We start from the raw sequence: 72,089 nt of genomic DNA, 5'->3' as shown, positions 1-72,089 counted from the left end.
CCCAAATGATGTAATCAGACCTTTAATGTAATCCGATCTCTTGAGATCGCCCAAATGATGTAATTTGACTTTTTGGAAATAAAATTTATTTTGTCAGTTATCACTTTATTATTATTGCATTGATTATTCTCTGATCTCTGGTGTGTTTATCCGATCTGGTTCTTAATTTGAATGACCTTATCCGATCTGTAATTCAAAACCCCTTAATCTGCCGCTCTATAGTTAACCGATCTTTTTATGGAATATTCAGAATATTCTTGAGAAGTGTCAGAACAGCTGGCGAGTCCCGCTAACCGATGCACTGCCTGGAACATCGTGAGCATTAAATGCTCGGACGAGTATAAATAGGGGTGGGGTTAGCCAGTTGCTCCCTTATGTCATTTTCAGTTTCTCGCGAACAACTTCAAAATTCTCTCATTTTCTCAAGTTCTTCCGACACCGATCAGACTCCGGTAAGGGTTTTGATCCTTCTTCTAGTTTAAATTCCTTGTTTCCTTTGAAAATGAGCGGCGCCGAGGGTCAGAGAGCAGTAAGCCCCCCTTCCGTTCAGATCTCGTGGTCATTCAATGAAGTGGAGGTGGTCGGACCAAGCGTGCGACCTGAACCTTCTAGGGTCCCTGTTCCAGCTCGAGGGCAAGCAGCACCATCAAGGCATGTACCTTCTTTAGGGAGGGAGAATCTTCCCATGGACGAGTTGCCATCGGTCCTTCAAGAAACCGATCTGCAGTCGTTCAGCCAAGAGTATAACATTCGGCCTGATTCCTATGAGTTGATTAGGTGTCACAGCGATCTTCGTGCCGATCACTTCTTCGAGGAGAACGATATGATCATGATCTACGAAGAACAATTAAAAGTCGGTCTACGGTTCCCTTTAGACGACTTCTTCAAGGAAGTTTTAAAATATCACCAAGTGTGCATCGCTCAAGTTCACCCGAACTCGTGGCGGATCTTAGTAGCCTTCTGAGGCCTATGCCAAGCTAAGGGCTCAGACCTCTGACTAAGGTGTTATTTGAATCTGCACAGGCTAACTCGTTGAAAGGATGACGAGTATTGGTTCTTCCAGGCGAAACCCCATTGTGGGCTTTTTACCGATCTGCCCTCCTCCCTGAAGAATTGGAAGAACCGCTTCTTTACTGAGGAGTAAAATTTCGAACAGCTTTGAAGGCTTCCCTCGCAGCTGGCTACACCAAGGCCCTGTACTTCCGAAGCGCATCACCTTAAATAGAGAAAAAGGCCTGATGGTGATGGAGCTGAAAAATCAGGCGGGCAGAGAGAAGTTCTCTTGTTTGGGCGCGATTCTTCTTGAATCGCATCAACGGACAATGGAATTGATCACTGGCGAAGATCGCAGGCTTCAGCTCTCTGACCTCGGCATTGTTATTTTCTATATCTCAGACCTTGGGACCTTAGCGATCTCACTGACCTCTTCTTTGTGCAGGTATGGCAAGCGGTGAAGCCTCCAAGGAGAGCCGGAAGCGAAAGAGAGAAGTCTCTCGGAAAGTGCGAGAGATGAAGCGATCCGAGCTACTCCAGACACCCAGGCATGAAGCTGAGGAAATGCAAGGGGGCTCATCTCAACCTTCGGGGCAGCCGATCCCCGAGGTAGAAGTGATCCGATCTCCTCCTAGACAAGAAGAGCCGCCTCCAGCTCCTCCAGTCGCTTCAGGTGCGGAAGGGGGTCCTTCTCAACCTACCATACGGACCCTCTCCCGCGGTGCTCAAGTGCTGATCCATTCCTTAGAGAAAAACCGAACTGTTCGGGAGAATCCGGGTTTGGATAAAGTTCTGGGGGCTTCTATCTGCCTTCGAGAGGATCGAGACAGGCTGTCTCCGGACAATCTTGATGACATCCTGACCCGCTCCATGAGCCTGAACGTGGAGTGCTTAGTGAATCAGCATATCGTTCGGGAGAAGGCTCACCGCCTGGGTAAGGAGGTCGAGAAAATGGGTCATGAAGTGGCTTCCCTCCGATCCCAACTCTCATCCGCTCAGAACTACATATCTGAAATTGAGGGGCGGATGAAGTTTTATGAGGACAAGCTGGCCGAGCAAGCTCGTGTTCTGGCCGAGCGAGATCGTGTTCTTGAAGAGATTCAGGCGCTCCAGGCTGGTGAAGTTGCTCAGCTCACTGAGGAGCTCAAAGCGAAAGAGGAAGAGGCGGTGACAAGGGAGGCCGGCGCTTATGTGAATGCTCACAGGGATCTCCTGGCCGAGCTCAAGAATCGGTACCCCGAGGAGGACTTCTCTTGGATGGTAGATCTGGCTCCCCAGGACGAGGGTGAGGATAGCGACGAGGAGGCTGAAGGTGAGAGAGGAAGCGAGCAAAATGTAGATCAGGCTAGGGGTGATCCTCCGGCCGAATGACTTGTACAAACTTTAATATGAAATGAAATTTCCTTTTTATTCAGTGAATGGATGTGATCGGAAAATCTCTAAATTACTTAAGCACTTGATTGTCTGAGCATATTAAAATAACTAAAAGTGATTATTAATCTAAGTGTAAGAGGTCAGAAAACACAATAAGCATGAGATCGGCAGGGAACCAACGCTAAACGGGACTTGATTAAAATTGGAAATTTTTCTTTAGCACTTAAGATCGGGATCGCCATTAAACCGGATCGGAACCTTAACTTGATTATTCCTAAACTTTTAAAATGAAGATCTAGTACTGGTTTATTTTCGTCTGACGAGAGAGATCGGGAATGTAATTGACTATTCAGGAGATTTGACAATTGGTTTGAGAGATCGGCAAGGCTTTAAATGACATGGGGACTTAGTATTGATTTGATTCCTTTTGAGGAGAGATCGGAAATGTGGTTGTTTGGTAAAGAGAGATCGGAAATGTAATTGACTGGCAAAGGGAGACTTAGTGCTGGGGATCAGTTTCAAAATTTATTGATTTTGGGGATCGGCCAAAATATGGTGTCGACAGCTGCCCCTCTTTACATAATTTCTATTAAAGGGAAAAATTTTCCCGTGTAGGAATTATGTAAAGATTCAGACCCATATTTTGGGCGATTAGGTGTTCAAGGTTAGGAAACTAAAGCCTACTTAAGTTAGTGACCTAGAGATTGGTAACAGAAGTTAAAATGCTGGAAAATTAAAATCAACTTAGATCAAGGAACCAGAGGTTGATAACGGGAAATTTAAAATGCTGAAAATTAAAATCAACTTAGATCAAGGAACCAGAGGTTGATAACGGGAAATTTAAAATGCTGAAAATTAAAATAAACTTAGATCAAGGAACCAGAGGTTGATAACGATAAATTTAAAATGCTGAAAATTAAAATCAACTTAAGTCAAGGAACCAGAGGTTGATAAACCAGAAGTTGATAACGGGAAATTTAAAATGCTAAAAATTAAAATCAACTTAGATCAAGGAACCAGAGGTTGATAACGGGAAATTTAAAATGCTAAAAATTAAAATCAACTTAGATCAAGAAACCAGAGGTTGATAACGGGAAATTTAAAATGCTGAAAATTAAAATCAACTTAGATCAAGGAACCAGAGGTTGATAACGGGAAATTTAAATGCAGGAAATTAAAATCAACTTAGATCAAGGAACCAGAGGTTGATAACAGGAAATTAACTGAAAATTAAAATCAACTTAGATTAAGGAACCAGAGGTTGATAATAGGAAATTTAAATGCAGGAAATTAAAATCAACTTAGATCAAGGAACCAGAGGTTGATATCAGGAAATTTAAATGCAGGAAATTAAAATCAACTTAGATCAAGGAACCAGAGGTTGATAACAGGAAATTTAAATGCTGAAAATTAAAATCAACTTAGATCAAGGAACCAGAGGTTGATAACGGGAAATTTAAAATGATGGAAATTAAAATCAACTTACAAAGCAAGTTTAATCCCGACACGAAAAGTTCTTCCCTGATGAAGTGTACTTAACAGGATCCTGAAAGCCGATGATTAATGGAGGACGAGTAGCAAGACTTGACCTACGACCCCATTTCTCCGGATGCCCATTTTCGGCTCCCGACTTTCTTCTTATTTTACGAAAAGCGCCCTTGCGGGTTTTCACTTTCCTTTCGCCCACCTGACTAGAAGCGCCTTTCCAGGTTTTCACCACTAGTTTTTTATTTTATTTTATTTTATTTTTTTGCCATTCCCTGCAAATCTCATAGTAAAGTACGTGAGGTTATCAATTTCAAATCCTAATCTTATGGCAAAATTCTAAATGATTAATAGTGCATTAGATGAAGAGATTGAGGAAGGATAATATTAAAGAGTGAGTAGAGGGAAGTTAAAAGCAAAGAGATAAACACAAATAAAGTATGACTTTATTATGGTTAAAAGGTACAGTTTCAAAGAAAAAGGGTACAGGGATAGATCTCACATATTCCTTGTAGTTAGCTTTGAAGTCTCTTAACTGCCATTATTTCAAGTACTCTGAAGCCTCATGCCATGACGGTTTATTTCCATCCTCGGTTTCTGTCACACCCTACCCCTCTGTAAGGCATAACATGATCCCGTAGTATACCTAATGAATTACCAACTCCGTCTACTGATAACCCATTAAATATACTACAAGGGATTTTAAAAACTTTTCTTACTTCTTTTACAGTGGTGAGCACTATTTACAGGTGTTAAAAACCTTTTTGATCTGAAGTGATAGAACTAACACATTTGAATTATTTTGAATTTCTGTAAAAATTTTGGCAGAATGCCATCTGTATTTTGGATAAAACAGTTCTTCAGAAAACCTGTAAAAAGCACTTCAATTATTTTCCAAATCTCAACTCCAACATTTTTCTCAATACAACATATTTCTCAACTCAAATCCACAGTGATTTTTCAAAAGCTGAGATATAGGAAATATAATAAAATTTTTACAAGTCAAAATAACTCATAATTATTTTACAACCTCAAGTTACAATTTGAATTTACAACTGCTCAAACCAAAACAATATGTACATACAGTGGTCATACATTACAGTACAAAATGCCACATGTGGTATACTCACTATACCCGAAAAATCTCTCGCTGGAGGTACTAGCAGCCTAGTCTGCTGCCCTGTCTGTCTGCGGCGACAATAAAAGCTATCATTTGAGACAATGTCTCAGTGGTGCACAACATTAACCAAATACAACTTTAAATCACAACTCATAAACCATATAAATAGTGGATACGTAAAACCTTAGTTAAATTCAAAACAATGAATGTCATAAGGAATTTAAACTCCCATTCACAAATTATCAAAATTCATAATAACACAATTTAGTCAAATAGTTTAAGAATACCGTATTGCCAATTCATACTCAATTTGATCGAATTACTGAATAACACAGTGTTGCCGATCAATATCACAATTTGATCAAATAACTGAATAATATCATTTTGCAAATCAATAACACAATTCGATCAAATAACTGAATAATATCGTTTTGCAAATCAATAACACAATTCGATCAAATAACTGAATAATATCGTTTTGCAAATCAATATTACAATTCGATCAAATAACTGAATAATATCGTTTTGCAAATCAATAATACAATTCGATCAAATAACTGAATAATATCGTTTTGCAAATCAATAATACAATTCGATCAAATAACTGAATAATACAGTGTTGCCAATTAATATCATAATTTAAGCCATGACACAATTTTTCTGTACATGCCGTGTTGTACACCACGACAAGACATACTCACCCCAATAATCGAAATCAATGAGGGAGGAAGCTAGCTATATAATGAGTACTCATCCACACTCACCTCAGACTGGGAAGTTAAGAGGGAGGAACATAATCATACTCACCCCAGACTGATAAGTCAAAGAGGGAGGAATAATCACACTCACCCCATTAATGGAGGAGGAACATAGTATCAGTGTCATGCCAATTGTGAGTCAAAACAATTCCAAACATTTTATTCAAATGATCCGTAAGAATCCAATAAATTTCCAAAGTTATAATTTCATTCACAAAATGGCAACACAATTCGTAATTCACTTCAATTTCCACAAAAACCATTTACAGTGCTTTTCAATCAATAAGTATCCATCAATATCATTCAAACAATTTTTCACAGTTTCAAACCATTCACAATGTTTTTCAATCAATAAGTGTCCATCAAACACATTTCCACAATTTAAAACAATAATATACAAATAGTCATAATTTATTTCAATTGAAAATAATTCAAAAGAAATAGTTGTTGTGCACAAACACAATTTAAAACAATAATGTACAATAGTCATAATTCATTTCAATTGAAAAATTCAAAAGAAATAGCCGTTGTGCACAAACCTCTGATATTTGTCTCCTGGTCCTGACTCAGTATTTCTTTCCCTTTTGCTGAGTCCTTGTTAACTGAGAAACACAATTTGAAGTGTTTCAGTGCTAAATTAAACTGTCTCTATCGATGGTGTTTGGTAAATAATGCACTGAACTCCATTATTCACTTAATCACCTAATATACCGACCCTCGTTGCGTTTTAGGTAAATTAGGTTTTAGTGTCGTTAATATGTCACATTCGATAGGGTTTTAGGTTTGGTACGTTTTACCAAAGTCATTTCCTTGTTTAGTGCATTTTAATGCAAATTGCTGGATTCCGGGACACTGGTTTGACCTAGCCGGACGGCCTAGTTCCCTCGGTTTTCGGGCTTCGGTCAAAACTACAAACTTGTAGATCTATGTCTTATTGCACGCGGGGCAAAATTTCAGGTCATTCCGAGTTAAGTAGACCAAGTTATGGTCATTATACTATTGCTGGTCAAATGGTATCAATTTAGGTCAATTTTAGGTCAATTTGGTCAACTCTGGTTCGGCCAGTTTTTGGACCCGAACTTGTGCAAGCTTTTTGACTTGCTTATGGTCATTTCTGGGCTTTGGTGTCTTCATAAGACTTGTAGGTATGGGTCTTAACTGTTCATGGTTAAAATTTCAGGTCAATTGGACCTGTTTTGAGTGAGTTATGGCCTAAACACTCACTGCTGCCCAATTGGTCATTTTTCAGGTCCTAATTGCACCTAATCCGAATTGGTCATTTTTTTATGTCACCATGCAAGCAGAATTTTGGTATGTTTTCTCAATGAAAGTTGGCACATTTTGTGCCTAGTTTCACCTCCAATTGGTCTCATACCAATTGAGGTTACACATTTAAAGTTATAGGTCTATTTGCACACTGCCCTCTATATGTCTTTCAAACCCCAATTCAAACACACATTTAACTTGCTCTACTTTAAATCCCCATACCTAATTCTGATTTTATACCATTCCATATTCATTTATCACTTCTTACTATGGTCAATTTGGACAGAATACAAACATTCTCAATACATCAAATACAACCCTAAACCACAAAGTCCAAATTTAGCAATATATGTACATAAATACACCTAATCATTACATATAATCTCCACTACTAATTTACATATACATTCATCAATTCTTCTATGTCAACATTCTGCCAACACTTCCATCAATACATACAATTATTCAAGGGTTCCCAAGCTGCCGAAAACCTTCTTCAACACCACATTGCCCTACAATTCATCAATTCTCATCCAAGTGCCAAAATCACCATATAAACATGAAGTCATTCACTAGGTTATTAAATCATCATGATCAACACCATTTCTCATCAATTATATGCACAAATATCTCATCAAAAACGTGACTCCATGGCTGTCCAAAATGAAAACAACAATAACTCTTCAAACTCAAAATTTTCCTTCACAAAACCAACACCCATAACATGCACACAAAACTTAACAAAGCTATCTTCAAAATTATGAACTTACCTTATGCTTGGAGCTTGTTAAACCTTGCTTAAACTTCTCAAATTTAGTATCAAACTCTTCCTTGTGATGAGTAGACAAACTTTAATGAAGAACCCTAGGTGATTGGAGTTGAAATGGAGGAGTGCATGGAGCTTGATTGAAAATGGCCATGGAGGATTTTGGGAAGTTTTTCATTCACGGCAAATGGAGGTTTCAATGTTGAAGATGATCTTTTAGTGGAGCAATCTGCCCACTTATGCTTATTTTTAATTCATTTTATGATTCTTAGTGGTCCACTTACTTTAAATCATATAATAAGCTTAATTTCCCTTTATTCCACATTAAACCCTTAATTCCTACTATTTACTTTAGGTACCATCAAATTAATTTTTCATTTTATTTTCTAAGTGTAATATTATTTATTTTTAATGGACATTTAGGTCAAAAGAAAATTCGGGATGTCAAATGACCATAATGCCCCTGTTCAGGTTACGTTCCCGATTTTTCGGTATCTGGAGTTTTATGCATTTTCGATTTCTCACTTTTCTTTGTACTAATTATTTAATTTTTCTTTGATCTTTCTAATGAGATTTATTCTTCAACAAGGTTCTATTTAAGTCCTAAAAATGTTTTCCAGGGTTCCCCGCAGTCCAGGGCTAGTCAACGGTCCACGCCGTGACTTCCCAGTGCGGTCACCCATCGCTAGGTTTCCCGGCTCGCTTAACTTGGTTACATTTCTTTGCTATGATTTTTCCTTTGTTTTTCTTGTATTTTCTTTTCTTGTATTTCATTATTTATGTCTCCTCATTCATATTGAAGTGTGGTTCTAGGCATCCTAGCTGTCCGGATAGCACTGGTCACCGGAGCGACAAAGCACTCTAGAACATAGGGTGTTACAATTCTCCCCCTTAAATAAATTACATCACGAAATTTTACCCAATAGCTATCTTACAATAGTCATACGTTTATTTTCTCCTTTCTATATGATCGTATAATCTTCTTTTCCTCAAATTTGTATAAGATTTTTAACAATCTAATACAACGTTTAATTTGTTTGTATAATACTAATCTCCTCTTACTATTGTGTTGTCTAATATTTCGGTTCACGTTCTTTCTTGAATGACCCTTGAGGTCATGTTAGAATCATTCATCGGTCATTGGTCCTCTGACCATTCTAGTCCACAGTCTTGCTCACATTCGTAATATTTCTTTGTTATATATGAATCAACTGTTCAAATCTCTACTTCCATAACTCTTTTTATCTGTCAATATTCTATAACTTACTTCCTTTTTATCTTGAACTATAACCTTTCGATATTCTAACTCTTGAGTTTTAGATCCCTAAGTAGGATTTTCAAACTTATTTCTAACAATTAAATTCTGTCATGGCATAACTATACCAAAACAGATGCCGTTGGCAACTATTCTCATCTTGGTGTACTATCGGGTAGTACGTAGCTCTACACAATAATCTCAAGTCAAGATCAGTGTCTGCGACACGGTATAAACATCAAGAACATTGCATAGTTACTACGATACATCCCAATAGATCAAATTTTCCTATCTTTTATCCTTTTTGAATTCACTGATATTCGAATCTTATTCTGATTACAATATCCATTAGCAATTTCTAACAGTAACCTCCTTGCCCTTATCAAGAGCAATTCCATTACTGCATCTTACTTTTACGTCCTCTTGCCTTACATTAAGTAGGCTCACTAATTAGCTTTATAATTTATGGTGTGTTATAAAATACTTTTCGCCGATAAACTCTTTCAAAACTAATTTCACTTATTATCACAATCCTTATCTTAAAGGACCAATCACTAATGCATCAAAATTTATTCCCCTGTAAAGGAATAACAACAGAACATGTAGTTCTAACACTAACATAAAAGTATGCAAACTCTAGGTCAAACAACACACATATATATATATCTTAGTTACTAATTGAGAAAGTACCAGCAATAATGTCCAAAAGTCTAAGCCTTTTCTCTCTGCCGTATAGCGTATACTCCAGCTGAAGCATCACCTTGTTCTGGCTGGTTCACAGTACTTTGACTTCTAAGTGTACTGCCCCTACCTCTACCTCTGCCTCTACTAACTGATGGTGAACTATTTGGGGTAGAAACTTGGGTTGATCCCTTTGGTGTAGTAAATGATCCAGAACGACCTGGATTTACACAATCCCTAGCAAAATGGCCAGTCTCTCCACAGTTAAAACATGCTCCTACGGCTCTATTGAAGGAACGGAAGCGTGAAAAACACAAGATTATACCATTGAATTCAAAAATTTTCACCTAGGGTCACATGCACCATGCAAGATTTATTTTTATCTATTTGATTTCAATGATAAACAACATATTAAAACTCTTTTAATATGTTTTTGGATCTGTATTTGCCATTTAAGATTTTAAAATTAATCAGATTAATTTTAGAACCCTAGATTAAATCAAGAACGATTACACTAACCTCTTGATGTGTTGTCCCTCTAGCTTGTCCACACCAAGAACACCTATGGCAGCCCTTGAATAGCTTCTAAAGCCTTTTCTATTAATTAGAAATTCAAGTTCTTTAAGAGATTAGAGAGACACTAGAAACAATTTCTAGTGTTCTTAATTCAAGAGATTGATGGCTAATCTCTTTGAATTGATGAGAGATGAAGAGAAATAGCTGGAGAGGCTCAAAGTGGCGTGACAATTGAGAGGAGAGGCTGCTGGTTATGTTTTTTCATAACCACACTTAAATAGCTAGGTTAACACATTAAACCCTAGCCACATGTCACCTTTTGATTAGCTCTAGGTTTAAGTGACCCAATCACATTGTGCCAAGTGTCAAACCTATATTTAATCTTGATTTTAATCATCTTACATGATTAAAAAAACATTTGGCAAACTTATGTGTTATGCCATGTGTCACCATCTCATGGTGCCACGTGTCAAATGACCAAAATGCCACAGTGACTTAATTTTGAGTTCTTAACCCAAAATAATTATTTTCTTCTTCTAATTAATTTATATCAAATATAAATTAATTAATTACTCTCTATTAATTAATTTCTCATCAATTAAATTCATATTTAAACACTTTAAATATAAATTTAATTTATACTACATCCAATAATCTAGATTTGGTTTCAAGTCATGCTAGGGACTTTGCAATTTAATTGCAAACCAAATCTATTTAATTAATCAATTAAACTCTTTAATTAATTAATTAAATCATATTTAAATAGGTGATAACTTGTGTATGTGTGTGACTTACTAGGCTCATCACTAATTGGCAATGAGACATGATATCAACTCTTAATATCATCGAACTCTTTCTTACCATAAATGATTTCTCTAAATCATTTTATGAACCTCATAGACCATGGTTAACACCAAGCATAGCATGCCATGGCCATCAATTAGTAATAAGGTTTACCTTGAATGAACCTATAATCATATGTTACCATGCACTAGAATCTCTCTGTTACAAAATCCCAACTCAGTCATGGTTTATGTCAAACTCCATTTGCTATGAATATTATGTTCTCTTTTAATTCCAGTTCTTGATTAAAAGATTTTTCTCATCGAAACTCTTTAAATCTATCTGTCTCCGCCAGAACTTGAAACATCAAGAACAATTAAATGAACATAGGATTTTAACTCTATTTACTTAGAGGAACGCATTCCATCTTGATCAACACCTACCTCCATATATAACTAGTAGGAGCCAACAGATGCCATATATACCACACCACACACAAGTATGAAAGATCAAACTCAAACTACCTATATACAAGATAACTAAAGATTATATGTATGATTTATGACAAAACATTGACAAGAGTAAACTCCATGTGCTTGTCATACTTATCATTTATAAGTGCCTATCAAGTTTGTTATATGGCATGAGACTCACCATTCCATCTTATTTATATCTCATATAAATAACTTGGGAACAAACATGAATACAATCTTTCTGGATAAGTCATGTCCTTATTATGAAGTATCCTCGATTGTGAACCTATTTATGATACTTTGTGCTAGAAATATTGTCACTCATATTCTTAACAACTTAAGAATAATATTTCTAACAAAATATCAATGGACCTTTTCTATTACACATAAATATATTATGTAAACGAAAAAGTGGAAATGCCTTTTATTAATAAAATTATGTACAAGATACATACTAAATGATATGCTCTAGGGCATACTACTAACATCTATAACATACCCCACTATGTGGTTTACCACAAGTTTCACAAAGTCGATCTGACAGCGCATTCCTGGGTTTCTGTTGAGTTTGCTGATCCGATCGAGGTGGTTTCTGTCCAAAAGATCTATCTCTACCGGACTTCTTACTATCTCTGTCGTATCCCCCAAAGTTTTTCCTCTTTCCAGTAGGACCACTAGAACTCTGTTCTACTGACTTTCCCTCTTTTTTTTGTCTTCTCTGATTTCTTTTTCTCAGGGGCCACTTCAGATTCAATTCTTTCTAATTCTAGTGCTTGAGAAATAAGTTCAGAGAAGTTATTATGTTTGAACCCGACCACTTGTAATCTGATACTAGGCTTCAAGCCGGTTTCAAACCTCTTACATCTCTCCCTACTGGTAGAAAGTAGACTTACTGCATATTGGCTCAGTGGAAAAATTCCCTTTCATATTCAGCCGATCTACTCCCTGTTTCAAACTTAGGAACTCTTGCGACACGGTCTACATAAGCATCGGGGACATATTTACATGCAATTCCTTGAGAAAGTCATTCAGTCAAGACCTTGAGTTCTACGGTGTGGGAATGGTTTTCCACCAATCATAAGCATCCCCCTGTAACAAAGACACTGAGTATTCAAATCTGAGCTCCTCTGTACAATGTAGTTTCTTGAATACTCTATCCATCCTTTCTAACCACTGTTCTGCCTCTAGAGGATCTACTGTCCCCTTGAACTCTGTAGCCCCATATTTCATCAATTTGTCATATTGTCTAGCAGAAGACTGTGGTTGTACCACTGGTGTCTGTATTGGGACTTGAGTAGGCACATTACCAGCCATTTGTTGGGACATTGCAGCCATCTATTTGTGAGAAGCGAAAGCTGCAGTCTTGTAGGGTGGTCTTCTTGAACCACTAACATTATGTACGGCTGGGGCATCCCTTTGCACCTCAGCCTCTATAGATTGATCGACTAAACGATCACCCTCTTCCATAGTCAATGCGAGGATTCTAGACCTCCTGTACAATAATACAAGGAGATTTCCTCCCGTTAGTGCATATTTATAATGTAATGTACTGTATGTATCAAACAATGATATTGAGCGGTTATCTTGTGAAGAAAGAATATTCAAATAACATGTGAAAGCAGAATTTAAAAACTTTGCTCGATACCACTAAAACATGTCACACCCTACCCCTGTAAGGCATAACATGATCGTAGTATACCTAATGAATTACCAACTCCGTCTCGATAACCCATTAAATATACTACAAGGGATTTTAAAAACTTTTCTTACTTCTTTTACGATGGTGAGCACTATTTACAGTGTTAAAACCTTTTTGATCCAAGTGATAGAACTAACACATTTGAATTATTTGGAATTTCTGTAAAAATTTTGGCAGAATGTCATCTGTATTTTGGATAAAACAGTTCTTCAGAAAACCTGTAAAAAGCACTTCAATTATTTTCCAAATCTCAACTCCAACATTTTTCTCAATACAACATATTTCTCAACTCAAATCCACAGTGATTTTTCAAAAGCTGAGATATAGGAAATATAATAAAATTTTTACAAGTCAAAATAACTCATAATTATTTTACAACCTCAAGTTACAATTTGAATTTACAACTGCTCAAACCAAAACAATATGTACATACAGTGGTCATACATTACAGTACAAAATGCCACATGTGGTATACTCACTATACCCGAAAAATCTCTCGCTGGAGGTACTAGCAGCCTAGTCTGCTGCCCTGTCTGTCTGTCTACCTGCGACAACAATAAAAAGCTATCGCTGAGACAATGTCTCAGTAGTGCACAACATTAACCAAATACAACTTTAAATCACAACTCATAAACCATATAAATAGTAGATACGTAAAACCTTAGTTAAATTCAAGACAATGAATGTCATAAGGAATTTAAACTCCCATTCACAAATTATCAAAATTCATAATAACACAATTTAGTCAAATAGTTTAAGAATACCGTATTGCCAATTCATACACAATTTGATCAAATTACTGAATAACACAGTGTTGCCGATCACTATCACAATTTGATCAAATAACTGAATAATATCATTTTGCAAATCAATAACACAATTCGATCAAATAACTGAATAATATCGTTTTGCAAATCAATAACACAATTCGATCAAATAACTGAATAATATCATTTTGCAAATCAATAATACAATTCGATCAAATAACTGAATAATATCGTTTTGCAAATCAATAATACAATTCAATCAAATAACTGAATAATATCGTTTTTCAAATCAATAATACAATTCGATCAAATAACTGAATAATACAGTGTTGCCAAGTAATATCACAATTTAAGCCATGACACAATTTTTCCGTACATGCCGTGTTGTACACCACGACAAGACATACTCACCCCAATAATCGAAATCAATGAGGGAGGAAGCTAGCTATATAATGAGTACTCATCCACACTCACCTCAGACTGGGAAGTTAAGAGGGAGGAACATAATCATACTCACCCCAGACTGATAAGTCAAAGAGGGAGGAATAATCACACTCACCCCATTAATGGAAGAGGAACATAGTATCAGTGTCATGCCAATTGTGAGTCAAAACAATTCCAAACATTTTATTCAAATGATCCGTAAGAATCCAATAAATTTCCAAAGTTATAATTTCATTCACAAAATGGCAACACAATTCGTAATTCACTTCAATTTCCACAAAACCATTTCTGATGCTTTTCAATCAATAAGTATCCATCAATATCATTCAAACAATTTTTCACAGTTTCAAACCATTCACAATGTTTTTCAATCAATAAGTGTCCATCAAACACATTTCCACAATTTAAAACAATAATATACAAATAGTCATAATTTATTTCAATTGAAAATAATTCAAAAGAAATAGTTGTTGTGCACAAACACAATTTAAAACAATAATGTACAATAGTCATAATTCATTTCAATTGAAAAATTCAAAAGAAATAGCCGTTGTGCACAAACCTCTGATATTTGTCTCCTGGTCCTGACTCAGTCTTTCTTTCCCTTTTCTTTGAGTCCTTGTTAGCGAGAAACACAATTTGAAGTGTTTCAGTGCTAAATTAAACTGTCTCTATCGATGGTGTTTGGTAAATAATGCACTGAACTCCATTATTCACTTAATCACCTAATATACCGACCCTCGTTGCGTTTTAGGTAAATTAGGTTTTAGTGTCGTTAATATGTCACATTCGATAGGGTTTTAGGTTTGGTACGTTTTACCAAAGTCATTTCCTTGTTTAGTGCATTTTAATGTAAATTCTTTGGATCAGGGACACTGGTTTGACCTAGCCGGACGGCCTAGTTCCTCGGTTTTGGGCTTGGTCAAAACTACAAACTTGTAGATCTATGTCTTATTGCACGCGGGGCAAAATTTCAGGTCATTCCGAGTTAAGTAGACCAAGTTATGGTCATTATACTATTGCTGGTCAAATGGTATCAATTTAGGTCAATTTTAGGTCAATTTGGTCAACTCTGGTTCGGCCAGTTTTTGGACCCGAACTTGTGCAAGCTTTTTGACTTGCTTATGGTCATTTCTGGGCTTTGGTGTCTTCATAAGACTTGTATGTATGGGTCTTAACTATTCATGGTTAAAATTTCAGGTCAATTGGACCTGTTTTGAGTGAGTTATGGCCTAAACACTCACTGCTGCCCAATTGGTCATTTTTCAGGTCCTAATTGCACCTAATCCGAATTGGTCATTTTTTTATGTCACCATGCAAGCAGAATTTTGGTATGTTTTCTCAATGAAAGTTGGCACATTTTGTGCCTAGTTTCACCTCCAATTGGTCTCATACCAATTGAGGTTACACATTTAAAGTTATAGGTCTATTTGCACACTGCCCTCTATATGTCTTTCAAACCCCAATTCAAACACACATTTAACTTGCTCTACTTTAAATCCCCATACCTAATTCTGATTTTATACCATTCCATATTCATTTATCACTTCTTACTATGGTCAATTTGGACAGAATACAAACATTCTCAATACATCAAATACAACCCTAAACCACAAAGTCCAAATTTAGCAATATATGTACATAAATACACCTAATCATTACATATAATCTCCACTACTAATTTACATATACATTCATCAATTCTTCTATGTCAATATTCTGCCAACACTTCCATCAATACATACAATTATTCAAGGGTTCCCAAGCTGCCGAAAACCTTCTTACACCACATTGCCCTACAATTCATCAATTCTCATCCAAGTGCCAAAATCACCATATAAACATGAAGTCATTCACTAGGTTATTAAATCATCATGATCAACACCATTTCTCATCAATTATATGCACAAATATCTCATCAAAAACGTGACTCCATGGCTGTCCAAAATGAAAACAACAATAACTCTTCAAACTCAAAATTTTCCTTCACAAAACCAACACCCATAACATGCACACAAAACTTAACAAAGCTATCTTCAAAATTATGAACTTATCTTATGCTTGGAGCTTGTTAAACCTTGCTTAAACTTCTCAAATTTAGTATCAAACTCTTCCTTGTGATGAGTAGACAAACTTTAATGAAGAACCCTAGGTGATTGGAGTTGAAATGGAGGAGTGCATGGAGCTTGATTGAAAATGGCCATGGAGGATTTTGGGAAGTTTTTCATTCACGGCAAATGGAGGTTTCAATGTTGAAGATGATCTTTTAGTGGAGCAATCTGCCCACTTATGCTTATTTTTAATTCATTTTATGATTCTTAGTGGTCCACTTACTTACTTTAAATCATATAATAAGCTTAATTTCCCTTTATTCCACATTAAACCCTTAATTCCTACTATTTACTTTAGGTACCATCAAATTAATTTTTCATTTTATTTTCTAAGTGTAATATTATTTATTTTTAATGGAAATTTAGGTCAAAAGAAAATTTGGGATGTCAAATGACCATAATGCCCCTGTTCAGGTTACGTTCCCGATTTTTCGGTAATACCGGGTTTTGTCTGTTTTTCGATTTCTCACTTTTCTTTGTACTAATTATTTAATTTTTCTTTGATCTTTCTAATGAGATTTATTCTTCAACAAGGTTCTATTTAAGTCCTAAAAATGTTTTCCGGGTTCCATGATCCGAGAGCTAGTCAACGGTCCACGCCGTGACTTCCCGATCTGATCACCCATCGCTAGGTTTCCCGGCTCGCTTAACTTGGTTACATTTCTTTGCTATGATTTTTCCTTTGTTTTTCTTGTATTTTCTTTTCTTGTATTTCATTATTTATGTCTCCTCATTCATATTGAAGTGTGGTTCTAGGCATCCTAGCTGTCCGGACAGCACTGGTCACCGGAGCAGCAGAACGCACTACCGAACATAGGGGTGTTACAATTTCATGCCCCATTCCTTATTTCTCCCTTTTGGTTCTTGGGATGCCCTTTCGGGTTTTCACCCCTAGATTTTTCTTTTTTTTTTTTCTTTTTTTTTAGGCTCGCTCTTTCAGGATGCCCTTTCGGGTTTTCATCCTTTACTCATTTTACAGAAAGCGCCCTTCGAGGGTTTTCGCCTTCTTTCACACATTTTGCTAAGAGCGCCCCTTCGGGTTTTCACCCCTACTCTTTTTTTTTTTTTTTAGGCATAGTATCTCTTGACGGTGTCAGTATTTATAGGTCTTGGAAATTCTTCGCCATCCATGTGGGTTAAGATCAAGGTCCCACCAGAAAATGCCTTTTTAACCACATAGGGTCCCTCATAGGTTGGTGACCATTTACCCCGGGGAACATTTTGATTCGGGATAACTTTCTTCAGAACTAGGTCCTCGGGTTGAAATTCGAGAGGACGAACACTTTTATCAAATGCCCTAGCCATTCTTCTCTGTTATAACTGCCCATGCCATGCTGCTGCTAACCTTTTCTCATCTAGCAAGTTTAATTGGTCCAACCTTGACTGGATCCATTCCGACTCATCAATCCCCGATTCCTTCAGAATCCTTAGGGAAGGAATTTCAACTTCGATAGGTAATACAGCCTCCATCCCGTAAACCAGTGAGTACGAAGTTGCCCCAGTTGATGTTCTTATAGAGGTCCGGTATGCATGAAGAGCGTAGGGGAGCATATCATGCCAATCCCTATAAGTGATCGTCATTTTCCGGATTATTCTTTTGAGATTTTTGTTTGCGGCTTCCACTGCTCCATTCATCTGGGGACGGTATGGGGAGGAATTGAGATGTCGAATCCTGTATTGATCACATAGCCTTTGGATCTTTGGACCATTCAAATTCTTGGCATTGTCAGTGACGATTTCATTGGGGAGGCCATATCGGCAGATGATATTATTTCTGAGGAATTTGAGAAATGTGTTCTGTGTAATGTGAGCATATGATGTTGCTTCGACCCATTTAGAAAAATAGTCGATGGCTACCAGGATAAATCTATGCCCGTTGGATGCCTTAGGGTTGATGGGACCAATCACATCGATGCCCCACATTGCGAAAGGCCAAGGTGAGACGAGGTTGAACAACTGGTGAGGCGGAACATTTATCGGATCCGCGTAGATTTGACACTTATGGCACTTCCAGAAATACTCGACGCAATCCTTTTCCATGGTAGTCCAAAAATATCCCCGTCGCATGATTTGCTTAGCCATCATATGCCCATTGGCATGGGTTGCACAGTTTCCCTCATGGGTCTCGAAAAGGATTCTCTTTGCCTCCTTCGCATCCACACATCTCAACAATTTGCCGTTGGAGCTCCTTTTGTATAGAATTTCTCCACTGGGGAAGTATCCCAATGCTAATCTCCGAATCATCCTCTTTTCGTTTTTGCTCGCCCCTGAGGGGAATTCTCTGGTTCTGATGTAGATCAAGATGTCATGGTACCAAGGTTTACCATCGGGTTCCTCTTCGATCATGAAGCAGTAGGCTTGCTCATTCCTTGCTTTAATCTTTAATACCTGAGTCGTCTGCCCTTCTTCCATTTGAGCCATAACAGCCAAGGTGGCCAAGGCATCTGTAAATTGATTCTTGTCTCGACTAAGGTGAGTGAAAGAGATTTCCTCAAATTTCTTAGTCAGTTCCAGCAAGTACTTCTGATATGGGATTAGCTTCGGATCCTTGGTTTGCCATTCTCCCTTGACTTTATAAATGATCAGGGCTAAGTCTCCATATACCTCTAATTTCCTGACCTTCATTTCGACAGCAGCTTGTAGACCCATTACACAAGCTTCATATTCTGCGACATTGTTGGTGCAGTCGAACCTTAACTTAATAGCTATCGGAAAATGTTTCCCATCTGGGGATACCAATACAGCTCCGATTCCATTACCGGACAAATTGACAGCTCCGTCGAAATACATTTCCCATACATCAGCTGGCTCTTCTTCTCCGCAGTCTACTTCGTTAATATGCTCATCAGGGAACTCAAAATCCAGAGCTTCATAATCCTGGATAGGGTTTTCTGCCAGCGATTATACTACCTTTCACCGCTTTTCGGGTCATATAGCCAATGTCATATTGGGATAGTATGACCTGCTATTTGGCTATTCTTCCTGGATCGAACGGGCTGTCGAATACATACTTAATAGGATCCATTCTGGAATGAGCCATGTCTTGTGATTCAACATGTAGTGCTTGAGGCGATTCACTGCCCAGGCTAACGCGCAGCAGGTTTTCTCTAGGAAAGAATACCTTGACTCACACTCATTGAATTTTTTACTCAGGTAATAAATAGCCCTCTCCCTCCGACCGGTATCATCATGTTGCCCCAAAACTCATCCCATTGAGCTTTGTTGGACGGCCATATACAGGATCAGAGGCCTTCCTGCCACCGGCGGAACCAATACTGGTGGGTTGGACAGGTACTGCTTGATTTTCTCGAAAGCCTCTTGACAAATCGAATCCCATTGGGTGGTGTTGTTCTTTCGGAGTAGTCTAAAAATAGGCTCAGCTTTAGCGGTGAGATTGGAAATAAACCTTGATATGTAGTTCAACTTCCCCAGGAAACTGCGCACCTCCCTTTTTGTTTTTGGGGATGGCATCTCTTGAATGGCTCAAACTTTGTCTGGATCAACTTCAATTCCCTTCTCACTCACTATGAATCCCAATAACTTCCCAGATCTAGCTCCGAATATGCATTTGGCAGGGTTCAGTTTCAGCTGATATTTCCTGAGTCTCTCGAATACTTTCCTCATCACCTGTACATGGCTCTCCTCTCCCTGGGATTTGATGATCATATCATCCACGTACACTTCCACTTCTTTATGCATCATATCGTGGAACAATGTGACCATGGCGCGTTGGTAGGTGGCTCCAGCATTCTTTAATCCAAAAGGCATGACTCGATAACAAAATACCCCCCATTGAGTGATAAAAGCAGTTTTCTCCTTGTCTCCCTCATCCATTGGGATTTGATTGTACCCAGATGCCCCATCGATACACGAACACCTGCCCAATCCCGTAGCATTGTCTACTAACACATCAATGTGAGGGAGGGGGAAATCATCTTTCAAGCTCGCTTTATTAAGGTCCCTATAATCAACGCACACCCTAACTCTCCCGTCCTTCTTCATTACCGGGACAACGTTAGCTATCCATTGGGGATATTTGACTACTTCCAGGAACCCAGCATCATACTGTTTCTTGACCTCATCCCTAACTTTGAGCAGTGTGTCCGGATTCATTCTTCTTAGCTTCTGCTTTACCGGGATTGTCCCCGAAATTAGGGGAATTTTGTGCGTCACTATCTGGGGGTCCAAACCAATCATATCGTCATAGCTCCAGGAAAACACGTCCAGGAATTCTTTGAGCAAACTGATCATATCTCCCAATTCCTCACTCTCCACAACCTTAAGTTCCCTTTTCACTTCTTCCGTGCCTAAGTTTATGGTGCGCGTTTCGTCTCCACAAGGCACTAGGGAAGGTTCATCCCTTTCATCCCTTTCTTCTGTGAGCTCCACCTCAGAATCACTTGAAGTAATGGCAGTTATGGGGATTTCAAAATTAACCAGAGGAATTTCTGAGTCTATTGAATTATTAGGTGTTAATTGATGAATGGTCCTGAATGAACGAAAATAGAATATATTATAAGGATGGAATTTAAATGGAAAGAAAAAGAGAATCGGATATAAAATGCGCTATTAATTCATTAAGATTTATGACATAAGAAAAGGGTCCATTTACAATGTTACACTTGCCATCATGGACAAAATGATCAAGTGTAGATAACCAAAGGTACTTTACTCAAAATTAAGTACAGGGATGTCCTCTGCTGTCCAATTGTCCAGTTCCTGCCCCTCAGCCATTGGTGAGACCAGAGCCTCATACAAGGAATCCAGGTGGATGACATCGATGGATGGTTCATCAGGTGATTCTTCCACATCTGCCGAATCTTCAATGACCGGTTTAGTGAAGACTTCAGTGATCCTTGGGACTTCCTTCATTTTCCCGACTTTCTGATCGAATCTCTGATCCCGAAGTCTGTTCCTCAACCAGAATCGCCCATCCACGAGGGCATCTTCCTCATAACCCAAACCACAATGGCCCACCTTCTGGATAGCCGGTATAGGTTCAACAATCCCTTGTAACGCGGCACCTAGGCCTTTGCCCTCTTCATACCCATTCCTCGACATCACTTTGGCTACCATAGCCATAGCCCCTTCATTTCTTGAAACATTTTCTTGTAGTTCGAGGGCCTGGAAGGAGCTTTCCAACGACTCTTCAGCCGTTTCCACATAAGGAAGTGATTGTGGCTTGGTGACCAATATGGCTTCTTCCCCTTTCACTGTGATGATTTTGCCGTCCATGATGTACTTTATCTTCTGATGCAAAGTTGAAGGAACGACATTCGCTGAATGGATCCACGGCCTCCCCAGCAACATAGTGTAGGCCGGTTCAATGTTCATCACTTGGAATGTGACGTTAAAGGTGCATGCACCAATTTGGAGTGGCAAGTCAATGTATCCCAGCACTTCTCTTCTTGTACAGTCAAAGGCTCTTACCACCATAGCACTCTAACGTATATTCGATCGGTCAACTGGCAATCTGGCCAAAGTGGCACTGGGCACTACGTTGAGTGCTGATCCATTATCAATAAGGACCTTGGCCACTATACAACCTTTACATTTCACTGTCACATGGAGAGCTTTAGTGTGTGTTAAGCCTGCAGGGTCTATCTCTTCTTCAGAAAAGGTGATAAAACTGAATGCCTGGATTTGTCCCACTATCTTCTCGAACTGCCTCGGTGTGATGTCGAGGTTCACAAAGGCCTGATCCAGAATTTTCTGCAGGGCTTGACGGTGCACCTCTGAGCTCAAAATTAGTGTTAACAGTGAAATTTGGGCAGGAGTCTTCCTTAACTGTTCCACCACATCATACTCACTTTGCTTCATTATTTGAAGCAGTAGCTCCTCTTCCTCTCTTGGTCTGGTAGGTTCCACTTCCTCCGTTTTCTCAACCTCTTCCTCTGTTCTCTTCTGTGACTCTCCCATTTTTACCTTCCCTTTCTTCTTTTCTTTTTCATCAGACCCGTAACATCTCCCACTTCTGGTTATAAACTCAACCTCTGATTCAAGCGGGGAAGATTTTGTGGCAGCGACGGGCTGAGGATTAGGTTGGGGAGTAGTACTGCTGGTAGGTCCGGCATAAGTCATCTTAAAATGCTCATGAGGAGTGAAGCACGATTTTGGAGGTGCCGAAGGTGAAACAAGATTAGGAGCCGATGTACTGCTCGACGCTCCTTGAGTGAAAACTTGGAAGTTATAATTCCAAGGTATGGCATGGGTATTGGTGACAGGGAGCTGAGGCGGGGTTCGGATAATCGTCACTGGTGGTGAGGCTACTGGGGGTGAGAAGGTGATTCTGGGTTTAGAGGTGGAAGCATTTTGGCTGAATCTAGCTGTGTTCACTCCCCCTTCCATCCTTGACCTTGTCTGGCATCTCAGAACTTTGAGGGACAGTAAGTTCTGAACCTCTTGCTTAAACTCTTCACAATTTTGCAGCTGGTAGTTAGCTGCCTCTCCATGATAGGGGCAACCTGCCCCATCTTCAGGTTCCGGTGCTTGAGGGTAGAGGTAACCTTCCCTTACTGCCATCCTAAAAATTGCCTCAAAGTGAGGAACCAGATTATCTATCTCTGGGGTTGACCCTTCTCCGCCAGACTCTATCATATTTACTCCATTGCCCGCATTATGATTGGGCAACAGGTTTGAGGTAACATTAGGGAGGGAACCATTCCCCTCAATCTTCAACCACCCATTTCTGATTAAAGCGTGCACTCTCCCTCTGAGTGCCCCGCAGTTGTCAGTTGAATGCCCTTGTGCCCCTCCATGATATTCACAACAGGCAGTGGCATCATACCATCTGGGGTATGGTGGCTGAATTGGGTCTAGAGGAACCGGTACTATTTGGTTTATACCGACGAGATATCGGTATATTTCACTGAGTGGGAGGGGAAGGGGTGGATCAGGGCTTCTTAGTGGTCTGGGATTATTTTGAGGTGGCCTGGGTTGGGTAGGTGGAGGAGGTGGTCTAGGTTGGTAATGTGTAGGTGGAGGATACTGTGAGCATGGGTGTGGATAATTTGGGAAAGGAGGTGGAATGTTGGCAACTGTTTGGCCATGAGGGGGAAGATACGGCCGGTAGTTATTTTGGGGAAGTGGGGAATAATTGTTCTGCCGGGTGATGGAATGCACATCACCCTCCTTTTTCTTGCCAAAACTGGCAGTCTTCTTCACAGGGTTCTCGGCCAACTCCTATAGTCGTCCCATCCTTAAGTTGGCCTCAATTCTCTCACCCGGTTGGATGATATCCGAGAAGCTGTTGGAGGTATTCCCAATCATCAGATTGAAATAAGGAGCCTTCAATGTTTCGATGAACAGGGAGCATAGTTCATTGTCGGTTACTGGATGATATACTTCTGCAGCCTTCTCCCTCCATCTTTGGGCATATTCCTTGAAGCTTTCCCTGTCTCTCTGCACCAGGTTTTGAAGGTCCCTCCTTATGGGGGTCACATCACAGTTAAATTTATATTGCTTTAAGAAGGCATAGCTAAATCCTTCCAGGAGCGCAGTTTGCTCCTATCCAACTGTATGCACCATCTCAGGGCTGCTCCGGAGAGGCTCTCGTGAAAGAAGTGGACGAGAAGTCTGTCATCTTCTGTCAAGGCAGACATTTTGGCAATGTAGGTTACTAGGTGAATGCGGGAATCTGAGTTCCCGGTGTACTTGTCGAAATCCGAGACTTTGAATTTGGGTGGCACCACTACGTTTGGCACCAATCTCAGTGACGCCACATCGACTGAACCATACATGTTCAGCCCCTCTATTGCTCTCAATCTTTCCTCCAGAGCAGACAGCTTCTCGTTTTCCCTGGTCTTACTTTCTCCTCCTACTGCATGAAATGCTTCCCTAGTTGGGAGATGAGGGGCGGAGTGAACTGGAGGAATTAGTATTGAAGGGTATGGGTCGGCATTTGAGACGACTGGGTAATGGGAGAAAGGTACGTCATTATTTATGGTAGCCGGATTGACAGTGATTGTCGGATCCGGGATAGGTGACTGAAACGTGAAGGAGGTTCAAGCCTGATGAGGATCCATTGTTGTAGGTGGTGGAGGAGGTAGTGGTAGGTTAGGTTCTGAAGCTGGTTTATTTTGTGACATCTCCCTCATTAGTCTCATGAGTTCTGAGACCTAGTCTTTCAACTCGGATACTTGCCCTTGTAAGTTCTGTACTTGTTCCTGATCTTCCATTATCTTCTTTGTTCGAGATCTTGTTAAGTACACTCGCTTGGGTTGAACCGTGTGCTTGGTCAGACTTGCTTTGTTCAAAGCAATGCTGATTTTCTGTAGGGAGTGATAAATAAAAAAAGCTTTTAGTGAATTTTGAATTTCGTAAAAAAACTAAAGGTCCTGGTTCGGACGAAGGATACAGTGGCGTTTGGGAGCCGAAATGAAATCTGCAGAAGGACGATTGTATCAATTTTATCATGGCATCATTCGATAGTCTGACTGTGAATGACTGGATTGAATGCGCATCTATGATACCTGTCCATATGGCACATCCAATTTTTCGCATAACCCTAGCGAGGGGGTTCCTACGGGAGTTATACTATTCATTCATCATTTTTCTAAACAATGGCCCAAACATCATTCTATTAACTGAATAATTTGTACACAGCATTCTTTACATTGGCCTAAGCTCAGGGAGGTTCTTTATAATGAGATGACATTTTCTTAGATACTCGTATAACCTTTCTTCTTGTTTGGCAGGGTCGAACGCTGTCAGAGCATACTCAGATTCAGGTAGGAGTTCTTGTTTTCCTTGTGCTATCGTTCTCTCTAGCTGGTCAACATTCTCTTTCAGCTCTTGATAGAGAGCGGCTTGTCTTTCTTTTTCCTTTTTTTCCTTAGCACATTCTTTTAGAATATCGTTGATGAGTAGTGCCTGTTCCTTTAATTCAAGCTTCTTCTTTTTATTTTCTTGTTTATACTCTTCTATGAGTATCTCTTGGTATTTCATTTTTTCCTGAAGCTTATTATTCTGTACTTCTACTTCTTTTACCAGAGCTTGGAGAGAGCCTTTTTCCTTTTCCCACCGTGCCTCTTGCTCTTCGAAGCCCATCTTTTTGGTTCTTGCCTCTTCCCTGAGTCTTCTTACTTTTCTTTTAAGGTTCTGCTGTTGATCCTCCAACTGTTTTATTTGTTCTTGCAGTTACGAATTCTCGGTGTTTGCCTTCTGTAATGAGTCAGCCAGATGATTATTAGCTTCTTCTGATAGGACGCTTCAGCGAGGGTCGCAGTCTTCGAATTTTGTTGGATCTCCAGCCAAGTGTTCTTGATCCCTGTCAGCCCTCCATTTAAGATAATCGCCTGTGGCACTCAGGCCTTTGGGCCACCTCTCCATCAGAGTGATGTTTTCCCAACATTTGCGAGCTATTTTCAACCCTTCCTCTTCCTTGAGCTCATGGTAGAAATGACCTTGGTGGTATTCTTCTGCATTGATTCTGAACTGTGTTGAGCCGAATTGCCTCATTACTAAGGCCGGAGTGTAACTTGTTTATCCAGTTACTCCGATTAGGGATACTGATTGATTGTTCCCCGTGCTGATCAGAATGGATTGACTTGACGTCCACAATTTCTTCCAACAATAGTTATGGCTATTGAAGCTCAAAATGCGTTCTTGCCACTGCGGCTCATCCTTCGGGCTGATTAACAATCGGGTCATTTTCTCGATGAGAGGCTGGTCAAGATACCAAGTTAATCCCTTCGTCTCCACAGGACACATATGACTAATGATCCAGAGGTGCAACAACTGAGAACAACATTTAATGGATCCCTTGCCTTGTTGTCTGCAATAAGTAAGGGATAAGAAAGTCTCGGCAAGAATTGCTGGTACTGGATTGACCTTCAGTTTTTCTACTGCCCAGAACATTTCCACAACGTCGCAGGTTATGATTCCGGGAGGTCTAGGGAACAAGATCAAGCCGTAAATTGCTAGAGCGAGCATCAATGAAGCTTGATCCCACTGTTCATCTTGGATGCATTGATCCAACTCCTTCTTGAGATAAGTCCAATACCATCCATGCATGTTTCCTTTGACAGTTTCCCTAGCCTTTGCTTCTTCTAGTGGAATTGCCAATATATGTGTAACACCCTCCCGGTAGCAACTCCGTACATTCTACTGTTCCGGTGACCGGTGTCGGTTCGGACAGCTAGAATGTTCGGAAAAATATTTTAACTAAAGTGAGGAACCATAATTAACTCCAATATTAATATGAAAAATTTAGTAAAAATTTTAGAAATAAAATACAACCAAGTTAAATGAGCCGGTGCCCAAGCGATGGGTAACCTAGAGGGAAGTTGCGGTTCTCGCAACTAGGAGCCCTAGACCCGGGGAAAAATTTATAAAATAAATTTTGGGACTCCAGAGAAGGGTCATTGAGGTTCCTATGGCATTAGAATGCCAAGAAAATATTTAGAAAATTTTTTCAATCGGTACAGACAATTTTGACCCGTTAAGCCAAACGGAGGGCATTTTGGTCATTTCGCCTTCAGAGGTGATTTTTGGCCGACTTGTCCAGTTGAGTAAATAATTATTATGATATAAAATATGAATTAATGTTGATGAAAAACTAATTTAAAGTTAGTAGAAAAGAAAAGAAAAGAAAAAATCAATATAATGCAAATAATGACATCATTATGAGGTCATTTAAAAGTTTCCACCAATCACAATTAAACAACCATTTAATTAACTAATAAAAGAGACAAAAAAAAAAACCAAAGAAATTAAAAAGCAAACAGCCATCTTCTTCCCCAAATTCCAGCCGCACCATAGCCAAGGAAATCCTCCATTTTTCTTCTTCATTCAAGCTTGAAAATCTCTCAAACCTCACCCCAAAACCCTAAGTCACCTTCACTAAAACTTATCCACACACTCTAAGGAAGCTCTAGGTAGCCTAGAAAAAGGAAAGAAAGTGAAGTCAAGCTTGGGAAAATTCTGCCCTATAAGAGGTTAGTGCCTATTATGCATACATCTCTCTTTTTTCCATGTTAGAAACCTAAAATAAGTAAGAATTTGTAAATTAAGTGGATAAAATCTATGTGTATGTATATCCTAGAATTCGGCAGCCCTAAGGAAGGAACAAGATTGAGTGTTTTTTATGGACTTGGAGTGAACTAGAGATCATGTTTAAAGTATATAAATATAAGGATAATGAATTAGTTACTAACTAAGGTAACTTGTGTGAACCTTGAATTTGAGCTAGGGTTTGGGAGTGAAATTTGGACTTGGCTTATGAAATGATGAATGAACATTCTAATGGTCAATTAGTGACCATCTGAGGTAAGTTGACCATAATTTGAAGTGAACTAGAGTGTTACAAAATGAAATGGTATGCTGCCTAGTCAGGGCAGCAGGTGAGGCTGTGATTCCAGCCCACTTGGACAGCCATAACTTTGGCTGTGTAGGTTCAATTGGTGTTTGGACAATTGGACATGAAACTAGACATAAAATGGCACAATTTTTCTGAAGAAACCATGCCCAAAAGACCAAAGCAAGTGGACCAAAAATTGGCCCCAATCCGGATACCCTGAAATCAGATTCTGCAGAATGACCAAATGAACAGCCATAACTCACTGTAGAATGGCCCAATTGACCTGAAATTTTTACAGCAACAAGATAAGATATATACAAACAACTTTCATGAAGAAACCTACCCCAAATTATGACCAGAACCTATCCAACAAGGCAGTGGCAGTCACTGTTCACTGCACTGTAGATATGGTCAATTCTGCAGTTTTACAATCCGGCCAGCTGTGGTTTTTGGACCATAACCGGAGTTACAAAACTCCAAATAGAGTGATTCAAAAAAGGAAATTCAACTAGACAAAATAAGGAACAACTTTCATGTTTACCATTTCCTCAAATTCCCACTGTAACATTCACTAATGGAATAGTAAAGTTAGGGTACAAAAACTGAAAATTCTGCTCCCTTAGTTCTAAGCTTAAAAATGGTATTGGTGATTAATTCCAACAAGTTTTGAATGCAAAATGTGGTACATTGGGGGTGTTAAAACCAATGTACCTATTTTCTATCCAAAAGTCAACATTTTTGTTGACCAATGAGGTGAATAGTGATACCAAAACTTGAAATTCAAAAATTGAAGAATTCAAAAGTATCAAATGCCCTAGTATACCTAACAAGATTGGGTTGGATAGTTTGGCATGCCAATAGGGTTCAATTAGCAGTACTGCACATGGCATTATGCCATTCTGTGATTTTATGGCTTTTAGCCATTCCGACCTTATGTTGATATTTGGCCTTGTGCCTATTGTCATTACAACTTATTAGCTGTTCTGTTGCACACCGGGAGATGCATACGTGACCGATGGTGTGACGGCCCGAGGTACTAGATACCCAGCGCCAGTATACCCGTTTATCCAGTCCAGTCGTCCAGTATAGGTTACTTGGGCAACCAAAAGAATGAAAGTGGATAAAGTTAACGAAATAAATGATTATAACAAGTACAAAACCAGTAAAACATCGATACATTCAATATATATTTATTTTTTGCTATTTCCTTTTATTTTATAATTGCACCACTAAGCGTTATTGCTTAGCGCGTTGCTTTTGCCACGCGTAGGTTCTGGAGATACTGATCGAGAGCCCAGTAGACCGCAGACTGGGTGAGTCCATCCTGCAGCCCTGCATAGTGTCCGTGTCACCTCACCATCTTCAGTGCATTGGTAGGACACCAGGTTTCATTTTGATATTTTGTAACAAATTTTGATTTTTCTCATATGTAATTGAACTTATGAAATCTATTTTGATGTTCATGTAAATAATGAGAATTGTGTTTGTGAATGGAAAAGTGAATGTTTATCTGTGATTTATACATGATTATCACATGAGATGAATGATTGAGAAATGAAATTGAAAAATGTTGAGATTTTGATATTGGAGTTTGAGATGATTGAATATGATTATTGGAAGTGTTTTTTATAGGTTCCGAAGAACTGTTTTCTCCATTTTTAGCCGGTACTCTGCCGGATTTTCTATAAAATTTTCGGAACCTCAAATAAATTATAATTTCAATAAATGACTTAAATGAATTATATTTCACAAGTTATATTCAAAACTATGATAAAAATTAATTAAGATAAAATAGAGTGTTCCGGTACACCGTGTGACATAACTTACTCGGATATACTGTAGACGGGTAAGGGGTGTCACATTTAGTGGTATCAGAGCACGGTTTAGGCGTTTCTGGGCCTAGATTGAGTCCATACCATGCATTGCATTTGTAAGAGTCGAGGTGACACTAATGCAGATCTGTTTGTCTTTCTTATTTTGAATAGGATATGGACCCTACATCACAGAGAGCAGTTGAGGAGGAAGTGGAGAGTCATGCTCCACCTGCAGCAGCTGAGACTGGGGGTATGGGAGAACCTGCTCCGCCAGCTCAAGCAGAGCTTGCTCAGCCTCCACAGGCCATGTTCCAAAGAAATGGCCGAATTCTTGAACAAATGGTCGGGTAATGCCAAGAAGCACCACCACCACCACCACCTCCACAACCAAAATCACATCCGAAAAATTGAGAAAGTTTGGAGCGGTGGACTTCTTTGGCAAGAGAGAAGATGATTCATTGCAATGAAAATTGGTTGAATGCAGGCAGCAGAGTTTTAAAACAACTCCACCGCACTCCAGAGCAAAATCTAGAAGCTTTGTATCTCTGCAAGGCGATGCATATGAATGGTGGGATATCGTGTCGATGAAGTACAGCCAGAAATAGTAACTTGGGACTTCTTTCTCTCCGAATTTAAGAAGAAATATGTGGGTAGTGTATACCTGGAAGAGAGAAGAAGAGAGTTCATTAATCTAAGGCAGAGACAGCTGTCAGTGGCCGAGTATGAGAAGGAATTCGTCAGATTGAGCCGCTACGGAAGGGAGATAGTCCCTAATGAGGCTGAAAGGTGTAAGAGATTTGAAGAGGGACTAAATGATAACATAAAGATCATGATCACTGCCTTGGGAATTACCGACTTCACTAAGTTAGTGGAAGCTGCAATAAAGGTTGAAAAAGTAAGAATCAGTGAGCAGACTAGAAGGGAGAGACAGCAGAAGAGGGGCCCAGGTCAGTCTAGTTCATCTCCTGCATTTGGGAAGAAGTTCAAGGGTCCACCTGCACAGAGTTCAGGTCAGCCACAAGGTCAGGGTCAGTCTCAGGGGCCCAGGCCACAGTTTACCCCTAGGAGAGGTCAGTCCACACCATCAGTGGATAGCTCTCCAGGGATGAGGTTCAAGGGACCAGCCCCAACATCTTATGCATGTCCACATTGCCTGAAGTGGCATAAGGGGGAGTGTTGGAGAGTGACTGGTGCCTGCTTAAGGTGTGGGTCAATAGAGCATCAGTTGAAGAACTGTCCACGCAGAACTACTACAGCTGCTCCAACACAAGCAGACAGACCTGCTCCTGCACCACAAAGGGGTAGGAAATCTGGCAAATCTGACGCAGTGGGACCATCACAGAGGCCTGCATCTGAGCGCCAGAGAGGTGCGATAATGGACCACTGCCAGAGCCTATGCCATTAGAGCTCAGGAGGAGCAAGATGCCCCGGACGTCATCAGGGGTACGTTCTCCCTCTACGATACATCTGTGCATGCATTGGTGGATCCAGGATCCACTCATTCATACATCTGCATCAACCTACCCGTAGAAAGGGGGATACTAGTAGGGGAGAGTGACCAAGACATTCTGGTCACTAATCCATTGGGCCACAGTGTAGTGGTGAACAAAGTATACAAGGGTTGCCCGTTAAGGATTCAGGGGTATGAATTCTTGGCAGACCTGATTGAGTTGCCCTTCCACGAGTTTGACGTGATTTTGGGAATGGACTGGTTGTCACGTCATCAGGCAATAGTTGATTGCAAATTGAAGAGAATCTCTTTGAAAACTCCTGGGGGTAATGAGATCACAGTTGTGGGGGAAAGGACAGATTTCTTGTCCAATGTTATCTCAGCCACAGTTGCAAGAAGAATGATGAGAAAAGGCTGTGAAGCCTACCTAGCACATGTGGTGGATACTAGGCAGGCTAAGCCAAACCTGAGTGATATACCCACAGTAAGAGACTTCCCAGAGGTATTTCCTGAAGAATTGCCCGGTTTACCACCAGAAAGGGAAGTTGAATTTGCTATTGAGACATCGCCGACAAAGACCCATTTCCATTGCTCCTTATAGGATGGCACCCACTGAATTAAGGGAGTTGAAAACTCAGTTGCAAGAGTTGCTTGACAAGGGGTTCATACGCCCCAGTGTGTCACCATGGGGAGCTCCAGTGCTGTTTGTGAAAAAGAAGGATGGGACTTTGAGGCTATGCATTGATTACCGGCAGTTGAATAAAGTGACAGTGAAGAATAAATATCCGTTGCCTAGAATTGATGATCTGTTTGATCAGTTGAAGGGAGCAGGAGTATTTTCTAAGATTGATCTCAGATCAGGGTATCATCAGTTGAGGGTGAATGATGCAGATGTGCCAAAGACTGTATTCAGGACCCGATATGGGCATTATGAGTTTCTAGTGATGCCCTTTGGCCTAACAAATGCACCAGCGGCATTCATGGACCTTATGAACCATATCTTCCATCCACACTTAGATCGGTTCGTAATGGTCTTTATTGATGATATTTTGGTGTATTCTAAGACCAGGGAAGAACATGATGAGCATTTGAGGATTGTTCTGCAAACCCTGAGAGAAAAGAAGTTGTATGCTAAGTTGTCCAAGTGTGACTTTTTGTTGAATGAGATTGCATTTCTTGGACACATAGTGTCAGCTGATGGGATTAGGGTGGATCCCAAGAAAATAGAAGCAGTGATGAAATGGAAGCCTCCCAGGAATACAACTGAGGTCAGAAGCTTTTTGGGGCTAGCTGGGTATTACAGAAGATTTGTGAAAGGATTTTCCTTAATAGCTGCTCCAATGACCAAGTTGTTACATAAGAATGTCAGATTTTACTGGAATGACAAGTGTCAGACCAGTTTTGAGAAGTTGAAGGCTATGTTGACAGAGGCACCAGTGTTAACACAGCCAGTGTCAGGAAAGGACTTTGTGGTCTATAGTGATGCCTCTCATAACGGGTTAGGGTGTGTATTAATGCAAGAGGGGAAGGTGGTCGCTTATGCTTCCAGGCAGCTAAGGCAACATGAACAGAATTACTCTACCCATGATCTAGAGCTTGCAGCAATTATCTTCGCACTGAAGATATGGAGGCATTACTTATATGGTGAAAAGTGCTACATTTACACAGACCACAAAAGCCTAAAATACTTGCCAACCCAGAAGGAGCTCAACCTTAGACAGAGGCGATGGATTGAGTTCCTAAAGGACTATGATTGTGTAATTGACTACCATCCTGGGAAGGCAAATGTAGTTGCTGATGCTTTGAGCCGAAAGTCCATCACAGCTTTGAGATCATTGAATGCCCGTCTAACTTTGATTCGAGATGGAGCTATTTTGGCTGAGTTGCGAGTGAAGCCAAACCTGTTCCAGCAGATTTTAGATGGGCAGAAAGTAGATGAGAAGCTAATGGCTATTATGAGCAAAATCTCAGAGGGAAAAGCAACTGACTATGGGGTGAAAGCAGATGGGTGTTTGTATTACAAAGGAAGACTGTGTGTACCAGATGATGGGGAATTGAAGGCCAATATTCTAAAAGAGGCACACACCAGTGTATATGCTATGCACCCAGGAAGTACAAAGATGTATCATGATCTGAAGCTCCAGTATTGGTGGCCTAGTATGAAGAAGGACATAGCTGACTATGTGACTAAATGCTTGACATGTCAGCAAGTCAAGGCAGAACATCAAGTTCCATCCGGTTTGCTACAGCCTATACGCATACCTGAATGGAAATGGGATCGGGTCACCATGGATTTTGTAAGTGGTCTACCTCTCACACAGAAGAAACATGATGCAGTATGGGTGATAGTTCATAGATTGACAAAGTCAGCACACTTTCTGCCAGTTAGGAATGACTACTCACTGGAGAAGTTAGCAGAATTGTATATCAGTGAGATAGTTAGACTGCATGGAATTCCACTTTCCATCATATCTGATAGAGACCCAAGGTTTACATCGAGATTTTGGAAGAAGTTGCATGAGTCCTTGGGTACACAACTCCACTTCAGCACAGCATTCCATCCTCAGACGGATGGGCAATCCGAAAGAGTAATCCAGGTAAACAATTGAACCAATTGAATTAATACAACTATTGAACTAAAATGATAACAATGACGTGAAATATATGTCAGGTTCTTGAGGATATGCTGAGGAGTTGTGTCATTGAGTTTGAGGGAAATTGGGATAGATACCTCCCACTGGCAGAATTTGCATACAACAATAGCTACCAAGCTAGTATCCAAATGGCCCCGTATGAAGCACTGTATGGGAGGAAATGTAGAACTCTAGTGTGCTGGACTGAATTGGGCGAAGACAAACTGGTGGGGCCAGATCTGGTGAAACAGACTGAGGAGAAAGTGAGACTAATCAAAGCCAATCTGAAGGTTGCCTCAGATAGACAGAAATCTTATGCCGACCTGAAGAGAAAAGAAATAGAATATGTGGTTGGCGACAAAGTGTTCCTCAAGGTATCACCGTGGAAGAAGGTATTGAGGTTTGGAAGAAAAGGTAAGTTAAGCCCTAGGTTCATTGGCCCATATGAAGTCATTGAACATGTGGGTCCAGTGGCCTATAGGCTAGCTTTACCACCAGAGCTGGACAAGATCCACAATGTGTTCCACGTGTCCATGCTCAGAAGATACCGCTCAGATCCTTCACATGTCATCTCCAGGGAAGAAATTGAAATACAGCCGGATTTGACATATGAAGAAGAACCTCTACGGATCCTGGCTCGGGAAGTGAAAGAGCTGAGAAATAAGCAGATTCCACTGGTGAAAGTGCTTTGGAGGCACCACAACACCGAGGAGGCAACTTGGGAAAGTGAAGAAACGATGAAGCAACAGTTCCCTCAACTGTTTGTATTAGGTAAATTTCTAGGACGAAATTTAAATTAGAGGGGAAGAGTTGTAACACCCTCCCGGTAGCAACTCCGTATATTCAACTGTTCCGGTGACCGGTGTCGGTCCGGACAGCTAGAACGTTCGAAAAAATATTTTAACTAAAGTGAGGAACCATAATTAACTCCAATATTAATAAGAAAAATTTAGTAAAAATTTTAGAAATAAAATACAACCAAGTTAAATGAGCCGGTGCCCAAGCGATGGGTAACCCAGAGGGAAGTTGCGGTTCTCGCAACTAGGAGCCCTAGACCAGGGGAAAAATTTATAAAATAATTTTTGGGACTCCAGAGAAGGGTCATTGAGGTTCCTATGGCATTAGAATGCCAAGAAAATATTTAGAAAAATTTTTCAATCAGTACAGACAATTTTGACCCGTTAAGCCAAACGGAGGGCATTTTGGTCATTTCGCCTTCAGAGGTGATTTTTGGCCGACTTGTCCAGTTAAGTAAATAATTATTATGACATAAAATATGAATTAATGTTGATGAAAAACTAATTTAAAGTTAGTAGAAAAGAAAAGAAAAGAAAAAATCAATATAATGCAAATAATGACATCATTATGAGGTCATTTAAAAGTTCCCACCAATCACAATTAAACAACCATTTAATTAACTAGTAAAAGAGACAAAAAAAAAACCAAAGAAATTAAAAAGCAAACAGCCATCTTCTTCCCCAAATTCCAGTCGCACCATAGCCAAGGAAATCCTCCATTTTTCTTCTTCATTCAAGCTTGAAAATCTCTCAAACCTCACCCCAAAACCCTAAGTCACCTTCACTAAAACTTATCCACATACTCTAAGGAAGCTCTAGGCAGCCTAGAAAAAGGAAAGAAAGTGAAGTCAAGCTTGGGAAAATTCTGCCCTATAAGAGGTTAGTGCCTATTATGCATACATCTTTCTTTTTTCCATGTTAGAAACCTAAAATAAGTAAGAATTTGTAAATTAAGTGGATAAAATCTATGTGTATGTGTATCCTAGAATTCGGCAGACCTAAGGAAGGAACAAGATTGAGTGTTTTTGATGGACTTGGAGTGAACTAGAGATCACGTTTAAAGTATATAAATATAAGGATAATGAATTAGTTAGTTAACTAAGGTAACTTGTGTGAACCTTGAATTTGAGCTAGGGTTTGAGAGTGAAATTTGGACTTGGCTTATGAAATGATGAATGAACATTCTAATGGTCAATTAGTGTCCATTTGAGGTAAGTTGACCATAATTTGAAGTGAACTAGAGTGTTACAAACTGAAATGGTATGCTGCCTAGTGAGGGCAGCAGGTGAGGCTGTGATTCCAGTCCACTTGGACAGCCATAACTTTGGCTGTGTAGGTTCAATTGGTGTTTGGCCAATTGGACATGAAACTAGACATAAAATGTCACAATATTTCTGAAGAAACCATGCCCAAAAGACCAAAGCAAGTGGACCAAAAATTGGCCCCAATCCGGATACCCTGAAATCAGATTCTGCAGAATGACCAAATGAATAGTAACTGTTCATTTGGCCATAACTCACTGTAGAATGGCCCAATTGACCTGAAATTTTTACAGAAATAAGATAAGATATAGAAAAACAACTTTCATGAAGAAACCTACCCCAAATTATGACCAGAACCTATCCAACAAGACAGTGGCAATCACTGTTCACTGCACTGTAGATATGGTCAATTCTGCAATTTTGCAATCCGGCCAGCTGTGGTTTTTAGACCATAACTGGAGATAAAAAAACTCCAAATGGAGTGATTCGAAAAAGAAAATTCAACTAGACAAAATAAGGAACAACTTTCATGTTTACCATTTCCTCAAATTCCCACTGTAACAGTCACTAATGGAACAGTAAAGTTAGGGTACAAAAACTGAAAATTCTGCTCCCTTAGTTCTAGGCTTAAAAATGGTATTGGTGATTAATTCCAACAAGTTTTGAATGCAAAATGTGGTACATTGGGGGTGTTAAAACCAATGTACCTATTTTCTATCCAAAAGTCAACATTTTTGTTGACCAATGAGGTGAATAGTGATACCAAAACTTGAAATTCAAAAATTGAAGAATTCAAAAGTATCAAATGCCCTAGTATACCTAACAAGATTGGGTTGGATAGTTTGGCATGCCAATAGGGTTCAGTTAGCAGTACTGCACATGGCATTATGCCATTCTGTGATTTTATGGCTTTTAGCCATTTCGACCTTGTGTTGATATTTGGCCTTGTGCCTATTGTCATTCTGACTTATTAGCCGTTACATTTGCCTGCCGGGAGATGCATACGTGACCGATGGTGTGACGGCCCGAGGTACTAGATACCCAGCTCCAGTATACCCGTTTATCCAGTCTAGTCGTCCAGTATAGGTTACTTGGGCAACCAAAAGAATGAAAGTGGATAAAGTTAACGAAATAAATGATTATAACAAGTACAAAACCAGTAAAACATCGATACATTCAATATATATTTATTTTCTGCTATTTCCTTTTATTTTATTATTGCACCACTAAGCGTTATTGCTTAGCGCGTTGCTTTTGCCACGCGTAGGTTCCGAGAATCTTGATCGAGAGCCCGTGAGACCGCAGATGGGTGAGTCCATCCTGCGACCACATAGTGTCCGTGTCACCTCACCATCTTCAGTGCATTGGTAGGACACCAGGTTTCATTTTGATATTTTGTAACAAATTTTGATTTTTCTCATATGTAATTGAACTTATGAAATGTATTTTGATGTTCATGTGAATAATGAGAATTGTGTTTGTGAATGGAAAAGTGAATGTTTATCTGTAATTTATACATGATTATCACATGAGATGAATGATTGAGAAATGAAATTGAAAAATGTTGAGATTTTGATATTGGAGTTTGAGATGATTGAATATGATTATTGGAAGTGTTTTTCACATGTTCCGAAGAACTGTTTTCTCCATTTTTAGCCGGTACTCTGCCGGATTTTCTATAAAATTTTCGGAACCTCAAATAAATTATAATTTCAATAAATGACTTAAATGAATTATATTTCACAAGTTATAATCAAAACTATGATAAAAATTAATTAAGATAAAATAGAGTATTCCGGTACACAGTGTGACATAACTTACTCGGATATACTGTAGACGAGCAAGGGGTGTCACAATATGTGCGAACCGTTTCCAGGTCTGCCTATGCTCAAGGTGTAGGTAAATCTGATTCTACGCCACATAAGGGATTTCTAGCAATGCTTGATATTCTTCCATAGTGGGAGTAGTATCGATGTCGTTGAAAAAGAACACTCCAAACTTAGGCTTCCAAACTGGCAACTTGGCCTTTAGTGCCGGGACTTGAACTTTAACTCGCATCAAGGTTGCAATCCTCCCATATTTCTTCTCAAATTGTGCTTTGGCCTGATCAGGAAATGACTTCCAACCATTGGCCAGACCCTCGAGACTGTTCATTCTGACCTCAATCTTGTTCAGGTCCAATGGAGGTAATGAGCTAGTATCAATGTGTGGGGACACTGAATTATTTTTGGGCCATGGTTTAGCATTCTGTTCTGACTTAAGAACTTCTTCTGCCGACTGACTCGAGGATGCCATGTTAAAAATGATGCTTATCCTTTTACAGACCTTATTTTGGTGATGCCTGCAGGAAAAACTTGTTAGCGGGATAAATTCAGATAATCTTGAATTATACTATTGGCAGAATGACACCTACACATTTATCAAAGTAGGAAAATATGTAGGTTTTCTTAATAGTATGATTCAAGATTACCCTTAAAAATAAGAACAAAATAAAATAAACAGAATAGGGTAAGAGTAAGTATGCCCCTTTTGTCCTAAAATAAAGGAGAGTCCTAGTACCGGCTAGGTGCTACCTAATTGGACAGTTCTATCTTACAAGGTAGCTTGCTACGGCTTCCAGCTATCGTGATAGTTTAGCTCAAGGTCTAATTTTCTAAGAGCCACAGGTTCCCAAATTGCCCCTCATCAGAATAGAGGCCCCATTCTATCCCCCATGATACTGTCGGGAAAATTCCACGGGTATCACAGTGAATAGAATGAGTTTCAATTTGAGCAGAAGCCTTCACGGATACTAACGGGGTAAAGACCCACGGGTACCGCTACATGACCCCCTCCTATTTTCCTAAAAGGGTAAGAAAGCCCGGGTATAGGGCTGAAGTGTGTGAGGACATCATGTGAGTGTTCAGTGTGTGAAGGGACATTTTTACCTCTTCTCAATACAGGGGGAAATTTTCTCCCCCCCTTTTTTTTTTTTTTAGACGAAGAGCGCTGTAGGAAGTAAAACAAGCAAGACAAGCAAAACAGTTAGCAAGAATAATAATAATTAACGTATAAAATTTTGCGGAGTGAGCCCACCTAACTATGATTTGATCACAAAATTAAATCTACTTTTGGACCTCTAGACCGGGGTTAAGTTCAAATTACGATCCCCAGTGGAGTCGCCAAGCTGTTGCAAGGGTTTTGCGGTCGCCGGGACGAACACTCACCGAAGTGGGAAAAAGTAAGGAGTCGCCACTTTAATTTTGAGGGAAATTAAAGAAAACCATTTGTGAAAGTAAATTAAAATGAAACCACTTCAAAAACAGAGATTCTAGGTTCGGGGTCCGTAAACGGGTGGGGAAGGTGTTAGGCACCCCACCTCGTCCCTCAAATAGGGTAAGCAGATTTAAATTCACGTCCTTTATAAATTAGAATTGATAGTTAGGAGGGTTTGAATGGAAATGTTAATCCTTTTGACAAAAGGAATATTTGATCTTTCACTAATCCGGATTACTCAGATACATAAGTAAATGAGACAACCTTAGTGAGTGGCTGTTGCATATTGGTTTTATTTTGGGGATTATTGTGTGTATAAATAATTTGGTTTGAGAATCAGATAAGAACTCTCCTCCGACCTCTTTTTAGAATATTTATTTAAATTTTGGATTGAGAACTGGATAAGAACTCTCCTCCGATCTCTTTTAAACATTTATTTAAAATTTTAAATGAAGAACCGGATAAGAACTCTCCTCCGATCTCCTTTTAAATATTTATTAAAACTTTGGATTGAGAATCGGATAAGAACTCTCCTCCAATCTCCTTTTAAATATTTATTAAAACTTTAGATTAAGAATCGGATAAGAACTCTCCTCCGATCTCCTTTTAAATATTTATTAAAACTTTAGATTGAGAATCGGATAAGAACTCTCTTCCGATCTCTTTTTTAATAGGAGTCGGATAAAGACTTTTCCGATCTTCTCGAAATTTGATTATGGCTACCCGTCACGAAATCCTAGAACTAAGGGTTCTGGCATTCAAAGATGCCGGGGCTCGGAATAAGGCTTCTTTTAACTCATTGGTACCTTGTGACTAGTCGGGGGATACCAAACTGAATTTTTTTGACCTTCCTATGTGGTCGCCTTAGCAGTACCTTTTGATACCCGATCTATCCGATTTATTTATCTTAAGGTTCAGTTTTACTCTGCCTTGTGACGTCGTACTCAATTGTCTTTTGTGATATTCTAGTGATTCGGCCTTACGATTTTCCCGACTTATTATTCAGACCTTTTATTATTTTAAAGAGACCCTTAAGATACAGTTACCTACATTTTATCCAACCACTTATACGCTACTCGGGACTAGAGGACTTACATTCAGGAATAACAAAGATTAACAAAAAGAATAGACTGGTCAACAAGGAAGTAAACTCGAGAATAACCTTCTTCGTGTTCTTTAACGCAATATAAACTTGGAGGAAATTATATATAAAGAACAAAGGAAATACGTAAAATAAGAACGAGCGCTTAATAAAAGAGCAATATGAGCACTCACCTGTAGGGAGTCGGATCTATTGAACTAACTACGGGATCACAGAACGTAATGGGGCCGCGGGCTGGTAACCTGAAGACTAAGGTTCGCCTTGAAATGAAGAATACCTTGTTAAAATGCAGTCCGATCAAAATTATAACCGAGTATGAATGAGGTTGAGCTTGGACAACGGGGGTGGAAATAAAGATAACAAAGATAGAAAGTGAGAGTGTCACAAGATAATGAACGAACTGAAAATGAAGAGTTTCAGTATTCAGAAATCCCTTTGCAAGAAAATACTTCAGAAAACTGGTTTCAAAAGTTTTTCTTATGAAAGCTCAAAAATAGCAGAGTAACGAGCTGAATTAAGTTTCAGAGTCCTTCCGCTATATTCACCATTCGTCCTCCTTTTGAACAGTTTTCATGCAGGTATTTATAGGAACCGGGTGCTCCCTATGAAGGGCCAGGATTTGTTTTGAGGGAGATGGAGGGTTAAGATTTTGAAGGTCATGATCTAAGGCTCGGGAATTAAAGAGAATCAGAACGAATGGCTGAGATCCCTTCCGGAATATTTGTCCTTTTTCTCTTCTAATCTGACGGTCCAAAATTTTCTTATCAAGAGCGATCCGAGGGCTAGGAGTGAAAGGCACTGATCTTGTCGTCTTCTTCTTCGATCCGAGGGCTCCGAGCTCGTCCTTACAAGTAAGATCAATGATGGAGATTAGGATGTACAACGCTGTCATGACATACTCTGGCACATGTCAGTAATGCGGGCGATTCTGGGGCGTGCGGTGGGGATTTCGTCTGCGATGCTTTAACTACCTCGGCCCTGATTATGACGATAATCAGTAGAAGCTGTCTTATTCTCTTTGTCTTTCGACCTCCACTCCTTTCCGGTCTTTTCAATGTGATCCTTTTTTGATCTCTCATAACAGGCTCCTCTCTTCCGATCTCTCTTGACACGCTCCTTTTTCGGTCTTTCATGCAGGCCTCCCTTTTTCCGACCTCTTCTACTCTGGTCTTTTCTTTATCAGGTTCGGTCCAGTCAAAGCATTTATTCCCTCAATTTTCAAGGCGTCCGCTTCATTTTCTGCTTAGTAATAAATGCTCAGACCATCCCCTATATATATACCTTCAGCAGGAAACCCTTCCTCATTTGATTTTTCCTCTTTCCTTCTCACTTTTCTTGTTCTAACTGCTTCGGCAATAATTCCGGCCATGGTGGCCACTTTTGATCTTTTCCCGATTATCCTCTTTGTCCCTTGTCTGAAAATTTACGATCCCGGTGGTCGGAGAATCATGATAACCCTATCTGATGACAGTGAGAGAACCGGACTAATTAACCGATCTGGATCGAGGACCTCGATCGTACCGATCTCAAATCGTTCGTCCGATATAATCGGCGAACCGATTTCGAGCGAGAAGACTGCTAATATTCCCCTTAACACTGGTGGCTTCCCCTTGGAGTTCATCTGGCTTCTCACCACACTGGGTGTTCCGATAGCGGCTCGGTTTCGAGCGGTAACTTTGATGACGACCTCTCTCATTCTCATGAGAATCATAGTCCCCCCATCTAAGCTGTACATCTATCCGATGTCAATAGCTGGTCTCCTTGTCAAACACATCTTTTGACTCAGCCACGAGACTAGGCTTTGACATAGGCCTTTTAGATAGGATGTTCCACCGATCTCTAATGTAATCCGATCTCTAAAGATCGCCCTTATGATGTAATCGGACCTTTAATGTAATCCGATCTCTAAAGATCGCCCAAATGATGTAATCAGACCTTTAATGTAATCCGATCTCTTGAGATCGCCCAAATGATGTAATTTGACTTTTTGGAAATAAAATTTATTTTGTCAGTTATCACTTTATTATTATTGCATTGATTATTCTCCGATCTCTGGTGTGTTTATCCGATCTGGTTCTTAATTTGAATGACCTTATCTGATCTGTAATTCAAAACCCCTTAATCTGCCGCTCTATAGTTAACCGATCTTTTTATGGAATCTTCAGAATATTCATGAGACGTGTCAGAACAGCTGGCGAGTCCCGCTAACCGATGCACCGCCTGGAACATCGTGAGCATTAAATGCTCGGACGAGTATAAATAGGGGTGGGGTTAGCCAGTTGCTCCCTTATGTCATTTTCAGTTTCTCGTGAACAACTTCAAAATTCTCTCATTTTCTCAAGTTCTTCCGACACCGATCAGACTCCGGTAAGGGTTTTGATCCTTCTTCTAGTTTAAATTCCTTGTTTCCTTTGAAAATAAGCGGCGCCGAGGGTCAGAGAGCGGCAAGCCCCCCTTCCGTTCAGATCTTGTGGTCATCCGATGAAGTGGAGGTGGTCGGACCAAGCGTGCGACCTGAACCTTCTAGGGTCCCTGTTCCAGCTCGAGGGCAAGCAGCACCATCAAGGCATGTACCTTCTTCAGGGAGGGAGAATCTTCCCATGGATGAGTTGCCATCGGTCCTTCAAGAAACTGATCTGCAGTCGTTCAGCCAAGAGTATAACATCCGGCCTGATTCCTACGAGTTGATTAGGTGTCACGGCGATCTTCGTGCCGATCACTTCTTCGAGGAGAATGATATGATCATGATCTACGAAGAACAATTAAAAGCCGGTCTACGGTTCCCTTTAGACGACTTCTTTAAGGAAGTTTTAAAATATCACCAAGTGTGCATCGCTCAAGTTCACCCGAACTCGTGGCGGATCTTAGTAACCTTCCGAGGCCTATGCCGAGCTAAGGGGCTCCGACCTACAGCTAAGGTGTTCGCTGAACTGCACAGGCTAACTCATCAAAAGGACGACGAGTATTGGTTCTTCCAGGCGAAACCCCATTGTGGGCTTTTTACCGATCTGCCCTCCTCCCTGAAGAATTGGAAGAACCGCTTCTTTATCCTGAGGAGTAAAATTCCGAACGGCTTTGAGGGCTTCCCTCGCAGCTGGCTGCACCAGGGCCCTGTACTTCCGAAGCGCATCACCTTAAATAGAGAAGAAGGCCTGATGGTGATGGAGCTGAAAGATCAAGCGGGCAGAGAGAAGTTCTCTTGTTTGGACGCAGTTACTGCCGAACTGCATCATTGGACAATGGAATTGATCACTGGCGAAGATCGCTGGCTTCAGCTCTCTGACCTCGGCATTGGTATTTTGTATATCTCAGACCTTGGGACCTTAGCGATCTCACTGACCTCTTCTTTGTATAGGTATGGCAAGCGACGAAGCCTCCAAGGAGAGCCGGAAGCGAAAGAGATAAGTCTCCCTGAAAGTGCGGGAGATGAAGCGATTCGAGCTGCTCCAGACACCCAGGCATGAAGCTGAGGAAATGCAAGGGGGCTCATCTCAACCTTCGAGGCAACCGATCCCCGAGGTAGAAGTGATCCGATCTCCTCCTCGCCAAGAAGAGCCGCCTCCAGCTCCTCCAGTCACTTCAGGTGCGGAAGGGGGTCCTTCTCAACCTACCACACGGACCCTCTCCCACAGTGCTTAAGTGCTGATCCATTCCTTGGAGAAGAACCGAACTGTTCGGGAGAATCCGGGTTTGGCTAAAGTTCTAGGGGCTTCTATTTGCCTTCGGGAGGATCGGGACAGGCTGTCTCCGGACAATCTTGATGACATCCTGACTCGCTCCATGAGCCTGAACGTGGAGTGCTTAGTGAATCAGCATATCATTCGGGAGAAGGCTCACCGCCTGGGTAAAGAGGTCGAGAAAATGGGTCATGAAGTGGCCTCCCTCCGATCCCAACTCTCATCTGCTCAGAACTACATATCTAAAATTGAGGGGCGGATGAAGTTCTACGAGGACAAGCTGGCCGAGCAAGCTCGTGTTCTGGCCGAGTGAGATCGTGTTCTTGAAGAGATTCAGGCTCTCCGGGCTGGTGAAGTTGCTCAGCTCACTGAGGAGCTCAAAGTGAAAGAGGAAGAGGCGGTGACAAGGGAGGCCGGCGCTTATGTGAATGCTCACAGGGATCTCCTGGTCGAGCTTAAGAATCGGTACCCCGAGGAGGACTTCTCTTGGATGGTAGATCTGGCACCCCAGGACGAGGGTGAGGATAGCAAGGAGGAGGCTGAGGGTGAGAGAGGAAGCGAGCAAAATGTAGATTAGGATGGGGGTGATCCTCCGGCCGAATGACTTGTACAAACTTTAATATGAAATGAAATTCCCTTTTTGTTCAGTGAATGGATGTGATCGGAAAATCTCTAAATTACTTAAGCACTTGATTGTCTGAGCATATTAAAACAACTAAAAGTGATTATTAATCTAAGTGTAAGAGGTCAGAAAACACAATAAGCATGAGATCGGCAGGGAACCAACGCTAAACGGGACTTGATTAAAATTGGAAATTTGGCTTTAGCACTTAAGATCGGGATCGCCATTAAATCGGATCGGAACCTTAACTTGATTATTCCTAAACTTTTAAAATGAAGATCTAGTGCTAGTTCATTTTCATCTGACGAGAGAGATCGGGAATGTAATTGACTATTCAGGAGATTTGACAATTGGTTTGAGAGATCGGCAAGGCTTTAAATGACATGGGGACTTAGTATTGATTTGATTCCTTTTGAGGAGACATCGGAAATGTGGTTGTTCGGTAAAGAGAGATTGAAAATGTAATTGGCTGGCAAAGGGAGACTTAGTGCTGGGGATCAGTTTTGAAATTTATTGATTTTGGGGATCAGCCAAAATATGGTGTCGACAAGGTCTTTAGGATGATCCTTCTTGAATGTCCAATTTTTAGCTAGATCTTGTTAAACTTCTTGATGTGGAACTTGTTGACCTTGTTGCTTTTGAAGCTCAACTTGATCAACTCCCAAGTCCTTCAAGGGATCTTCCATGTGTTGATCTTGAATTCCACTAGATTGAGAATCTTCAAGAGTCAACTCATCAAGATTACCTACAACATCATCATCACAATAAATATCCTTTCTAGTACCAAAGGTGTCACACCCTACCCCTCCGTAAGGCATAACATGATCCCGTAGTATACCTAATGAATTATCAACTTCACCTATTGATAACCCATTAAATATACTACAAGGAATTTTAAAACTTTTCTTACTTCTTTTTACAGTGGCGAGCACTTTTGACAGGTGTTAAAAGTCTTTTTGTACTGAAGTGAAACCAAATAACAAATTTGAGTATCAATAATTTCTGTAAAATTTTTAGCAGAGTGCCATCTGTATTTTGAATAAAATAGTTCTTCAAAAACCTGTAAAAAGCACTTCAAATATATAATTCCTCAATCCCAAACTCCAATAATTTGTTCAACACAATAAATTTCTCAACATTATCAACTCAGTTCAACAATCAATTTTCCAGTGTTTCCAAAAAAAAACTGAGATAAGATAAATTTATCACAATACTTTTACAGGCCAAAATAGTTTACAATTTTAGTTTACAACTGCTCAAGACCAAGTACAATATATACATACAGTGCACATACATTACAACAAAAACTACACAATATGGTATACTCGATATACTCGGCAAAATCTCAAAATGTGGTACAAGTAGCCTACTCTACTACTCTGTCTGTCTGTCTGCCTGCGACAGCAATGAAAAAGCTATCGCTAAGTAAAATTTACTCAGTGGTGCATAATAACAATTTAAAATGTTGTATATAAAACTTTTATTGACAATTTACAATTCAAATAATTCACAATTTTTCAAAGCTCATATAACACAAATTTGATCAAACTATTGAATAACACAGTGTTGCCAATCAATAACACAACTTAGGTCATGACACAAACTTTTCCGAACATGTCGTGTTGTACACCACGACAAGGCACACTCATCCCACTAATCGAAATCAATGAGGGAGGAAGCTAGCTAGTTAATGAGTACTCATCCACACTCACCTCAGACTGGCAAATCAAAGAGGGAGGAATATAATCACACTTACCCCATAAATAAAGGAGGAACATAGTAACATTATCATGCCAAGTGTGAATCAAAATAATTCCAAATCACAATATTTCATACAAACCACAAATCACATTTTATCTCAAAATTTCCATTTGCAAAGTAGGCAACACAATAATTTCCAATTAAGATTCCCAAAGCCAAAACAATCAAAAATTATTCATAACTCAATTCTCCAAATAAATTTTCTAGTAAAAGCAGTGAATATAAAAAGTATTATGCACAGACCTCTGATAAATGCCTCTTGGCCCTGAATCAGTGTTCCTTATGCTTCTCAATATCCTTTTCAACTGAAATACACAATTTAAAGTGTTTCAGTACTCAATGAATTTGTTTCTAACAATAAAATCCAATATTTAAATTTTCTTGGTACTATTCCCTTCAATTCATTTCATTAGTCAACCTATAATGTTGACCCTTGATGCACTCTAAGTGAGTCAATTCTAATGTTACCAATATGTCACATTTTATAGCCCTTAAGTGTTAGTATATGTTACCAATTTCATTTCCAAGTGTATTGCATTTTATTGCAATTTACCGAATTTCGGTGTACTATTTTGACCTAGTCGGACGACCTAGTTCCCTCAGTTTTCGGGTTTCGGTCCAAACTACAAACTTGTAGGTCTATGTCTTATTGCACGCGAGACAAAATTTCAAGTCATTTTGAGTTGTGTAGGCCAAGATATGGCCAATTTACCAATGCTAGACAGAATGCACTAAAATGGTAGGCTTAGGTCATTTTTAGGTCACTTTTGGTTCGGCCAGTTTTGGTACCTAAACTTGTACAAGCTATTTGGCTTGGTTCTAGCCATTTCTGGGCTTTGGTGTCTTCATAAGAATTGTAGCTCTATGTCTAAACTATTTATGGTAAAAATTTCAGGTCAATTGGACCTGTTTTGAGTAAATTATGGTCAAAACACTAACTACTACTCAAATGGTCAATTTTCAGGCTTTTAAGTCACTAATCCGGATTTGATCATTTTTCAAGTCACCTTCTAGGCAGAATTTAGGTAAGCTTCCTTCATGAAAGTTGACACTTTTTGTGCCTAGTTTCACCTCCAATTGGTCTCATACCAATTGGAGTCACACACTTAAGGTTCTAAGCTAAAATGTACACTGCCCTGTTACACATTATTCAACACTTACTAATTACACATTCAATACTTACCAAGTTTACCTTTCGTGCCAATTCTGATTTGGTATCAAACATTAACACACTTTACATCACATTTTGGTCATTTTGGGCAGCTTGTAACCACTCTCAACATACACATTATAACTCAGAATTTTCAAAGTCTAATTATAATAATTTAACCACATGAACATACCTCATTTACATGTCCAAATCCAAACAATTATTCACATACACATGTTGCCACCATAAGCAACATAATTCAACAATATTTCATGAACTTAAACACTTCAATCTTCTTCATGAGTCTGTCACAAGTTTACACATACCCATCAACTTCCATTTTCACTTTTCAAGCTTACAAATCAAACTTTACATATGGAATTCAACTTCAATACAATTAAACATTTAAATCAACATCCAAACAACCATTTACATGCAAGGACAAGCTATTCATGGTGAGGTTTCATGGCTGCCAAAATGGCTCAACTCTAATAATTCATCAAACATCAAAAATTCTTCCATAAATCAACTACCCACAACCTTGGTTACACTTTTAATGAAACAAGGATTGAAAATAACCACTTACCTCTTTTGGACTTCTTCAAAACCTCACCAAAACTTATCTTTCTTTGTAACACCCCCGTTTGCATAGCCTGGTATATTTCACTGTTCCGGTGACCGGTGTCGGTCCGGACAATTAATGGGATTAGGGCCACACTTAAGACAACTTGAGAAGCCATAAACACAAATAATTAGTAATGTTTAATTAGTTAACTATAAATAAGAAAAACAGAACATAAGAGGTTAAACGAGCCGAGAGTCACAGCGATGAGTGACCTCCTCGGGAACGACTGCGAAGTCATTTTAAACTCAAATTTCGAACCGTAAAAAGTGACGCTGCGGTCCTTAGGACCCTTATGAACACAGTGGAAAAGAGAAAATCACGAAAAAGAACTGTTAATCCAGTCAAATAATTAGGTCAGGGAGCCGGAAGAAATATTGGATTATTTGCAAACCGGGATGAACCGGTGAGGGGCGATTTGGTCAATTGACCCCGAGAGCTGACTCCTGACCTAACTGTCAAATAAAATCGAAGAAAAGAAAATTTCGGAATAGAGAATTAAATTAAAGAACTAATAGAAAAAAATAAAAAAAATAAAAAAATAAAAAAAAGAGGAAGAAGATGGAAAAGTCAAAGTTGATGACATCATGAATGATGTCATAAACAAATTAATTTAGTGAATTATTAAATTTGGAATTGTGGTCTTCCATAAGATAAAGAAAAGAAAAGAAAAAAAAAATTAAAACACAAATCTTCTTCTTCAAAAAAACGTCACTCTCTCTCCCACACCAAAACCACCATGAAAGCTCATTTTTGAGCTTGAAGAACCAAAATCCAACCATGGCCAATTGTCCTACCATAACTAGATGTTGTTTGGACAACTAGGAAAGAGGATTCAAAGAAAAGAAAGAAGAAAAATTTGAAGAAAAGGGAGAAGAAATTCTGCACACAAGGTTAGTAAACTAAACTTGAATTGTTAGTTGATTTAGTTATGTTTATAGCTTAATTAACCTAGGAATATACTTAAAATGAAAAGAAATTAATGGTGGGAGGATTAAAGACAAATTCATCCTGCTAGGGTTTTGATGTGTGTGTATGAATTTGATGGACTTAAAGGTGTGTATGAGTATATGAACCTTAAGTAGTTGAGTTATTATGGTTTAAGGCTTTGAAAGTAGTTAAACACAATGAATTAGTGAGATTAGGGTTTGAGTGTTAGGTTAGTGAACTAAAATTTGAAGAAATGCATAAATGGCATGTTTAACCTATTGTGACATGAATTAATGGTCAATTATGACCAAATAAGTTGTGTGGGAATGGTGGAAAATTTAGCTAAATTCGTAGGTCAATGGTCATGCTGCTGGCAGCATGACCAAACCTACTTTGAAGGACCAAAACTCAAATTTTACAAGCCTAATGGATATGCCACCAATTGGAGATGAAAATAGACATAAAAGAGCACAACTTTCATTAAGGAACCATGACCAAAAACTGACCAAAAGTTGGTGAAACAATTGACCAAAGTGAATTGATAGCAGGCTGCCCTGCACCAGACTGACCAAATGAACAGTAACTGTTCATTTGGTCATAACTCGAGCTAGGTAGGTCAAATTGACCTGAAATTTTACCAGCAATTAGATATGATATAGACCTAAAACTTTCATGAAGAACACCAACCCAAATTAGGCCATTAACCCTTTCAAAATCATTGAGCAAAATTAAATTACTGTACTGCAACTCTGCAGATTTTCAGTTGAGCAGCAAGGTTTGGATAGCTATAACTCCCTCTAGAAAACTCGGATTTAGGCGATTCTTGAACCGATGGAAACGTAAGACATAGTACAACATTTCATATGAAGAAAGTGAGACCAAATTATGAACTTAACTTGATCAAATTATTAACCAAAGTTGGACCAAAAATCTGCCAGCACCAAAATCTCAGTATGAACAGTACACGTGAACAGTAAACTTATTTTGGCCATAACTTGAGCTACAAAACTCCGATTGAGGTGATCCAAAAATGAGAATACACTTAAGACAATAAGGAACATTTTCTATGAAGGAAGTTTTGTCAAATTCCAACAGTAGATCGACCAATGGAACAGTGCAACTTCGGAGAACCAAAACCGAAAATTGGCAATTTTGCCAAAATGACCTAAGCTTTAAACAAATGACCAAAACCAACAAGTTTGGTGACCAAAATGTGGTATGTGGGTGAAGTTGGAGTTCCCATACCTATTAATCCTTAGAAAGTCAATTATTTGACTTAAATAGTGTAGTGAATAGTAACTCGAAACACAAAATTTCGAGAACGTCGAATTTAACACGTTAGAAATAGGTAAATGCGAAGTTAAAATTCATTTTGGGATTTATGTTAAGTTCTAGTACTGAAACATTGTCAAATTTTGTGTTTCAGTTGAAAAGAATATCGGGAAGGAACCCGAGGAAACGAGTCGAGGCTAAGGGATGACTCGCTTGAGGTTTGTGCACAATAAACCCTATTTAAGCATTTTATCCTTGAAAAATTGATTTATTACGCATTATGAATTTATGAACTTTTGTGTTGCCACCTTGCGATCAAATTGTAACTTTGGAAATGGATTGATTTTTGTATGCAATATTTGAATGAAATGTTTGAAATGAATTTTTGATTCACACTTAGCATGACAGTTACTTATTATTCCTCCTCCATTTATGGGGTTGAGATCGTTTATTTTCCTCCCTCTCTGGCTTGCCAGTTGAGGTTGTAGATCGGATGAGTACTCATTAGCTAGCTAGCCACCTCCCTCATTGGTTTCGATTAATGGGGTTGAGATTGCTTTGTCGTGGTGTACAACACGGCATTGATCGGAAATTTTGTGTCATGACTTAAGTTGTGTACGACTTTGGCAACACTGTGTTTATGCAATTGTTTGACTAAACTGTTGTTTAATATATTATTTGACAAAATGAGTTGTTATGAGCTTTGATATTTGCGAAATGTGATTGTGAAGTATTCAAATTATGTTTCATCAATAAATGATTTATGTATCGCATTTTAAATCTTTATTGTGCACCACTGAGTATGTTTATACTCAGCGATAGTTTAATTTACTGTCGCAGATAAAAGCAAGGAGAAAGCAGCAGAGTGAGCTGCGGGATTGACAAGATCTTTTTGATCCCTTTTTGTACGGGTATTGTTTTATACCCTTATGGTTATTTTGATGTAAATACTGTAATGTCATAAGTATCAATGTAAATTGAGCAGTTGTAAATAAACTATAATAATATTATTTTAGATTTTCTCCTGTAAATTTGATATTTGTACATATGGATTTTCTGCCTTATGTTTTGTGAATGGAATTATTGAACCTACTGGGTTGACAAATTTGACTTGGATTGTGAAACTGTTTTGAAATGGATTGACTTGAGTTGAATTGTGAATTATTGGAGGTTGGGAGTTGTAAAATAGTTTTGGAAGTGCTTTTTACAGGTATTTGAAGAACTGGTTTCTCAAAATACAGAGAGAACTCACAAAATTTTTATAAAATTTGCGACAAAATTTGAATGGACAAAAATTTTTACTAGTATTTAAACTTTGAATAAATGGTTTTTAATTCTTACCAAAATGCTCACCACTTCCAAAATGTAAGAAAATTGTTTTAAAATCCCTTGTGGGGTACTTAATGAGTTATCGGTAGGTGAAGTTCGGTAGTTCATTAAGTATTCTACGGGAGCACGCTATGCCTTACGGAGGGGTAAGGTGTGACATTCTTGCTCCCTTATTGCTGCCCAAGGTGTGTAGATAAGTTTTAGTGAAGGAACCGAGTGAAAAATATGGCTAAATCATAGTTGCATGGAGCTTGGTTAAGCTTTGGCCATGGAGTCCCATGGAGTTTTGAGAGGAAAATGGGTTCAGATGGTTTTTTGTGAAGGTTGAAGATGATCAACCTCTGTCCACTAAAACTTATTTTATGTCTCTCATAATGTAGTTAGTGGAGCACTAAACTTTGGTTAATGATTTAATAATCCAAAGTTTCCAATTTTGCAATTTTGTCACCATGCTTCCACTATTTACATTATGTACCACAATTTAATTTTTTTATGACATTTTCAAAGTTTAATATCATTTATTTTTAATGGACATTTAGGTCAAAAGGCAACTCATGGTGTCAAATGACAACAATACCCCTATTCATGTTGCATTCTCGATTTTTCGGTAACACCGAGTTTTGTCATTTTCTCGATTTCTCGTTTTCCTTTGTATTAATTAATTAATTTTTCTTTGATATTTCTAATGACATTTATACTTCAATAAGTCTTTAATTATATCTCAAAACTAAATTCTGAGTGTTCCTTGCAGTCTTGGGGTCGGCTATTGCCTGCGCCATAACTTCCTCGTGCGGTCACTTATCGCTGCAGTGCTGGCTCGTTTAACTTAGTTCCATTTTCTTTCTTTTATTTTTCCTTTATTTTTTTCTTGTATTTTCCTCTATTTTATTTCACTACCTTATATCTCCACACTAATATTTAAATATAATTCCAAGCATCCTAGCTGTCCGGACAGACACTGTCACTAGAACAGTAGAACGCACTACCAAACATAGGGGTGTTACAAAAGGGCTTAGCTTCATCAAATACAACATGCATTGACTTCTCAACAAGTAAGGTTCTCTTATTGAAGACTCAATATGCTTTACTAGATGTAGAGTACCCCAAGAAGATACCTTCATCAGTTTTGGAGCTAAATTTATCTAAATTATCTTTTGTATTCAAAATGAAACATTTACAACCAAAAACTCTAAAATAACCTATTTTATATTTCTTGCCATTCCATAGCTCATAAGGGGTTTTCTTTAAAATAGGTCTAATCAAAACTCTATTTGAAACATAACAAGCCATATTAATGGCTTCCGCCCAAAAATAAGTAGGCAAATTATATTCATTTAACATAGTCCTCCCCATGTCTAAAAGAGTTTTATTTTTTCTCTCAACAACACCATTTTGTTGGGGAGTCCTAGGAGAAGAAAAATTATGAGTGATCCCTAGTGAGTTACAAAACTTATCAAATTTCTCATTTTCAAATTCTCTACCATGATTACTCCTAATAGAATATATTTGAAAACCCTTTTCATTTTGAACCTTCTTTGAAAATCTCTCAAAAATATCAAAAACATTCATCCTTATGAGCAAGGAATGCAACCCAAGTATACCTAGAGTAGTCATCTGAAGGAACGGAAGCGTGAAAAACACAGGTTTATACCATTGAATTCAAAAATTTTCACCTAGGGTCACATGCATCATGCAAGATTTATTTTTATCTATTTGATTTCAATGATAAACAACATATTAAAACTCCTTTAATATGTTTTTGGATCTGTATTTGCCATTTAAGATTTTAAAATTAATCAGATTAATTTTAGAACCCTAGATTAAATCAAGAACGATTACACTAACCTCTTGATGCACTACAGCATGTCTGCGCCTTTGAGATTTGTCTTCAGGACACCAAATGTTGTCCCTCTAGATTGTCCACACCAAGAACACCTATGGCAGCCCTTGAACAGCTTCGAAAGCTTTTTCTATTAATTAGAAATTCAAGTTCTACCTTTTAAGAGATTAGAGATGTAAACAGGACACTAGAAACAATTTCTAGTGTTCTTAATTCAAGAGATTGATGGCTAATATCTTTGAATTGATGAGAGATGAAGAAGAATAGATGGAGAGCCTCAAAATGGCGTGACAAAGGAAAGGAGTGGCTGCTGGTTGTTTTTCTTTTTCATAACAACACTTATATAGCTAGGTTAACATATTAAACCCTTGCCACATGTCACCCTTTGATTAGCTCTAGGTTTAAGTGACCCAATCACATTGTGCCAAGTGTCAAACCTATATTTAATCTTGATTTTAATCATCTTACATGATTAAAAAACATTTGGCAAGCTTATGTGTAATCCCATGTGTCACCATCTCATGGTGTCACGTGTTACACTGTGAAATGACCAAAATGCCCCTGTGTCTTAATTTTGAGTTCTTAACCCAAAATAATTATTTTTCTTCTTCTAATCAATTTATATCAAATATAAATTAATTAATTAATCTCTATTAATTAATTTCTCATTGATTAAATTCATATTTAAACACTTTAAATATAAATTTAACTTATACTATACATCCAATAATCTAAATTTGGTTTCAAGTCATGCTAGGGACTTTGAAATTTAATTGCAAACCAAACCTATTTAATTAATCAATTAAACTTTTTAATTAATTAATTGAATCATATTTAAATAGGTGATAACTTGTGTATGTGTGTGACTTACTAGGCTCATCACTAATTGGCAATGAGACATGATATCAACTCTTAATATCATCAGAACTCTTTCTTACCATAAATGATTTCTCTAAATTATTTTATGAACCTCATAGACTATGGTTAATGCCTAGTATAGCATGCCATGGCCACCCAATTAGTAATAAGGTTTACCTCAAATGAACCTATAATCATATGTTACCATGCACTAGAATCTCTCTGTTACAAAATCCTAACTCAAGCTGTAGCCATGGTTTATGTCAAACTCCATTTGCTATGAATATTATGTTCTCTTTTAATTCCAGTTCTTGATTAAAAAGATTTTCTCATCAGAAACTCTTTTCTGAATAAATTTATCTGTCCTGGCCAGGAACTTGAAACATCATGAACAATTAAATGAACATAGGATTTTATCTCTATTTACTTAGAGGAACAGATTCCATCCAGATCAATACCTACCTCCATATATAACTAGTAGGAGTCAACACATGCCTATATACCCATACACAGTACAAGTATGAAAGCAGTATCTTACTCAAGCTACCTATATACAAGATAACTGTGCTATCTCAGGTTTAAAGATTATAGGCACTGATATGATTTATGACAAAACATTGACAAGAGTAAACTCCATGTGCTTGTCATAAGTGTCACTGGTTCGGCCTACTTATCATTTATAAGTGCCTATCATGTTTGTCATATGGCATGAGACTCACAATTCCATCTTATTTATATTTCATATAAATAACTTGGTAACAAACATGAATACAATCTTTCTGGATAAGTCATGTCCTTATTATGAAGTATCCTCGATTGTGAACCTATTTATGATACTTTGTGCTAGAAATATTGTCACTCATATTCTTAACAACTTAAGAATAATATTTCTAACAAAATATCAATGGACATTTTCTATTACACATAAATATATTATGTAAACAGAAAAGTGGAAATGCCTTTTATTAATAAAAATATGTATAAGATACATGCTAAATGATATGCTCTAGGGCATACTACTAACAATCTCCCACTAGCACTAGAGCCATTCATTACAATATCTTAGACCTATCTTCTCAAGATGTCGGTCTAACTGAGTCTGTGACATAGGCTTAGTGAATGGATTAGCTGGATTTTCAGCTGATGCTATTTTCTGCATGGCTACATCGCCTCGCCCAACTATTTCTCTGACAATGTGGTAACGCCTTTCTATGTGTTTGGATTTCTGGTGAGACCTTGGTTCCTTAGCCTGTATGACTGCTCCATTGTTGTCACAGTGTAGTGGAACTGCTGACTCAATGGAAGGAACTACTGTAAGTTCTGTCACAAACTTCTTTATCCAAAACGACTTCCTTTCTGACATCGATGCGAGAATATACTCGACCTCTGTAGTGGAATCTGCAGTCGTGCTCTGTTTGGAACTCTTCCAACTGACTGCACCTCCATTACAAATGAACACATATCCAGAGGTAGACTTTCTATCATCGATATCTGATTGGAAATCAGAATCAGTATAACCATCCAATTGCAAGTCTCCACCTCCATAAATCAAGAATAAATCCTTAGTTCTTCTCAAGTACTTAAGGATATTCTTGTGACTATCCAAAGATTCCAAACCTGGATTGGATTGATACCTGCTAGTCAAACTAACAGCATATGCGATATCCGGCCTAGTACACAACATTGCATATATTAAACTTTCAATAGCCGAAGCATATGGAATCCTGAACATCTTATCTCTTTCTTAAGGTGTCTTTGGAGACATCTCTTTAGAAAGGCGGATACCATGTCTCACTGGTAACAATCCTCTCTTGGAATCAAGCATGTTAAACCTCTTTAACACCTTTTCCAAGTATAGACTTTGGGATAAACCAATTATTCTTTTCTCTCTATCTCTATATATGCGAATCCCAAGAATATAGGTTGCCTCCCCTAAGTCTTTCATGAAGAATGTATTTAACAACCATACCTTTATAGTTGTCAACATACCTGTGTCATTATCCATCAACAGTATGTCATCCACATATAAGACAAGGAAAGTGATAGCACTGTCACTAACCTTCTTATATACACATGGCTCATCCTCATTTTTGATAAAACCAAAGGATTTAATGGCTTCATCAAAACGGATGTTCCAATTCCTCGAAGCTTGTTTCAACCCATAAATGGATCGCTTTAGCTTGCATACCTTGGAACCATCTTAGGATTCAAAAGCCCTAGGTTGTTCCATGAAAATGTTTTCTTCAATGTATCCATTGAGAAAAGCTGTTTTGACATCCATCTGCCAAATCTCATAATCATAATATGCAGCTATTGCTAATAAAATCCTAATTGATTTAAGTATGGCAATAGGCGAGAAAGTCTCCTCATAGTCGACTCCTTGACTTTGGCAAAACCCTTTTGCTACTAGCCTTGCCTTATAGGTCTCTACCTTTCCATCAGAACCAATTTTCTTCTTGAAAACCCATTTGTTCCCTATAGGTACAATACCTTCAGGTGGTTCAACAAGATCCCAAAATTGATTCTTATACATGGAATCAATCTCGGATTTCATAGCATCAATCCATTTTGAAGAGTCTACATCTGATATAGCTTCTTCATAGGTAAGTGGATCATCTCCATGATCTACTTCTTCATGAATAGACAACTCTTGTTCTTCTTCATAAAGAAAACCATATCTCACTGGTGGGTGAGATACCCTGGTTGTTCTACGAGGAATAGCTGTAGATGTTTCATCAACGGGTATAGGTTGACTAGATGGATCTATATCCATCTAATCTGTTGATTGGTCAGAATTCTCAAATTCTAGCTCTATTTGCCTTCCTTTGCCTCCTTCTTGAACAAACTGTTGTTCAAGAAATGTGGCATCTCTACTTATCACAACCTTTTGTGAAGTAGGCAAATAAAAATAATATCCAAAACTATCTTTTGGATATCCAAAACTATCTTTTGGATATCCAACAAATCGACCTTTTTCTGATCTGGTCTCCAATTTATCAGTGTTCAGCTTTTTGATATAAGCTAGACAACCACAAATCTTAACATGCTTAAGACTTGGTTTTCTTCCATGCCATATCTCATAAGGTGTGGAAGAAACTGATTTTGATGGAATCCTGTTCAGAATATACAAAGCTGATTCTAATGCAAATCCCCAAAAGAAGATTGGCATATCAGTATAGCTCATCATACTACGTACCATATCCAATAGGGTATGATTTCTCCTTTCAGATACACCATTCAGCTGTAGCGTTCCTGGAGGAGTCAGCTGAGAAACAATGCCGTGTTCTCTCAAGTATTCATCAAATTCAGTACTCAAATATTCACCTCCACGATCTGATCGAAGAGCTTTAATACTCTTTCCTGTTTGATTTTCTACTTCAGATTTAAATTCTTTGAACTTTTCAAAGGATTCATGTTTGTATTTTATCAAATATAAATACCTAAACCTTGATTTATCATCAGTAAAGGTAATAAAATAATGAAAGTCCCCTCTAGCCATTTCTTTAAATGGACCACATACATCACTATGTATTAGCTCCAAAATATTTTCAGCTCTTAACCCTTGTCCAACAAAGGGTGATCTAGTCATTTTGCCCTGAAGGCAAGATTCACAAGTTGGAGTAGGCTCAAAGCCCAATGAGGATAAAATCCCCATTTTCTCCAATTTTGCAATCCTATCTTCTGCAACATGACATAACCTTAAGTGCCAAATATATTTTTAACTTGAGTTGGTTTTCACCATGGCATTGCATTTTTTTAGATCACTTGCATTCAATTTGTGTTTGTCATTATTATCCAAATAATAAAGACCATCATTCATATAACCCGAACCAACATATTTATTTCCAAAATAAATATTGCAAACATCATCTGTGAACTGAAATTCATAGCCATTTCTAGTCAAACTAGATATAGAAATGTTGTTCTTAAAAGCATCAGGTACATATAAAATATTATCCAAACACAAAACATGTCTAAACATGTAAAAAGATTTAGATCGGCTAAAGCTTCAACAGTTGAGCCATTGCCAATCCGGACTCTAATATCTTGAGAACGCAAGTTGCTACTATTTGCTAGTTCCTGCATATCATTAGAAATGTGAGAACTAGCACCAGTATCTAAAACCCAAGTTGTAGATGAACTATGAGTATCATCAGAATCTAAATAACAAGATATGGACATACCTTCCAAAGGTGTATCCTTCTTGTCCTTCAGAGAAGCAAGATACTGCAGGCGTTCCTTTCCAAAGGCCCATCCTTTTGGCAGTGGAAACACTTTCCTTTGCCTCCATCAGCTTTAGTCTTCCTTTTTTGTTTAGCTATTTTCTTGGAAGGACCAGGAATCTGAGGTTTCTTTTTCTTATTGCCCTTCTTCTTGTTGGACTTTCCAGTAGAAGAAGATGCAATCAAAGCTACCTCTTTTCCTTTATTGCCCGGCATATGCTTTTGGGCAATAACCAGCATGTTGAGTAAACCAGCTAAGGTGCATTCCTATTGAGTCATATGGAAATTTGTCACAAAATTCCCAAAAGACTCAGGAAGGGACTGAAGGATCAAATCCGTCTGTAGTTGGAAATTCATGTTGAAGTCAAGATGTTCCAACTGCTCAATCAGCTGAATCATCTTGTGGACATGATCCCCAACATTCTGTCCCTCAGACATCCTCATACGGAATAGCTATCTAGATATCTCATACCTAGCATTCCTGCTGTGCTCACCATATAACTCTTGTAGGTGAAGGAGGATCTCACTCGTACTCAACATGTTCTCATGTTGTTTTTGTAACTCATTACTCATGGAAGCAAGCATGTAACACTTAGCTCTCATATCGTGCTCCTTCCACTTATCCAAAGTTTCATGTTCCTCTTGTGTGGCCTCTGGAGGTAAGGGACCAGGAACATTTGAATCTAGAACATATCCTATATGTTCAAGGTTCAGGACAAGTTTCAAATTTCTTAGCCAATCAGACATATTAGGTCCTGTCAACCTATTGCGATCAAGTATGCTTGCAAGGATATTGGATGGTGGTGGTTGTTCTGTGCTCATTTTTATCAGAAAATTAACTGCAGAAAATAACCAGATTAATTAGTAAATGTATCATATAATTAACCAAAATGATTATGGTCTTTTAATCAAATTGGTCCTCCCACTAACTTAGCGAATCCTACACTTCCAAAGTAGAAAATAGAAATCCTAGTTGGATGGATTTCTAATGAGTGATTGAATTCTTATAACTCGATTAATCATCCTCAGGTACATCTATTATTGGAATTGCAATAAACTATAAGTGAGCAACTCCTTGCCCATCACATCTCATGTGAGGTTCAATCCTTTACCTAGCCCCTAATGCTCAAAATCTCAGGTACATCCATTATTGACTTATCTTGCATTAGTTAAGTTGATCCCATTGAGCCAGTAATTAAGAAAATAATTTTAATGTCCTCAGGTACATCCAATATTGGCCACCAAACTATTTACATATTTACAACATCTCATGCTTAATAATTATTCTTAAGAAAATCTCTTAAATTAATTGCATCTTATGCAACTATTTAAAATTTCTTAAAATAATTGCCCCAATGGAGGGCCTATGTTATAATTACTTTAATTATAGCATTTCGAACTTAATCATTTGTTTGGAAGATTTTATGGTCATTCTAATTACTATTAAGGTCTCACTTTGCACATTATCCAATTAGCATGCATATATCATATAATAGCATACATTCTCATACATCTCATGCATTCATGGATAAGCAATAAATATGGTATGATCATGGACTTTCTAAGGGATTCAATTCTGAGCCACCAAGAATTGAATCAGGGCATTCCTAGGTGCATTTCATTCATTCATTTTACAAGAGTTGCTGAAGGAGTACATAATCAACACTTGATCTTGAATTCCTCCCACTGGTCCCACCAATGCTCTTGACCTCCTTGAACTTCTTGCCATCCAATATTACTTAGTAATCCTTGGCATACCAAGGAGAATTTACAAGAACTTAAATAAATGAAATTACAACCCAAAAATTATTACAAACTTAATAATACATGCCCAAAATAAATTAAAATAAATTAATTAATTTACAATCCCAAAGAAACATAAAAGAAATAAATCCAATCACATTGCTCTTTTATAGTCCATGATCATCCATCATGCATATCACTATTTAAAAATTAAATAAAACATACATACTTAAATTAAATTGAATATTTCATATTCAACTTAAAAATTCAGATTTGAATCTCATTCAAACAAATTTAAAAATTCAGATTTGAATCACATTCAAACATTTTTTAAAAAATCAGATTTGAATCACATTCAAACATTTTTTTAAAAAATCAGATCTGAATTTTGTTCAATCAATTTTAAAAAAATCAGATTTAAATATGATTCAAACAACTTTAAAAATTCATATTTGAATCACATTTAAACAACTTTTAAAATTTAGATTTGAATCACATTCAAATAATTTTTAAAATTTTGATTTGAATCATAATTTAATTGTGTGATAAAAATTCTAATTAAACAATTTAATTAGACATAAAATGGATCTTAGATCATACAACAATTGCACATTCACCATCCATTTACCTTTGCACACCATTGTGGTGCATCAACCATGCGCACCATGGTGTTCATCATTTGTGCCGCCACCTAGGCTTTACAACCAGCAATGAACTTTTGATCTCATGATCAAACACACAATTAAATCATATAAACATCAATCTAAATGGCAAATATAGTGGCTCTAATACCAATTGAAGGAATGTATGAAAACACAAGTTTATACCATTGAATTCAAAAATTTTCACCTAGGGTCACATGCATCATGCAAGATTTATTTTTATCTATTTGATTTCAATGATAAACAACATATTAAAACTCCTTTAATATGTTTTTGGATCTGTATTTGCCATTTAAGATTTTAAAATTAATCAGATTACTTTTAGAACCCTAGATTAAATCAAGAACGATTACACTAACCTCTTGATGCACTGCAGCGTGTCTGCGCCTTTGAGATTTGTCTTCAGGACACCAAATGTTGTCCCTCTAGATTGTCCACACCAAAAACACCTATGGCAGCCCTTGAACAGCTTCTAAAGCTTTTTCTATTAATTAGAAATTCAAGTTCTACCTTTTAAGAGATTAGAGATGTAAACAGGACACTAGAAACAATTTCTAGTGTTCTTAATTCAAGAGATTGATTGCTAATCTCTTTGAATTGATGACAGATGAAGAAGAATAGATGGAGAGCCTCAAAATGGCGTGACAAAGGAGATGAGTGGCTGCTGGTTATTTTTCTTTTTCATAACAACACTTATATAGCTAGGTTAACACATTATACCCTTACCACATGTCACCCTTTGATTAGCTCTAGGTTTAAGTGACCCAATCATATTGTGCCAAGTGTCAAACCTATATTTAATCTTGATTTTAATCATCTTACATGATTAAAAAACATTTGGCAAGCTTATGTGTAATCCCATGTGTCACCATCTCATGGTGCCACGTGTCACACTGTGAAATGACCAAAATGCCCCTGTGTCTTAATTTTGAGTTCTTAACCCAAAATAATTATTTTTCTTCTTCTAATCAATTTATATCAAATATAAATTAATTAATTAATCTCTATTAATTAATTTCTCATTAATTAAATTCATATTTAAACACTTTAAATATAAATTTAACTTATACTATATATCCAATAATCTAAATTTGGTTTCAAGTCATGCTAGGGACTTTGAAATTTAATTGCAAACCAAACCTATTTAATTAATCAATTAAACTCTTTAATTAATTAATTGAATCATATTTAAATAGGTGATAACTTGTGTATGTGTGTGACTTACTAGGCTCATCACTAATTGGCAATGAGACATGATATCAACTCTTAATATCATCAGAACTCTTTCTTACCATAAATGATTTCTCTAAATCATTTTATGAACCTCATAGACCATGGTTAAAGCCGAGCATAGCATGCCATGGCCACCCAATTAGTAATAAGGTTTACCTCAAATGAACCTATAATCATATGTTACCATGCACTAGAATCTCTCTGTTACAAAATCCCAACTCAAGCTGTAGTCATGGTTTATGTCAAACTCCATTTGCTATGAATATTATGTTCTCTTTTAATTCCAGTTCTTGATTAAAAAGATTTTCTCATCAGAAACTCTTTTCTGAATAAATCTATCTGTCCTGGCCAGGAATTTGAAACATCAAGAATAATTAAATGAACATAGGATTTTATCTCTATTTACTTAGAGGAACAGATTTCATCTTGATCAACACCTACCTCCATATATAACTAGCAGGACCCAACACATGCCCATATACCCATACACAGTACAAGTATGAAAGCAGTATCAAACTCAAACTACCTATATATAAGATAACTGTGCTATCTCAGGTCTAAAGATTATATGCACTGATATGATTTATGACAAAATATTGACAAGAGTAAACTCCATGTGCTTGTCATAAGTGTCACTGGTTCGGCCTACTTATCATTTATAAGTGCCTATCATGTTTGTCATATGGCATGAGACTCACCATTCCATCTTATTTATATTTCATATAAATAACTTGGTAACAAACATGAATACAATCTTTCTGGATAAGTCATGTCCTTATTATGAAGTATCCTCGATTGTGAACCTATTTATGATACTTTGTGCTAGAAATATTGTCACTCATATTCTTAATAACTTAAGAATAATATTTCTAACAAAATATCAATGGACCTTTTCTATTACACATAAATATATTATGTAAACGAAAAAGTGGAAATACCTTTTATTAATAAAAATATGTACAAGATACATACTAAATGATATGCTCTAGGGCATACTACTAACATCATCAACAATCACCAAGGCATAATATGCACCACCTAAGTTAGCTACTCTAGTAGGACCAAACAAATCTATATGCAACAAATGAAGGGGTCTAGAAGTAGATACCTTATGAGTAGATTTAAAAGAACTCTTGACTTGCTTACCCATTTGGCATGCATTACACACCTTATCCTTTTGAAACTTGTTCTTTGGTAGCCCACCAACTAGCTCATCCTTTTTCAATTTTGCAAGAAGGTCCATGCTAGCATGTGCAAGCCTTCTATGCCAAGTTCAAGAGTCATTACTAATAGAAACAAAACACTTCATATCTTTGTTAGACAAAGCATGGAAATCAATAACATAAATATTTTCAATTCTTTCACCAATAAACAACATTTTGTTATCACTCATCCTAAACACAAAGCAAGATTTAGACTTAAAAATAATTCTACAACCCTTATCACATAATTGATTAACACTAAGCAAATTATGTTTTAAACCATCAACCTAAAGCACTTTGTCAAGAATAGGGGAGTTTTTCTTACCAACCTTACCTATTCCCATAATTTTACCTTTACCATTATCACCAAAAGTCACTTGCCCATCTCCATCTTTCTTTTCAAGTGAAAGGAAGGGATTGGCATTTCCGGTCATGTGTCTTGAACATTCACTATCCAAGTACCACTTACTTTCAAGCTTTGAGGATTTCAAGCACACCTACACATGATAATTCAATTTACTTTAGGTACCCAAATGTACTTGGGTCCTTGGGGTTTAAAATCAACTATTCTACCATATCCAAGATGGATTTTCCTAATGGCACACCTATAATTGGTGTGACCAATCTTACCATAATAGTGACAATGTCCATTAAACCTTTTATGTGTATGAGGGTGAGCAAATGGTCTCATATGACCAATCCTTTTATGTTCCTTATGTGAATGTGAGCATGAGGCATGGTGAGTGTGATAATAGTTATGAGTCCTAAAAGCATGTCCCCTATAAAGGTTTGGCTTAGATGCAAATCTTTTAGATGTATATGTCCTACTTACATTTTGTCTGGAAGCATATTGATGAAATGAAGTCTTTCTAGTTTCATTACCATAAGATTTCTTTGGCTCTTGTCCTTTAAGATTGGACACCTTTGGACTAGGCACTTGGGGACTAGGCTCATTAGAACTAGATGCTTTAACAAAGATGGTTTTGGAAAGAGGTGCTTGGGCAAATTTACTATAGCTAAGTCCATACTTGATGCTAGGAGACCTTTGAGAGTCCAAAATTGTATCAAGTTTGTCCTTTCCTTTAGCAAATTTGGAAAGAGAAGTTTTTAGCTCAACAATTTCATTTTTCAACTTCTCATTTTCTAATGAAAGCTCATCAAAGGATTTTTGCATATTACTATCTAAAGGTCTATTAACCTTAGTTGAGGTTTCATTCTCCTTCCTTAAACTAGCAAGCTCACTTTTCAAAAGTTTATTTCTCTTATAAGTTAATTCTAGTTCATCATTCATAACTTTAAGAGCATTAACTAGTTCATCATAAGAAAATTCAACAACATCATCATTTAAAGTTACCTCATTGGAGCTTTCCTCCAAAGCACATTTGGGCAACTTAATCACCAATCTCCTCATCTTCAGAGTCACTTGATTCATTCCATGTTGCTTTAAGTGCCTTCTTCTTGAACTTCTTGAAAGGCTTCTTCAATTTGGGACAATCCGTTCTAATGTGACCCGGCTTATTGCATTCAAAGCATGTGAGAGGATCCCTCTTGTTACTTTCTCCCTTGTCCTTCTTGAAGTTCCTCTTTGGGATGAACTTCTTGTTTTGGAAGAGCATCTTCCTTATTCTCCTTGTCATTAGAGCCAATTCTTTTTCATCAAACTCATCATCTTCATCACTTGAGTTTTCAGAAGATACTTTGAAGGCAATGGTCTTTTTGGCTTTGTTGGGTTCCTCCACTTGCTCTCTTTTGAAGGTTATCTCATAGTCAATGAGATTTCCTAAGAGCTCATCAAGTTGTACCTTGCTCAAGTCCTTGGAATCCTTGAGTGAAGTTACTTTGGATAGCCCCTCCTTAGGAAGACTTCTTAAAATCTTTTTTACTAGCTCCTCATTTGTGAATGTCTTCCCAAGAGATTTAATTCCTCCTATAATCTCCACAAATCTATCATACATTTCACTTATGGTTTCATCTGACTTCATCTTGAACAATTAATATTGGTTGATAAGGGAATCCAGCTTATTCTCCTTTACTTGAAAAGTACCCTCATGAGTAACCACTAAAGCATCCCAAATTTCTTTTGTAGTAGACTTCATACACACTTTATTATATTCACTTCTACTTAATGCACAAAATAGAACATGAATAGCCTTATCATTTAAAGACACTCTTATTCTCTCTTGCTCACTCCATTCACCCTTAGATTTAGCTATATACACACCATCTACAATCTTAGTTGGGGTGAATGGCCCATTTTCTACAACATGCCACAAGTCAACCCCTTCTGATTTCAGGAAATAATACATCCTATTTTTCCAATATAAGAAGTCATTACCATCAAAGAAAGGAGGTCTTACCATCGATTGACCTTCTAGTGCATTGAGAGTTGCCATTAATCTTTACTCCAAGATGATTAAATCTTGTAGAATGGAGACTAGCTCTGATACCACTTGTTGTCCCTTGTAGCAACCCAAGAGGGGGGGTGAATTGGAATCTAATTGCAAAATTAAATATTAAAAGAAATTTAAACACAAAGAAAAGAAAATGAAAAATGATAACACAAGAGATTTATAGAGGTTTGGCTATCCCAAGCCTACGTACTCTCCTCAAGGCCCTCCTTGAGAGTTAACTCCACTAAAATTCTTCTTTGGGTGAAGAATAAACCCCTTACAATCACCACAAGAGCAAACCCTTGCTCTTTTACAAATCCCTTTACACTCAAGAGCTATTTAAAGCTCTATCACACTCAAAATTACAATAAGTGCTCACAACAACCTTGAATGAACTCTTAGAACAAAGAATTTACAGCTCAAATATCAAGTTCTCAACATTAACTATGTTAGCTCAAGTTTTAGAGAGAGAATAAAGAAAATCTTTAGAGCACAATAAATTTTCAAAAGATTGTTGTTGTCAAAACTTATTTTCAGTCATAAATAGTGCCTATTTATAGTTTTTGCAAGAAAATAGCCATTGGGGGTGCATTAAATGCAAAACTAGCCATTCAACCACCTAAAGCTCTGTTTTATCGAGTTGCAAAAACCTAGGTTTGGCTGCCAGAGTTATTTACTTCTGCTGCCAAAGGTTAAAGTGCCAAAAAATAGCTTTTGAAAAGTCACTTTCGGCTGCCAAAGATCTCACTTTCGACTGCTGGAGTGCTCTCTAGACAAAATGACTTTTACTGCTCAAAAACCATGATTTAAAGAGTAAATTTTAGCAGTTGAACTTTCCACTTTTGGCTATTAAAGTGCTCTCTGGACAGAAAGTGTCAAAAGGGCACTTAGGCTTTGGAAATGCAGAACTTTTTGACCGGAACTCGGATTTTCGATCCGTTTGAATCGTTGGAAAGCTAATTTGATAAAATTTTCAATGAAAAACTTTGAAAAACAAATTTATATTTCTCAAATGTGAAATTTCATTTTAGCCCCCCTTGGCCAAGAAAAAGTTATAAGTAAAGACACTAAGAAATTAAGAGTTTAAAAAACTCATAACTTTTTTATCCGAACTCGGATTTTGATCCGTTTGAGCCATTGGAAAGCTAATTCAATGTATTTTGCAATAAAATACTTTTCAAAATTAATTTTACATTTTTGAAAAATTTATTTTAATTTTCCCTTGATAAAAAATTAGGTAAAAACTAAGTTGAATAAGATATTCTTAGTACCACCTAGACTTGAGCCAACATAATTAATAAAATGAGATTTACAAGATATAAAATAAATAAAAGTTATATTGTAGGGTCCCATAAATATTTGCTTCCTTATCTTGCTCTTCCTTAACCTTGATTTGAAGCAATTTGGCAATTTTGAATCTAAGGCCTACAAACTCAACACAAACACTTCCAAAGTATATTAGTAGCACACTAATTGTTTATTGTCATCAAAACATGGGTTAAGACACCTAGGTCCAATAGGGAGATTATTACTTTGAATTACTTTGAAGGAAATTAATTATAAGTTATCTTAACTCCTCTCTCAAGGCACTCAAGGAGTATTTTAATTAACCTAAACCCTACTTTCATGGCGATTAAATTAATTAAAACCCATTATGTTCTTTGATTAATTGTTAGATCCACATAGAATTCTAGCCTATCTTTAGATCAAGAATCTTAAGTTCAAAATCTTGATTTTCTAATATTAATCTTCACCTTTAAGTCCTTCAATTAATATCTAGAATCAATAGTAAATGGGTACCAACACATAGTTTGCATTAAGAATGCAAGAGATTGAATCAGAGAGCAAAATACCCAGTATATGAAATAAAATCAAACAAGATCCACAATTAGATTGAGAGTGCTGCATCCCTAAACCTAAAATAAAGGAACTACTCACGCATGATAAGTTTTATAATCAAGTTTATAAAATAAAGAAAAGACATGAGAAGAAATAGAATGAAAGAACCCAGATGGAGAATTGCAGCCTTGGACTTTTAGAACTTCAGTTGAAAATCCCTTCTAGCATTCTTGCAGATCTTGTTTCTCCTTCATCTTTTTTGAAGTTAATATGTACTCTTGAATGTAAATTCATTCCCCTCCCTCAATTCTTGACTTATTATATTTGTATCTAGTGTAAAAACCCTTATTTTAGAGTCCTAAAAGCCTTAAAAGTCCATTCGGGTTGAGTTAAAAGGAAGAAAAGTCGAGTCAGAATTATTGTCTAGGGCCAGTACATGGGCCATGTAATGCTACATGGGGTACCTAGTGTAATTTTCTGTAGCTTGAATTTTTTAGTTGTCTTTCATCCAGAAGGTTACATGAGATGTAGGGAGTTGTACAGGGTAGGTTACGCAAGCCGTGCAATTCTTCTGGCTTAGCATTCTTCACTTTTGGACCTCCAGATCTCTTCCAAACTCGTCCTTGGCTCAAAAATTGCATAAAAACACCTGATAAAATATAAAAATCAAAGAATTGGGTTGGATTAATATGTTTTCTAAAATATTACTAAAAACACTTAAAAATAAACATAAAAGGAAACTATATGCTAACAAAATGCAATGAATATTAACTCTAAATGTCTCTATAATTTGACTTCATCAGTAAGCCGAACCAGTGATTCATAGATGATATATATGTGAAGTTTACTCTGATTAATATATTATCATCTAGATCATACAAGTGCATATAGTCTCTTGACTTGAGATAACACAGTTATCTTATATATAGGTTGTTTGAATTTGATACTGCTTACCTACTTGTACTAAGTGTGGGTATATGGTTGTGTATTGACTTCAACTAGTTATATATGGAGACAAGTGTTTAGTCAAGATGGAATCCATTACCCTAAGTAAATAGGGGTGAAATCCTATGCCTATTTAAATTGTTCTTGATAAATAAAGTTCCTGACTAGGACAAATAGACTAAGTCAAAAAAGAGTTTCTGATGGAAAAGTTTTATTAATCAAGAATTAGAATTAAGATGAGGACATATAATTCCAAACAATTAGGGTTGACATAAATCATGATTCGAGCTAGAATCGGGATTATGTAACAGAGAGATTTTAATGCATGGTATGTATGATCAAAGTTCAAAAGGTAAGGGATGAATTAATTCAATGGCAACTGCATCAAAAAGAGGATGCGTCGCATTGTCTCTAGCTATTTTGGTGATTATATCCTACAGCACAAGTAGGGTGGCCCTTCTTGATGGTAACAAAAATATTTCATGGAATGGTGAGAGTGCAGCTGATGAATCCATTAAAGGCGAAGAGAATTTAATGGAATCCTATGCGAGTTAAAGGCTTCTTGCAGACGACACGTCGCATCTTTCTTAAAGTACTCTGGAGAAACCACTAGTCTATAATGAAAAGATATATAGCAACTGCCTAAAAGCCAATTCCAAAGATAAGAGCCGATGCATTTACTATAATAGATGTAGAAGCTAAAGGTGTTGAAGGAGAAGAAGATTGGAAGATTGGAATAGAAGCATAGTTTTTCGTCAACCCTGCTTAAGATGCCATTACTTAGCACATTTTGTGTAACACCCTCCCGGTAACTACTCCGTACATCCTACTGTTCCGGTGACCAGTGTCGGTCCGGACAGCTAGAATGTCCGGAAAAATATTTAAACTAAAGTGAAGAACCATAATCAACTCAAATATTGATAAGAAAAATTTTGTAAAAATTTTAGAATTAAAATACAACCAAGTTAAACGAGCCGGTGCCCTAGCGATGGGTAACCCAGAGGGAAGTTGCGGCTCTCGCAACTAGGAGCCCTAGACCCGGGGGAAAAATTATAAAATAATTTTTGGGACTCCAGAGAAGGGTTATTGAGGTTCCCATGGCTTTAGAATGCCAAGAAAATACTTAGAAAAATTTTTCAATCGGTACAGACAATTTTGACCCGTTAAGCCAAACGGAGGGCATTTTGGTCATTTCGCCTTCAGAGGTGATTTTTGGACGACTTGTCCAGTTGAGTAAATAATTAATATGACATAAAATATGAATAAACATTACTAGAAATTAAATTGAAAATGAGTAGTGAAGGAAAGAAAAGAAAATGAGAAAAAAAGGCTTAATTATGACATAAGGTGATGTCATTAAAAGCCACCACCAATTGCAATCAAACAACTAATTCATTAACTAATAAAAGAGATAAATGAAGACCAAAAAAAAGACCAAAAATACAGCAGCCATCCTTCTCCCTCTTACCAGCCGAAACCTCTCCTTCTTCTTCCTCCATTGATGTTCAACCAAAAGCTCCCTTTCTCCCTTTGTTACACCACTAAACCCTAAACCCCTTTCATTAAAATTTGTCCACTCATCTTGGGAGAGTGTTTGGCAGCCTAGAAAAGGAAAGAAAGTGAAGATTTAACTTGGAAAAAATCTGCCTACAAGAGGTTAGTGCATCTATACACCCAAAACTCCTTACTTTCATGATTAAGGACTTGAATTTAGTAAGAAATTGTAATTTAAATGGACAAAAACTCATGTGTATGTGTACATGGATTTCGGCAGCCCTATTGAAGGAATAGGAATGAGTGTTTTGATGGACTTAAAGTGGATTATAGATCAAGTTTAAACCATGTATGCATGTGATTAGTGAATGAGTTAGTAATTAAGGTGTGTTGTGAAAACCTATAATGGGAACTAGGGTTTTAAGAGTGAAAATTGGACTTGGTATTTGAATTGATTAATGGACATTCTAATGGTCAATTAGTGACCATTTAATGCAAGTTAATCATAATTTGAAGTGAGTTAATGCATGGCAAAACTGAAATGGAAGGCTGCCTAAAGACAGCAGAACTGAGGCTGAGATTCCAGCCCACTTAGACAGTTATAACTTTGGTTGTGTAGGTCCAATTGGTATTTGGCCAATTGGACATGAAACTAGACTTATAATGGCACATTTTTGCTGAAGAAACCATGCCCAAAAGACTAAAGCAAGTGGACCAAAAGTTGGCCCCAATCCGGATACCCTGCAACAGCACATGCAGAAATGACTAAATGAACAGTAACTGTTCATTTGGCCATAACTCACTGTAGATATGGTCAATTGACCTAAAAGTTTTACAGCAACAAGTTAAGACATAGAAAAACAACTTTAATGAAGAAACCTACCCCAAATTATGACCAGAACCTATCCAACCAAGCAGTGGCAGTCACTGTTCATGGTACTGTAGATTTGGTAATTCTGCAGTTTTGGCAATCCGGCCAGCTGTGGTTTTTGGACCATATCTGGAGCTACAAAACTCCAAATGGAGCGATTCAAAAAAGGAAATTAAACTAGACAAAATAAGGAACAACTTTCATGTTTTCCATTTCTTCAAATTCCTACTGTAACAGTGCTTAATGGAATAGTAAACTTAGGCTTCGAAAACTGAAATTTCTGCCCTCTTGGTTTTAAGTTAGAAATGGTAATGGTGACCAATTCCAACAAGTTTTAAATGCAAAATGTGGTATGTTGGGAGTGCCAAAACCAATGTACCTAATTTCTACCTAAAATTCAACATTTTAGTTGACCAAAGAAGTGAATAGTGACACCGAAACTTGAAATTTAAAGATTGAAGAATTTTAAAGTATCAAATGCCCTAGTATACCTAACAAGATTGGTTTGGATAGTTTGGCATGCCAATAGGGTTCAGTTAGCAGTACTGCACATGGCAATATGCCATTCTGTGATTTCATGGCTTTTAGCCATTCTGACCTTGCATTGAGATTTGGCCTTGTGCCTGAGATTATTCTGACTTGGTAGCTGCATTTGCACTGGGAGATGCATATGTGACCGATGGTGTGACGGCCCGAGGTACTAGATACCCAGTGCCAGTTTACCCGTTATCCAGTCCAGTCGTCTAGTGTAGGTTACTTGGGGCAACCAAATGAATAAAAGTGGACAAAGTAAATGATATACAAATACCAAACAAATAAAACATATACATTCGTTACATATTTATTTCTTGCTATTTCTTTTATTTTATTATTGCACCACTAAGCATTATTGCTTAGCGCGTTGCTTTTGCCACGCGTAGGTTCTGGAGATACAGATCGTGAGCCCAGTAGACCGCAGACTGGGTGAGTCCATCCTGCAGTTCTGCACAGTGTTCGTGTCACCTCAACTTCTGCAGTGCATTGGTAGGACACTAGGTGTCATTTTGGCATTCTGAAATTAATTTTGATTTTCTCATATGTAATTAAACTTGTGTATTGTATATTGATGTTCATGTAAATTATGAAAATTGTATTTGCGAATGGGAAAGTAAATATCTATTTGTGATTTATACTTGATTATCACATGTGATGGATGATTGAGAACTAAAATTGAGAAATGTTGTTGAGATCTTGATATTGAGACTTTGTTGATGAATTGAAGTTGGGATTGTTTGGAAATTATTTGGAAGTGTTTTTAACAGGTTCCGAAGAACTGTTTTCTCC

At 37.9% G+C, this 72,089-nt stretch overlaps 1 protein-coding gene across 1 annotated transcript; it reads right to left on the bottom strand.

Annotated features, from left to right (window-relative positions):
- Window positions 1–45,001: 45,001 nt before the first annotated feature.
- On the bottom strand, window positions 45,002–65,209 carry LOC131178378 (uncharacterized). Its single transcript, XM_058143336.1, has 5 exons — window positions 64,627–65,209; window positions 64,407–64,535; window positions 64,060–64,307; window positions 63,580–63,724; window positions 45,002–45,147 (listed from the first exon to the last, which is right to left on the bottom strand). Exons 1-5 carry the CDS (start codon window positions 65,207–65,209, stop codon window positions 45,002–45,004), a joined length of 1,251 nt encoding a protein of 416 aa, XP_057999319.1.
- Window positions 65,210–72,089: the final 6,880 nt, after the last annotated feature.

This window comes from Hevea brasiliensis, chromosome 3, assembly GCF_030052815.1.
Source record: "Hevea brasiliensis isolate MT/VB/25A 57/8 chromosome 3, ASM3005281v1, whole genome shotgun sequence".
Classification (NCBI taxonomy): Eukaryota; Viridiplantae; Streptophyta; class Magnoliopsida; order Malpighiales; family Euphorbiaceae; genus Hevea; species Hevea brasiliensis.
Note: the sequence above shows the minus strand (reverse complement) of the source record. Positions and strands in the feature narration are given on the sequence as shown.

Bases quoted from the DNA above. Each gene is read 5' to 3' on its own strand.
- LOC131178378 (XM_058143336.1), bottom strand. From the start codon at position 65,209: ATGAAGTCAGATGAAACCATAAGTGAAATGTATGATAGATTTGTGGAG. The intron at 64,536-64,626 runs GTGATTAAGTTG...ATGATGAACTAG, and splicing joins CTCTGAAGATGAGGAGATTG to TTAATGCTCTTAAAGTTATG. The intron at 45,148-63,579 runs GTAAAATTATGG...ATGATGTTGTAG, and splicing joins TTTTGGTGATAATGGTAAAG to GTAATCTTGATGAGTTGACT.